Source organism: Caretta caretta, chromosome 6, assembly GCF_965140235.1.
Source record: "Caretta caretta isolate rCarCar2 chromosome 6, rCarCar1.hap1, whole genome shotgun sequence".
NCBI lineage: Eukaryota > Metazoa > Chordata > Testudines > Cheloniidae > Caretta > Caretta caretta.
Window position 1 is genome coordinate 68471268 of NC_134211.1, and position 65258 is coordinate 68536525.

General features: G+C 41.8%; 1 protein-coding gene across 1 annotated transcript; it reads left to right on the forward strand.

Annotated features, from left to right (window-relative positions):
• Positions 1 to 21265: 21265 nt before the first annotated feature.
• On the forward strand, positions 21266 to 59820 carry LOC125638443 (cytosolic phospholipase A2 epsilon-like). The gene is made up of 19 exons (XM_048854220.2): positions 21266 to 21293; positions 28667 to 28803; positions 32264 to 32395; positions 33681 to 33721; positions 37378 to 37420; positions 38287 to 38344; positions 39975 to 40130; positions 40288 to 40346; positions 42307 to 42345; positions 45477 to 45611; positions 46441 to 46577; positions 49305 to 49527; positions 50412 to 50526; positions 52123 to 52260; positions 55381 to 55488; positions 56135 to 56326; positions 56960 to 57126; positions 58979 to 59165; positions 59499 to 59820. The coding sequence occupies exons 1-19, from the start codon at positions 21266 to 21268 to the stop codon at positions 59705 to 59707; spliced, it is 2304 nt and encodes a 767-aa protein (XP_048710177.1). The 3' UTR covers positions 59708 to 59820.
• Positions 59821 to 65258: the final 5438 nt, after the last annotated feature.

Here is a 65258-nt window from a genome sequence, read left to right on the forward strand (position 1 = left end):
TAGAACAAGGAGTAATGGTCTCAAGTTGCAGTGGGGGAGGTGTAGGTTGGATATTAGGAAAAACTTTTTCACTAAGAGGGTGGTGAAACACTGGAATGCGTTACCTAGGGAGGTGGTGGAATCTCCTTCCTTAGATATTTTTAAGGTCAGGCTTGACAAAGCCCTGGCTGGAATGATTTAGTTGGGGAATTGGTCCTGCTTTGAGCGGGGGTTGGACTAGATGACCTCCTGAGGTCCCTTCCAACCCTGATATTCTATGATTCTATGAAAAGGAGAAATGGACACAAAGCAGATATTAGGAATGGCAATATACAAAAACTTGTAGGGGAACACTTCAACCTCCCTGGACACACAATTGCAGATTTAAAGGTAGCCATCCTGCCGCAAAAAAAACTTCAGGAGCAGACTTCAAAGAGAAACTGCTGAGCTTCAGTTCATTTGCAAATTTGACACCATCAGCTCAGGATTAAACAAAGACTGTGAATGGCTAGCCAGCTACAAAAGCAGTTTCTCCCTTGGTGTTCATACCTCAACTGCTAGAAGAGGGCCTCATCCTCCCTGATTGAACTAACCTTGTTATCCCTTGCCTGATTCATGCTTGCATATTTATACCTGCCTCTGGAAATTTCCACTACATGCATCTGACGAAGTGGGCATTCACCCATGAAAGCTTATGCTCCGATACGTCTGTTAGTCTATAAGGTGCCACAGGACTCTTTGCCGCTATCAGCATATGACTCACAAGAATGACCCGTACACTGATAATGTAGAGAAACAAAATATGAGAAATACAAGATACGGAATAGATCACAGTTTGGATTAGACTGCCCCAAAATTTATTTGAGAAGTGTTCTGCTTTAGTCAATGTACTGCAGTAATTGTAACAAGAATGAAACAAAAACAAGCACGAATAGCCTTGAGATATAGCAACATAATACATCGTTAATTGTGTCAGTCTCTTATTTGTTTACTGAATAAATAACACTTGTGAATATAACAATTGTACACCAAATATTCATGTACCTAATGTACACAAAACTGCATGAGTCGTGCTTATTTACGTATAAATATGGAGGTGAATATACAAGTAGATGTACAGGTTTTAGGAGTGATAATTATATACAAGGAAGATTACAAGTATTTGGTGCAGCAGTGGTGTTGCATCAAATATTTGTATACTTCCTGGCTGGTATCAGTCATACCTAAAAAATACCCACGTATTTGCTGTGGATACACATTGATCTCTGTATTTATAGGTAAACATATATACTTTAAAAAGAACAAGATTCAGTACAACAGAGGCCAATGAAGAAAGTGAAAAGAGTTCTGTAATAGTGTTAATAATTTCAGGGATTTTTAATTGAGATTCTATCTGCATTAGAAATAACGGGAGAGGTCATTTTAGAAGTGTCAAAAATACTTCAGCAGCATTTTATAAGTTGACCTCAATGATATTAACAGATTCCAAGGCAAAGGTATGATACTGGTTTATAATGTCTTTTTCAGGCTTCCTGGAAGGGCTAGAAAAGGCAGTTTTACAAGATATAGACAAGAATCCAAAGAAATTGCATAAACTCAGTGCTGTGGATATGCTGTGCCTCTTTGTTTATAATTATTCAATATTCATGTGTTTGAGGAGGCACTGAGAAGACTATTAAACCTCCAATCTGGCAAAGCATTTAAACAACAGGACTTGAATTTAAAGTTAAGATGTACTTAAGTACTTTGCTAGATTGGGCCTGCACTCTTGGTTGGATGCTGAGGGATAGTCATTAAGGGCCTGATCTAAAGCTAATTGTAGTCAGTGGAAAGATTTGAATTTGCTTCAGTAAGCTTTGGATCAGGCCGGATTTTCAAAGGTGTTGAGTTTCCACAACACCCATTAAAGTCAACAGGAGCTGCTGGTGCTCAGCATCTCTGGGGAGCAAACAGAAATATGTCCATATATCTTTTAAAACAAATTGCTACTGTTCTTCAGAGTTACAGATGATAAATGGTAATGATACAAGACATGGAGAGGAAACTGAAATATATTAGAGATGAGGGAACTATTTGTGGCAAACTAATATTTAGAGAATTTCATCTTTTTCTTTTCAGGCAGCATTCGTGAACAGACTTGGATTTTTACCAGTGTGTTCATTACTGAAGAGTATTCAAGGCCTGTTTCATTCAAATGTATTTCAGCCTATTTGTTTCTTGCAAAATTCACTCATAGCCTGCACTTGCTCTTTGTTCCTACCATTGTCACGAGGCTGCCTTCTGAGGGCCAGCTTCTAAGTACTGTCACGGGAAGCATAGTGAGTGTGGGGCTGGGTGCTGGAGGAGCATGTCACGGGCACAGCGGCGATATTTTAGGCAGCTGCAGACAGCCTGCCATATCTTAGACGGGCCTCCAGAGTTATCTAAATTACGCCAGAGGCCGCAGCTGAGCCCAGTGCAGGATCAGGAAGGTGCCAAGGTGGCTTAAAGTCACCCTAGCCCCCACTCTCTCTCAGGCTACATCTACACTTGGAGCTAGGGGTGTGATTCCCAGCTTGAGTACCCATACTAGCCCTAGCTTATAGTAGGGTAGCTGTGGTGGCACGGGCAGGGGTATGGGCTAGCCACCCTGCATACACATCCACTGGGTCTGGGTGGGTTTACACTCAGAGCGGGTAGCCCTTGCTTTAGCTTGCCACTGCCTGTGAGCCCATGGGTACACTTCTGGTTTTAGCATGCTTGAAAACTAGCATGAGGGTGTTTACTCAAGCTGGGAACCCCCGTCTCCAAGTGTAGACATAGCCTCAGAGGCATAGCGCAAGCCACCAGAGTCTTTAATTCTCCCAGGGAGAGAGTAGAAGCATCTTGTGCAATTAGGACACGCTGGATCACTAGATTTGGGAATGTTTTGGACGTTTAAAACCCATTCTTTTACCAAATCTCCAGTCAGGCTTTGCCTCAGAAATAACTGCTAGAAATTGTATATTGTAAATTAAAAGCTGGGGGAAGATTTAAAATTAACTTTTCTCTTCTCATATTTACACATAGTACTTGCATGTGATATGTGAGTGTGCTGGCCTAACTATGAAGGACATGGCCATACCCTTGTCTGGTCTATTTAATTGCCCCTGTGCTAGGGCTGCAACCAGGGATTTTGTGTGATCTTAGCTGTGATGGATGTGGCACTCAACCTGTATGCTTCATTTACTTATGTCAGGGCCAGGGCTGTAGAGCCAGGTTTTTAAAGGTATCTAGGCACCTAAAGATGCAGGTGGGCACCTACTGGGATTTTCAAAAGCTCCTATACACCCAGCTCCCACTGATTTTAACACAGTGGACAGGCTAGCCAGCTCATCAGGGTTTCAGGGCATATGTTGCTATGTGCACTAACATTCTACCGGACTGACCAACCTGGGGATACCTGGTCAACTGCCTATAATCGGAGCACAGGTCTTTGTTTCCCCCTGGAGGGTGCTCTACAATCACGGGGCACTCTGTCTTTGTAGTGCTCCTATAGGGAAGCCCCACAAAGTCAGATTATGGCCTGGCTGTTTATGAGTTCAGTTCCAGCAGGAGTTCTTACAGGTTCTGCTGGGAGTGTCCACGAGCTGAGGCAATCAGGTGCAGCTGAACCTAGAGTGCTGAGAAGCTTAAACAGGGGGATGGCTTGGCTACTTTTATACTGGATAGCGAGGTCTATGTATGTAGGTATGCATGCCTGCCTAGATGCCAGGGCAAGGAACTCTAGAAGCAGAAGAACGTACTGGGTTAATAGAGAGTTCTGTCTGTGAAGTTGGCTTTTTTTTTTTTTTTTAATTTAAATTGCATATGCCCAGAGATTGTGGTGGATCTTTTTGTTTGTGTTCTTTTGGTTGAACAAGAACCTTCTAATAAACCTGAAACTGCATATAGCTTAATTTTTTTATTGAATTTACTTTAGCTAACAGGCCTCCTGCAAAATAAAATAATAATAAAAATAATTAATTCCTGCTTCGTAAAACCTGATCCTACTACATTGCCTTTCTGTGGAGACCTTAAAAACTGAGCTTCTGTCTGCTTCGATGTTATTCATTTACCTGCCCTTTCGGTCTAGTAGAGATTTGACCAAACGTACTCAGCCTAAATTTCCCCTCCTCTATTGTGAGTACTGGGGCGGTGGGGGTTGTTTAACTCGCTCCACAACAAAGATAGCTGCATTTCGTTCTACAGACACATGCAGACACCGAGAGAAGGTTTTTCGGATCTTGTTAGATTAAAAGTGCTTTACAAAGAATGGGGGACCCTTTTGGTCTGGTCTCCCATGCCTGCTAGAGCTGCTTGGAGCCTGGAATTCCCGTTTTGTGGGAAATTTGAAAACGTTGGAGAAATTTTCTTTCCACATCAGAATGAAAACTTAAAATTTCAATATTCCCTGTGGAATAGGGGGTTCTGAAATTGGGTTTGGAAAAAAAGCAAACAATCCCTTTTGTATTGAGCTTTGTGAAATGTTTCCCAGGCTCCCAAGCTGCCCAGGGCTCCAGATGGCCACCTTGTGGGATGCTGAGAAGCCAGGAGCCTGCAAGTCCAAAGAACAGGGCTTCAAGGGGATGTCTACACAGCAAGTGGCAGCCTGCAGCAATAAGTCTCAGTGCTTTGGTCCATAGACTTGGGCTTGCACTATGATGCAAAAAATAGTTGCACAGACTCATGCTTGGGCTGGAGCTCGGAAGCCCAGCCCCTCGCTAGGCTTCGGAACCGGAGCTCCAGCCCGAGCTGCTGCGTTTGTACTGCTATTTTTAAGAGCCTGAGCCCGAGCCTGAGTCTTTCAACCCAGACTCTGGGACTTGCTGCTGCAGGCTGCCACTTACTGTACTAGATGTATCCCCCCAGGGCCCTAGTTCCACTGGCAGCCCACCACATGGGCTGCAGAGGAGACAGCTCAGATTTCAGGAAACTAGGTAGATTTCCCTCAGAAACCTGCATGATTTCTGTCCAAATTTTGCTGAAAACAAGATGGTTCTGCAGACCATTTCCATTTTGACAAATCAGCATTTTACAGTCGAAAAAAATTCCATTGGAAAATTTCCTACTGGCTCTATTGCCCAATATAGCTGCAAAATAAATCTTCCCAGTTTACAGTCATCCAGTGCATTCAATCACACTCTATAGTAGTGGGAGGAGGCTGGGAGGGGCCATCTTTCCTTGCAGAGATGAGATGGGTGGAGCTGTAAGTCAATTTATAAAACAACTTCTCACTGACTCCTACCAGTGTAAAGACTGCAAACATGTTTCAGGAGCCACTGCCGGCTCATGTGCCAGTAGTAACATATGACTTGCTTGCAACAGAGACCAAAAAGGCAGCATGTGCCAGTTCATCTCAGGTAAGAAAGCCCTATCGCCAAATTTGTTTAAGGTTTGAATTCAGATGTGTACAGCACAAAGCAGGTAGTACGAATCCTGCCTTATTATAGTATTTATGTACCAGCTGCTGTGCAGGATTCTTTCCAGACAGGAAGCAAGACAATATGTCCCAGCCTGAAAAGCGAAATCCTGGCTTCACTGAAATCAAGGGCAAAATTTACATTGACTTCAATGCAGCTAAGATTTCATCCTTGATGTCTAAACGAGACATGGTACCAGGCGATGGGGAAAGTAAAGGAAGGGAAACAAAAGAAGAGAGAGTGATTAGGAATTCAGCTCATCTGTGTTGTTTTGTTTTGCATTTTTCATCATTTTTATTTTTATTTTAAATATAAGTAGAGGAAGTAGGAAGCACAGAACTGAGATTTGAGATAAAAAGCAAAACTTTATTGCAGGGTTAGTCTACAGGAAGCAGGTTTGTGGTTGCTTTGATGTCCCACAGCTGAGAGAAGTCTTCCTCCATTGTTTCATAGAAAAGGGTGGCACTTACATGGGGTTTGCACCCCACTTATGCCAATTAAAGCATGTTTGTGCAAAATGACCAGGTGGTAGGGACACCATTGTGAGTACTGAAACATAGTGGGTCATAATGAACAGCCATTCCAATTTGGGGGTTCAGCAACTATGAACTCATGATAAAGCTTGACAATGTTTTTATTTTTTCCCCTTCTCTTTTCAGGATCTAAACATTAAAACAAATCCTTTGGGAAATGTCAAAACTAAGCATGGGAGTCACTGTGCAGCGCAGGAGAATACTGAATTTAAGGTACTGTAAATTAGAGGATTTCAAAACCAAGCTCGTTTAGCTGGAGGGAGGAAAGGTTGGGACATAATTGCATATCAATTTAAATTGACAACTCATGACAACAATTCAAGTTTCGTGGGTGAAACTTCCTTGGGTTTAGCATTTGAAACATCTTATTTCATTTTGGGAATTTCAAAATTGTTCTCTGTATTTCTCTTTGCATTTGATTTGATGCATGGAAAATGTCCCCTCTCTCGTTACCTTCATTCCTCATAAAAGGTGGAATTTCTTCTCAAAAATATTTCTTGTTACTGACTCTGAGTCACATTCAGCAGTGGTGTAAGTAGATGCCACCCCATCAGCTTCAATAGAGTCATCTCTGATCACGTGTATTACTTTCATGACATGGTGCTTAAATGACTTTTGGGTGCTTAAACCTCGATTTCCAGGATATTTGGTGAATCACAAGTTGTTCATTTGGTGGATGGTCAGCTGATATTAATGAAAATATTTATGAATTCTGTAAATTTCACAAATGATTATCTGAAAAGTCATGCTGGAATTTTGTTATTCTACTGTTTAAAAAGTTTGAGACATCCAGTTGTGGAGCAGAAATAATGCCATTTGACTTTGATAACGAATCATGCAACACAACTAATGAATACTCAGAGAAAATTGGTAATTTCACTGAACAATTTTAGCCTATATGTATATGTCTAAATAATGAATACACACACACATCTGGATTTGTTTGCATAGAACTCAACAAAAACACTAACCCAGGAACCTATCCTTGCAACAAAGCCCGATGCCAACTCTGTCCACATATTTATTCAAGTGACACCATCATAGGACCTAATCACATTAGCCACGCCATAAGGGGCTCGTTCATCTGCACATCTACCAATGTGATATATGCCACCATGTGCCAGCAATGCCCCTCTGCCATGTACATTGGCCAAACTGGACAGCCTCTACACAAAAGAATAAATGGACACTAATCTGACATCAGGAATCATAACATTCAAAAACCGATAGGAGAACACTTCAACCTCTCTGGCCACTCAGTAAAAGACTTAAGGGTGGCAATTTTGCAACAGAAAAGCTTCAAAAACAGACTGCAATGAGAAACTGCTAAGCTTGAATTAATATGCAAACTAGATTCCATTAACTTGGGTTCGAATAGAGACTGCGAGTGGCTGGGTCATTACACATATTGAATCTATTTCCCCATGTTAAGTATCCTCACACCTTATTGTCAACTGTCTAAATGGACCATCTTGATTATCAATACAGAAGTTTTTTTCTCCTGCTGATAATAGCTCATCTTAATTAATTAGCCTCTTACAGTTTGTATGGCAACTTCCACCTTCTCTGTATGTGTGTGTATATATCTTCTTACTATATGTTCCATTCTATGCATCCGATGAAGTGGGCTGTAGCCCACGAAAGCTTATGCTCTAATAAATTTGTTAGTCTCTAAGGTGCCACAAGTACTCCTGTTCTTTTTGTGGATACAGACTAATACGGCTGCTACTCTGAAACCTGATTCAAAAAAGGGTACTGAATTCATCACAAATAGTTTGACCAGCTGTAATAACCATTCAGTTTGTTCAAAATAACATCAATCAATTACAACAATGAAAGTATGCTTAAGGGGCAAATTTTTACTGGGGTATTTGCAGGTGTAATGCAAAGGATAAATATAAGGGTAATTAACCGCTGGAACAAATTATCGAGGATGTGGTAGATTTGTCATCACTTGAAATCTTTAAATCAAGATTGAATGTCTTTCTAAAAGATATCTATAGTTCAGCGTCAAGTTATTGGGCATGATTGGGAACCACAAAGTAAAATTCTATAGACTGCAATGAAGAAGGTCAAACTAGACCTTCTCCATAGCAGATCTAAACTAGATTAAAAGAATTTAGAATTAAATTGCTGATACCCCAAAATTTCAAAGCATGGACTGTGGTGGTTACCCAGAGCCTCTGGCAACATAAGCATGGCCTTCCAGGCCTCCCCAGGCCCTGCTTGCTCTTAACAGGTTAACAGTAGGCACACTTTGGTGCTCAGAGTGTCTCCCTGGAGTGCCCAGCCCCAGATCCACTGGACACTCACAGAATTCCCAGATCCTCTGTTCCCAAAGGAATAGTACACTGCAGCTTACCGTTCGCTGGAGAACACAGCTCTGCATAACGCCTGACACCTAGATTTGTTCATAAAGAAATCAAATATAAATTTATTTAACAAAGACAAATAGTCAAATGATAGCAAATAAAATATTAGAAACAAAGGGTTACATATAAAATAAAATCATGAGATGCATATCCAAACCTGAACTTAACTAATGAGACATGGTCCTGTAATACAGAGCCAAAGCTCACCCAAAATCCGGTCTGGTGTATTACAGTCAGGCTGTGACCTTTCATTCATGAGACCCCATGCTGTCCTTTCGACTCCTCAGTGGAAAGATTCAGAGTTTATCTCTGCCTCTACAGTGATAGTCCAAAAAGCCATCGTCTTGCTTGCAAACAGGATAACCACCCACTGCTTGTGTTTTCCTGTCTAGGATCTCCCCTGCTGACTTTGAAATCACTTGATTAGCATTTGGCGCAGGCTGTACTTAGGCATTCGTTGTGAGTATACAATACTCAATTCACATGTAGGCAGACTGATAGATAAACATCTTCTGGCTGAAAGAAACCTGTTCTCACTGTTTGGTGGCCAGCCCCAAGTCACAGACCTTAAGAATATAATTTTCAGTATGTATACATAACGCCATACACACATACCAGAACCAGGTGCTCCTTGTAATGCTTATGCATCCTGTGTCCTCTGCCAGTTGGCACCAACAGATTGCTGGGTCACATGGACATCCGCAGTTAGGGTATCCAAAATATCCTAACTCTGTCCTCCTAGAGATCCCTTCTACTATCTTCCCTTCTTTGCATCTGGAGTATTATAAATGTGCACTACAAAACATAGTTTTATGATTAGTTTTGTGAATTAGTTTCTCTGGGTATGTCTACACTATGAAGTAGGGATGTGATTCCCAGCTCATGTAGACATACTTGTGCTAGCTCTCATCTGAGTTGTTGTGCTCAAAATAGTACTGTGGCCACATAGCCCATGCAGTGGCATGGGCTAATTGCCCCGAATATGTACCACAGGCTTTAGGTGGGTTTGTACTTGGGGCAGCTAGCTTGTGCCACTAATGCCGGTGCCAACGCTACTGCGGCCAGTCTACTATTTTTAGTGCGCTAGTTGAGATGAGATGAGATGAGAGCTTGCTCAGGTGTGTGTAGGTGAGCTGGGAATCTCACACCTACATCATAGTGCAGACACAGCCTCTTATACACAGGCCCGCCTACATGAGAAGGGTGAATTGGTTCAACCTAAACAGATATAACAATATCCACATAGCCTTTTGCACCAGTTTAAGTTAAGCCTTAACTTAAACTGATGCCACTTTCTCATGTAGACAAGCTTTAAACATGATGCTTTGTCACTATACTAAGCTTTCTGTGTAAATGCTGTAATCTCATAATCTGAATTTAGGTGGTTTGTATGTGTTCGCTCTGTGTTTCATGTCACTTGGATAATTGACTTTTGTAGTGGTAATCACACATATTGAATCTATTTCCACATGTTAAGTATCCTCACACCTTCTTGTCAACTGTCTAAATGGGCCACCTTGATTATCACTACAAGTTTTTTTTCTCCTGCTGATAATAGCTTCTTTTAATTAATTAGCCTCTTACTCCACCTTTTCATGTTCTCTGTATGTGTATATAAATATCTTCTTACTATATGTTCCATTCTACGCATTCAGTGAAGTGGGCTGTAGCCCACAAAAGCTTATGCTCAAATAAATTTGTTAGTCTCTAAGGTGCCACAAGTACTCCTGTTCTTTTTGCGGATACAGACTAACATGGCTGCTACTCTGAAACCTTTAAAAAAGCCAGCGAACCCTCTGTTTTTAGGGTGCCATCATCAGAAGACTATTTCTACCAAATTGGATGCAAACTAAACAAAAGTCATCTGTTCTCTGATGACATGTCTGGAGTTTCTTCTTGCAGAGCCAGACCTTGTCACAGTAATCTGTCTTTGTGACTTCTAGACTGGGACAGTGCAGTGTGTTGTATGTGGTGCTACTTGACGAACACCTATATTCTTTGCCTGTTTAATCTTCTGTCTTCTCTTTTCCTTTCTCTCATCTATGAGCTTTTATCTGGTGCTCCTCACTGAAGTATATGAGTACTTTCAACCGAATGCAGCTGCTTGCCTGTTACGCAGAATCAGTTATATGGAACCATATTATATCACATTCCTGGACCAGCACAGGCTTCTTATTTGCTTCTGGGCAAAATTCAAGGTGCTGACTTTGAACTTTAATGAAGATGTATGTTATCTGGGTCCTGACTGTTCCTTTCCCTATATGCTACAATAACAATTAATGTCAGCAGTGGTATTCAGGCTAACAGTCCCTAGATTTAAACAGTTGAAGACTTGTGCAGGGCCAGCTCCAGGCAGCAGCAAAGGAAGCAGGTGCCTGGGGCGGCCAATAGAAAAGGGCGGCACTCCGTCCGTCATCGGGGTGGCACATCCGGGTCTTCGGTGGCGGGCCCTGCAGTCCCTCTCTTCCTCTTCAGCGACACTTCGGCAGCAGCTCAACCAGGCTTGGTGTTTTGTTTTGTTTTTCCCTTCGCTGCTTGGGGTGGCAAAAAAGCTGGAGCCAGCCCTGGACTTGTGGCAGGACTTTCATAGTGGAGCGTCCTTTACTAAGGAGTTTCCTTCCGCATTTGTACAACAAAACTCTAGTTTGTTGACATTTAGCACATTGTGCAAAGCCCTTCTTTTCGCTCAGTTATTTTGCTTAGGGAAGAGGGTTTTTGTTTTCATTTGTGGGACTGTCCTATTCTTTTTGCTAAAAATAATAGATTAAAAATAGTTTTCATTAGATTTTGTGCATAGTGCATTTAATAGCCCACATTTTCAAATAGACTTGTACCCAGTTAGATTGCATAGTGTTTGCATACAAATTCTAATATGTGCATGTATGTACTTAGCTGTCAGATTGGCTTAGTACATGCAATGTTTCTTGCATCTACATTATGGAGGGTCATGTGCTTGTGCATGCTATTTTGCAGGCATTCAAATGAAGATGGTTTGACAATTAGTAGTAAATCACTCAAAGAATAAATGTTTCTGTTTTATCTCAAGTGCAACTTGAATTTGATGGCTAGATAATTAAAGTATTGTACATCACTCCCTTGTTCATTCCACTTTAGAATTCTGTTTGGGACCCTCCAAATTTTGACTCCATCATTAAAGCCTATCTATAAAAGAAAAGGAGGACTTGTGGCACCTTAGAGACTAACAAATTTATTTGAGCATAAGCTTTCGTGAGCTACGGCTCACTGAATGCATCCGATGAAGTGAGCTGTAGCTCACGAAAGCTTATGCTCAAATAAATGTGTTAGTCTCTAAGTCCTCCTTTTCTTTTTGCGGATACAGACTAACACGGCTGCTACTCTGAAACCTATCTATAAAAGAAAGCTTTTCTATTTGTTACCAATAAGTGAAGCATGATATAATTGTAGTGTTAATGGTCTGTTATGCAGATTAGATGGACCTGAAATTGCTTTTCTTTGAGTTTACATATGCAGAGTAGCACAATTCAAATACTTTATCATATATATGTATAACTGATATTAATATTTATTTATGAACCATCTTATATTTTTATGAAACTAGATCAAAGATATTGCGTTACAAGTGTCATACTGATTGTTTAAGCAATTTTCCCCTTCTGTTGACTAATTTAAGGGAATAAGTTAAAATAAAAATAACATTTTACACTTCTGTGTGCAAGGAGGAGTGGCAGGATTTAGAACACACATGAAAAAAGAGCAGATTTGATGTAATAAAGAGTCTATTTGTCGTCTTAACTCACTAGTGGGATAATTTTTTTAACACAAAATTTGGGAATCATGTGGATTCATGACATTATTTACTGCATTTAAACTGTATTGAAGAGTATTCATATATTCTGGAAAACAAACCGAATCAAGGTTTATAAACTGGAATATTTGAGTGAAAACACGATACTTAACTATTATTTTTTAATCTGTGGAGTTCCTGAGCTCATGCGATGCAGACAGTTGTCCTTCCAAGTACACTGTAAGGCTCATCTATTTATTTGTCCAAGTATGCATTTGGTGTGGACTTAAGTTGGGAGGTCTGCAAGTGATGGGGTATGGAGGGACAAGAGGATGACTGCCTATTATTGTTGCTAGTCATAGTCATAGTATTTTTATTTAAATTAAGGTGCCCACAGGCTGTCACATTGTGAACATAATACATGTCTACATAAATAAAATGTAAAGGCTTTAAATGGCCTAGTCATTAGTGTCAATTTGAAATAAAAATATCACATTTGTGGGGTATAGCCAGAGTATCAGTTTGATGCATTAGCAGACTGTTTTGAGAAAATTTGACTTCACTCTTTCAATTAATGCACACATTGAGTGAAGTTCTTCTAGCCTTTCTTCATCTGAAAATGTCTCGACATCTACTCTGCCTGTATATTTGCCAACATTCTAGGTAGTCTGTGAAATGTTGTAGGAGACACAGGCTGCTTCTGTCTGAGCTGAAATCAGCTCATAAAAATAATTATGGTCTAGGACAGAGGGTGACGGTGCCCCCCATAAGGCTTTATGGAAATATGCTTATGAATGTATGTATATGACATAACTGGAATACGTTTTATGCTACATATGCCATGTAACATCTCTGTAGAAGTTATGATTTACTGAATCTATTAATCCTATTTGTATGCATGTATCATTTTTGTATTCGAAGTTATGAATATTGGCTGTATACTTGCCCAATTCTAAGTAGGTTTTAGTGAAGCAGTTGGTCAGCTTCCTGAGAAAAGACTATTCTCAGTAAGTGCCCAATCAAGAAACCCTTAAGCCAACAATGAACTTGGAGATGCCAATCCACATCTGAGTTTTCCCAGGAATGTGGCTTGTCTGGTAAGGAACTCAGTCATGCTTGGACATGTGACTTACCCAGGTGACTCCAAAACTCCATTTTGTAGCTGGACTTTGCATAGGAGAGAGGAGGGGGGTCTCCACCCACAAGAGAAAGTCTATTTAAACCCCTGGGAGACCCCTCCATTTTGTCTTCAGCTGGCTAAAGAGAAAGCCTCTCCACCCCCAAAGATACCTGAAAGAAACTGGAACAAAAGATAGTAACTACAGGGGTTGTGAGTGATTGCTGGACCCAGACTAGAAGGAGATTAGTCTGTAAAAGAAAGCTTACTGGAACTGGTGAGGTTTTTATCTGTATTCAGTTTTATTACTGTACTAGACATAGACTTGTGTGTTTTATTTTATTTTGCTTGGTAATTCACTTTTTTCTGTCTGTTACTACTTGGAACCACTTAAATCCTACTTTCTGTATCTAATAAAATCACTTTTTACTTATTAATTAACCCAGAGTATGTATTAATACGGGGTGGGGGAGGGGGGAAACAGCTGTGCACCTCTCTCTATCAGTGTTATAGAGGGTGAACAATTTATGAGTTTACCCTGTATAACCTTTATACAGGGTAAAACAGATTTATTTAGGGTTTGGACACAATTGGGAGTTGGGCATCTGAGTGTTAAAGACAGGCACACTTCTGTAAGCTGCTTTCATAGACTCGTAGATATTAAGGTCAGAAGGGACCATTATGATCATCTAGTCTGACCTCCTGCACAATGCAGGCCACAGAATCTCACCCACCCACTCCTGCAATAAACCTCTCACCTATGTGTAAGCTATTGAAGTCCTCAAATCATGGTTTAAAGACTTCAAGGTACAGAGAATCTTCCAGCAAGTGACCCGTGCCCCATGCTACAGAGGAAGGCAACCCCCCCCCCCCCCGGGCCTCTTCCAATCTGCCCTGGAGGAAAATTTCTTCCTGACCCCAAATATGGTGATCAGCTGAAACCCTGAGCATGTGGGCAAGATTCACCAGCCAGATACCCAGGAAAGAATTCTCTATCGTAACTCAGATCCCACCCCATCTAACATCCTATCGCAGGCCATTGGGCCTATTTACCATGAATAGTTAAAGATCAATTAATTGCCAAAATCATGTTATCCCATCATACCATCTTCTCCATAAACTTATCGAGTTTAATCTTGAAGCCAGATACATCTTTTGCCCCCACTGCTTCCCTTGGAAGGCTATTCCACAACTTCACTCCTCTGATGGTTAGAAACCTTCATATAATTTCAAGTCTAAACGTCCCGATGGCCAGTTTATATCCATTTGTTCTTGTGTCCACATTGGTACTGAGCCTAAATAATTCCTCTCCCTCTCCGGTATTTGTCCTCTGATATATTTATAGAGAGCAATCATATCTCCCCGCAACCTTCTTTTGGTTAGGCTAAACAAGCCAAGCTCTTTGAGTCTCCTCTCATAAGACAGGTTTTCCATTCCTCGGATCATCCTAGTAGCCCTCCTCTGGACCTATTCCAGTTTGAATTCATCCTTCTTAAACATGGGAGACCAGAACTGCACACAGTATTCCAGATGAGGTCTCATCAGTGCCTTGTATAACAATACCAACACCTCCTTATCTCTACTGGAAATACCTCACCTGATGCATCCTAAGACCGCATTAGCTTTTTTCACGGCCATATCACATTGGCGGCTCATAGTCATCCTGTGGTGAACCAATACGCCAAGGTCTTCCTCCTCCTCTGTTACTTCTAATTGATGCATCCCCAGTTTATAACTAAAATTCTTGTTATTAATCCCTAAATGCATGACCTTACACTTCTCACTATTAAATTTCATCCTATTACTATTACTCCAGTTTACAAGGTCATCCAGATCCTCCTGTATGATATCCCGGTCCTTCTCTAAATTGGCAATACCTCCCAGGTTTGTATCAGCTGCAAACTTTATTAGCACACTCCCACATTTTGTGCCGAGGTCAGTAATAAAAAGATTAAATAAGATTGGTCCCAAAAACAATCCCTGAGGAACTCCACTGGTAACCTCCCTCCAGCCTGACCGTTCACCTTTCAGTATGACCCACTGTAGTCTCCCTTATAACCAATTCCTTATCCACCTTTTCAATTTTCATATTGATCCCCATCTTTTCCAATTTAACTAATAATTCCCCATTTGGCACCGTATGAAACGCCTTACTGAAATCTAGGTAAATTAGATCCACTGCGTTTCCTTTGTCTAATAAATCTGTTACTTTCTCAAAGAAGGAAATCAGGTTGGTTTGGCATGATCTACCTTTTGTAAAGCCATGTTGTATTTTATCCCATTTACCATTGACCTCAAAGTCCTTAACTACTTTCTCCTTCAAAATTTTTTCCAAGACCTTGCATACTACAGATGTCAAACTAACAGGCCTGTAGTTACCTTGATCACTTTTTTTTCCTTTCTTAAAATAGGAACTATGTTAGCAATTCTCCAGTCATACGGTACAACCCCTGAGTTTACAGATTCATTAAAAATTCTTGCTAATGGGCTTGCAATTTCATGTGCCAATTCCTTTAATGTTCTTGGATGAAGATTATCCGGGCCCCCCGATTTAGTCCCATTAAGCTGTTCGAGTTTGGCTTCTACCTCAGATATGGTAATAGCTACCTCCATATCCTCATTCCCATTTGTCATCCTACCATTATCCCTAACTTGCTCATTAGCTTTATTAAAGACTGAGGCAAAGTATTTGTTTAGATATTAGGCCATGCCTAGATTATCCTTAACCTCCACTCCATCCTCAGTGTTTAGCGGTCCCACTTCTTCTTTGTTTTCTTCTTATTTATATGGCTATAGAACCTTTTACTATTGGTTTTAATTCCCTTTGCAAGGTCCAACTCTACTTGACTTTTAGCCTTTCTCACTTTATCCCTACATGTTCTGGCCTCAGTAAGGTAGCTTTCTTTGCTGATCCCTCCCATCTTCCACTCCCTGTATGCTTTCTGCTGTTTCTTAATCACCTCTCTGAGATGCTTGCTCATCCATCTTGGTCTACAACTCCTGCCTATGAATTTTTTCCCCTTTCTTGGGATGCAGGCTTCCGATAGCTTCTGCAGCTTTGACTTGAAGTAATCCCAGGCCTCCTCTGCCTTTAGATCCATAAATTCTTCAGTCCAATCCACTTCCCTAACTAATTTCCTTAATTTTTGAAAGTCAGCCCTTTTGAAATCAAAAACCCTAGTCGCAGATTTATTTTTGTTTATTCTTCCGTTCAGTTTGAACTGAATTAGCTCATGATCACTTGAAACAAGGTTGTCCCCTACAACCATTTCTTCTATGAGGTCCTCACTACTCACCAAAACCAAATCTAAAATGGCATCCCCTCTAGTCGGTTCAGCAACTACTTGATGAAGGAATCCATCAGCTATCACATCTAGGAAAATCTGAGCCCTATTATTATTACTAGCACTCATCCTCCAGTCTATATCTGGGAAGTTGAAGTCTCCCATGATCACACAATTTCCATCAGTATTTACTTCATTATAAACATTAAAGAGGGCTCTATCCAAATCCAAATTAGATCCCGGTGGTCTATAGCACACCCCGAGTACTATCACAGGGGAGGCTCTAGTAGTTTTCTTCCCCAGTGTGATTTTTGCCCAGACGGACTCTGTCTTATCCATTCCATCGCTTCTTATTTCTTTACATTCTACCTCATCCTTGATATACAATGCTACTCCACCATCTTTACCTTTATTTCTGTCTTTCCTAAACAGCACATACCCTTCAATAGCTGTAGTCCAGTCATGTCTACTATTCCACCATGTTTCTCTTATCCCTATAATATCTGGTTTCACTTCGTGCACCAGTAGCTCTAGTTCCTCCATTTTGTTACCTAGGCTCCTCGCATTGGTGTACAAACATCTTAATTTTTGCTGTTTGGCCTCACTCACATTCTTTACCCGATTAGGCACGGACATTCTACAGCCAGTATGACCTATTAGACTGGTAGCCACACTGCCCTTCCTCCTTATGTCCATTCTCCTATCCACGGCTGTATCCTTTCTCACTTTGTTTTCTTCCCTCTCAATGCTAAAATCCGGCGTGGAGATTACCTGGACATCTCCCAACCATCTCCCCCAAATTCCTAGTTTAAAGCTCTCTTAATCAGTAGTGCCAGCCTCCATCCTAGAAGTCTATCTCCTTCCCTACTCAGATGAAGTTCATCCTGAGAGAACTGTCCTCTGTCCATGAAATGCCTACCAGTGGCCATACATCCCAAAGCCCTCCTTATAACACCACTGCCTGAGTTATCTGTTGATAGTCATAATCTTGTCACACCTTTGTTGACCTTCTCTAGGAACAGGCAGAATCCCACTGAAGATCACCTGAGCCTCCACTTCCTTAAGTGTCTTCCCCAGCCTGGCATAGTCTCCCTTGGTACGTTCCAGAGAGAATTTACTGGTATCATTTGTTCCCACATGAAGGACAATCAGTGGATTCTTTCCCGCTCCCTTTAGGATCCTTTTCAACCTCAGGTCCACATCCCGTATCTTAGCACCTGGAAGACAGCACACACTTCTATTCTGTGGATCAGCTCTGGTTACAGGCCTGTCTATTGTTCTCAGTAAGGAGTCCCCGATCACGTAGACCTGACTTTTCGTGGTGACGGTGCAATTCTCCAGTCTATCCCCTGTTCCCTCTGGCTGCAAGTTCTTTCCATTCCTATTCTTCCTTGTAATCCTCTTCAATCCATCCTGTATCCTCCTGGGGCTCATATTTGGTGTAGTCTCCATTGACTCTTCCCCTTTTCCTATAGGACTAGCTGCTCTTCTCTTCTTCCTTGCCCTTCCACCTTCAGTGACCACCTGCTGAGCCCCTTCTTCATTTTCCAACTCTGCAAACCTGTTCTTGAGCTCTATTTCTCCTTCACTAGCCCATCTTTTCCTCTGCCTGATTCTCTTAGTCTCATGCTTCCACTGTCCATTTTCTTCACCCAGCAGTCTCCCCTCAGAATTCCTCAGTCCTGCTTCCATCTGCAAGTCTGAGCTTTTCCCTTCAGTTGCCTCATGTCTTTGCTCCATAATCTGCTCAAACCCCCTTCTAAACTCAACCAGACTTTTCAGCTACATCTCCAATCCTAAAATCTTCCATCAGCTTTATCAGACGGCACTTCATGCAGACCAAACTCTTTCCAAGTACCCCCTCCAGGATCATGTACATACTGCAGCTTCCACATCCAGTCATCTTCATTGTGTCTTCCACTACATGGGTCACTCCCACTGCTGCCTCTTTATCTGTCATAGCTGTCCCACCTAAATCCTGTTAATCTGTGAAACACAAACCACACCAAAACACCACCACCCACAGCAAAAACAAACCCCAAACAAGCACCACAAGACAAACTCCCCTTTCAAACTCCCACTCAAACTCTCCTGTTTACAGCTCTGTTTGCTGGCTCCTGGGCCGCTGCCTGACTGGCTGGCTACCTTTATAGGACCCCTAGTCAGAGAAGCCCCGGCCCCTAATCAGGGCTCAGCTTCTCTCCCAGCACAAAGCCGCAACAAGCCTCTACACATACAAATACAAAACCAAATACAAATACCTTCTCCTCCAACAGAACTCCCACGGAAACTCCCCTGTTTACAGCTCTGTTTGCTGGCTCCTGTGCTGTCTCAGTTAAGCCCACAGCTATTAGGAGATGTGGTTCAGACCTGGGTCAGGGTTTGCAGCAGGCTAGCGGGTCTGGCTCAAACCAGGCAGGGCACTGAAGTCCTAAGATGACAGGGCAGGAAAGCAGGAGCAGAAGTAGTCTTGACACATCAGGTGGCAGCTCCCAAGGGGTTTCTCTGATCCAACCTGTCACACAGAGGTTCTCAAACTTTAGCAACCCAAGGACCCCCATGTTGATTTAAATATTTTGCGGACCCCCAAACCCTACCACTCAGCCCCCCACTCCACCCCTTCCCCCAAGTCACCACCCCTTCCCCACCTCTTTCCGCCCCCTCTCCACCCATACCTCTCCTCTTCCGTGCCTCTTTCCATCCCCCCGGAGCACGCTCCGTCCACGCTCCTTCCCCTCCTTTCCAATGCCTCCTGCACGCTGCTGAACAGCTGTTCCCTGGCGTGCAGGAGGCAGTGGGAGGGAGAAGAAGGAATTGATCAGTGAGGTCCGCGGGCCACAGTTTGAGAAATGCTGGTCTAGGATTTGGATGTATTTGCTCACTGTGGGAAGAAGGGTTCCTAGGAATATGAGGAAACAACAGCATCTGGGCCTTATCACCAAGTGTCTTGGTCACAGGAAATACTGAATTGTTTTGGGGCTCTGTCAGAGTCGCAAGGATGACTTGACTCTATGCAGCATATTCAAATACACCATCAGGAAACACCTTATTTTAGAAAAAAGGAAATCATATCATCCTGTCTTCATGTAGGTTTGTCAGTAGCTGCAAAGTATTGGAGACTGCCTTGATAAAAGACTATGGCTAGGATTTTCAAAGGAGCCTAAGGGAGTTGGGCACCATAACCCCACTCATTTTCAATAGGATTGATGCGCCTAACTCCTCTAGCCATAAAGTCTTCTGTAGATACTCCTCAAGTGGATTTCTGAGTCTTAGTCTTCGGTGGAATTAGGCATTTGGGGTATATGGTGACTACAAAAAGAAGGATAAGAAACAAAGGGAAACTTTGAGGTTTTGAAGACCAGGAATAGTTCCCAACAAAAGAAAACTCTCAATTAGCTTTTTAGGAGTTTGGCATTTACGTGTTAGTGGTAGTGCGTTGGAAGAAGACTTCAAATCACAAAGGGATGCTGCAAACACCCTATTAAGCTAGAAGAACTTTTTATGGTGAGGGTTTCAGAGCACTGAAGGCCATATTATGAGCAACATTGTTACCTTCCTTCTTATTTTCTTATTGTTTCTTGTCCTTTTAATGATTAAAGCCTGAAAATGGAGTGCCTGGCCAACTGGGTTTCCTGCTGTAGTGCACCTCATGGAGCCTATGGCCCAGATTCTCAGGGTATGTCTACCGCCAAGTCGGAGATGTAATTTCCAGCTCGTGTAGACTTACCCATGTTAGCTCTGATAGAGATAGCATGCTAAAAATGGAAGTGTAACCATGGCAGCTCAAGCAGTGGGATGAGCTAGCCACTCCAAGTACGTACCTAGGATTTCAGAGGGGATTGTCCTCTGGCGGCTACCCCACCCCTCAGTTTGTGCCACGATAGTTAACACACTTCAGTTTTTACTGTGGTAGTTTGATGAGAGCTAGTTCTGCTTGAGCTAGAACTTACATCTCTGTGTTGGCATAATTGTTATGTTAAACAGGGATAAACTTGCTGATTTTATTTGAGTTTCATTTTGATATTCTGGCTTTGTTTGAATGTAAAATTCACACAGAAACTCAAGCAATACAAACCCATGTGACTCAAAACTGAAGGAAAGATTCTCATGAACTTCTGTACACTCATTACTGAGTTTAGCTCAAGTCTACAATGCAGTTACAACAAATTACTTCAAAGCAATAAATGCACCGTGGTGGGTATCACGAGGGAGGTATCAAAGTACCTAATTTGAGGTTAGAAGCAACCTGGGGACCAGGGAGTAAGTTTTGCCGTCTAGAAGGCTCCAACACACTAAAAAGAGCTTTGCTAAGAATACCTGCCACTTTCCTGACTCCTGTATCTGAGAAGACCAAACCCTGTGTACTGCAACTATTGGCAGCTGGTTCCATAGAATTAAAATTGTACTATTTGTAAAAAGAAAAAAACAACTGCAATTTTTCCTTCTTTCCCCTAAAAACTCTGTGGAAAAAAACAAAACTCACAAGTGTGCCCTGAATTTTTCAGAAAAACACAGTTGCGTTGTTGTTAACAATAAATAAATAAAGGAATCAATTCACGATTTGTTTTGATGATCCCTGATTTTGTGAATCTCTATATATATTGTTTCAGATATCAGTCTAGAAAATGATTGATTAACATGTTTTTGCTGAACATTTTATTGTCATACAGTACTTGATTAGGTTCTTCATTTGTTAGGTATCGCGCCTTTAAATTTAACCTTTGTCTTTCATATATCATTCTTTTACAGATGGAATTATCTCCTTGTTACTTGCTTACTGTAAGAATAATACGAATGAGAAATCTCCGTCGGGCAGATACACGTGAGTGTCTCTACTCTTCCGAGAAATTGGTCCTAGTTCTGGAAGTAATCAGTGCACAACTGAACACTGCAAACACCCTGAGTCAGAAAAGAAAGTAATTGATGTTACTAGGGTATACATAAACAGCTATAGTATCGCAGTATAGTTGATCATCAGAGTATTACCTGAGAACTAGTAGTTATGTTATTGTGCAAGTATAACGAGTCAAATGACCTTCCATGTGTAGCAAGAAAGACAATTTATTGTTCAAAACAAATTAAGAAGTGTCACAAGGTGTATTGTTTCCCAGGAATGAAAAAGTACTAGTTTTTCTTTTACATATATATCAATATCATAAACCATGTGTTTATAAAATAATCCAGCATCTCATATAAATAAAACATGATGGGCCAAATGCATCTTTGTTATTATGTCTTTGAAATAAATGGAGCTACATCCGGGCTGAGATTGCTCTGATTGGTTTTAAAGACAAATGTTCCTGTACTGTCTGGAGTTTCTGGAGTGCATTGAGATAGGAGTTCACGCATTTTGGACAATCTTGATTTTAAAAAAGCAGCATTTTCATGCCCATCTGGCAACCTATTTTTCTCCAGCACACTTAAGAGAATCATCTTGACCTGTGAGTTTAGATGCACTTCATAAAGTTTGCTAAGATGCTTATTTACTTTGGGATCTAATAAGACAGCTCTTTCCTTTTATTTTAGACATTTAAAAAAAATGCATTTGACTCTTAGGTCAAAATAAAGCAGCCATATAAAACATAAAGGGTTGCGTACAATGTCTATTAAAATCAATGGGAGCCTTCCCATTCACTCCATTTGGGCATTGGATCAGGCCCAAAGTTTGTTTTAGCAACAGTTTATTACAGCTGACCACCTCAAGCTTGTGATATCAATAACTTGCCATTACTATTCCTCCATGCATATATGAAATAGCAGGCCAAATCCTCAGCTGCCCCAAGCACAGGAGAAGGTGGTTCGAAGCCACCTGGCTATCTCCCCTGCTTCTGGGCTGCCCAAAGGTATCTAAGGTGATGACTACACTAGAGACCTTACACCTTACTATGTGGTCACTCTGTGCCGACAGGAGAGAGCTCTCCTGTTGACATAATTAGACCACCCCTAACACGTGGCAGTAGCTATGCTGGTGGAGAAGCTCTCCCACCAACATAGCGCTGTGCACACTGCTACTTATGCCAGCAAAACGTATATTGCTCAGCGGGGTGTTTTTTTCACACCCCTGAGCGACACAAGTTTTGCTGACATAAGTGGTAGTGTCGACATGGAGCAAGTTAAGCTGGCTGCAGTGGTCATATAAGATCAATTAGACCAGCTCAGGTTTCAACAGAGCACTCTGGCCCTCACCCTCCCATCCTGACCATGCCCCTTACCTGCCTCTGTGTCCCTGATGTGCCTCTTCTAAAGAGTGGTGAGGGAGCAGGTGGTGGAGTGCTGCCTACTCTGGGTCTATGCCGAGAGCCCTTCTCTGTCCCTTTGGGGAAGCTTTCAGATCACTTTGTATTGAGCAGACCCGGAGTTGAAAATTGAGCCCAGTATGCCTATGCAGTCTCTTTCTTCCAAAGGTCTATACTTTTTAATCACGTTTTCTATCTTGGCTTCATGCCTACGTGTGGTTTGTGCTCGGAACCTGAACACTCCCATATACTTTACCCTTCTTGGGTGTGCTTAGCTCTCTGGTTCTTCAAACTAAACCTTGCAGTATCTATCTGCAGTGTCTCTGACACTGTACATGGGCGCAGGGTTGAATTCAGAGGCGAATCTGAGGGAGTCCAGTGGGAATCGAAATTGGTGTAATTTTCACTTTTATTTAGGACCCTCAATATGCATGTTACAGCAGTGTGAGTTCTCGTAGACTAAGTAGTTCTTGTTTACTTAGACGGTCTCATCATCACCCACTTACCTGTTTGTAACTTGTGCTCCTGCCCTGCCACATTTCTTTTGAATTTGGCCCGCTGAGTCAAAGTAGAAATTGTATAACTCTCACACAGGTGGGGCTAGAAGAGAGGCGTACAGCAAAAAATGCAACTAATACAAGAGCATGAGTGCAAGCAGATCACCTCTGATTTAACTGGCACCTTGCACCTTCCTCCATTTCCTTGACATTTCACTTACATCAGTTTAAATCCCCCTGTGTTCTCTTATACATTGGTAAGTGGGCGAAGTAGTTACAAGAGATTCACAGTTTCAAAAATAGGCACTGAGTTTGGTGCCTAGCTTGAGACATTTTTGGCCTGATTTTCAGAGGGGCTGAGCACCTGCCGTTCCAGAGATAAGGGTGCTTCAGCAGCTCTGAAAATCAGGCGCAAGGTGGACATTAAAAAATGGAAATACCCCAAATCAATGGCCACTTTTGAAAATTTAGGCTCTGGGAGTCTGTAAGTGTCAGGCAGTCTAGCTTAATCATAGAATCATAGAATATCAGGGTTGGAAGGGACCCCAGAAGGTCATCTAGTCCAACCCCCTGCTCGAAGCAGGACCAATTCCCAGTTAAATCATCCCAGCCAGGGCTTTGTCAAGCCTGACCTTAAAAACCTCTAAGGAAGGAGATTCTACCACCTCCCTAGGTAACGCATTCCAGTGTTTCACCACCCTCATAGTGAAAAAGTTTTTCCTAATATCCAATCTAAACCTCCCCGCCGCAACTTGAGACCATTACTCCTCGTTCTGTCATCTGCTTCCATTGAGAACAGTCTAGAGCCATCCTCTTTGGAACCCCCTTTCAGGTAGTTGAAATCAGCTATCAAATCCCCCCTCATTCTTCTCTTCTGCAGGCTAAACAATCCCAGCTCCCTCAGCCTCTCCTCATAAGTCGTGTTCTAGACCCCTAATCATTTTTGTTGCCCTTCGCTAGACTCTCTCCAATTTATCCACATCCTTCTTGTAGTGTGGGGCCCAAAACTGGACACAGTACTCCAGATGAGGCCTCACCAATGTCGAATAGAGGGAAACGATCACGTCCCTCGATCTGCTCGCTATACCCCTACTTATACATCCCAAAATGCCATTGGCCTTCTTGGCAACAAGGGCACACTGCTGACTCATATCCAGCTTCTCATCCACTGTCACCCCTAGGTCCTTTTCTGCAGAACTGCTGCCTAGCCATTCAGCCCCTAGTCTGTAGCGGTGCATTGGATTCTTCCGTCCTAAGTGCAGGACCCTGCACTTATCCTTATTGAACCTTATCAGATTTCTTTTGGCCCAATCCTCCAATTTGTCTAGGTCCTTCTGTATCCTATCCCTCCCCTCCAGCGTATCTACCACTCCTCCCAGTTTAGTATCATCCACAAATTTGCTGAGAGTGCAATCCACACCATCCTCCAGATCATTTATGAAGATATTGAACAAAACCGGCCCCAGGACCGACCCCTGGGGCACTCCACTTGACACCGGCTGCCAACTAGACATGGAGCCATTGATCACTACCCGTTGAGCACGACAATCTAGCCAGCTTTTTACCCACCTTATTGTGCATTCATCCAGCCCATACTTCCTTAACTTGCTGACAAGAATACTGTGGGAGACCGTGTCAAAAGCTTTGCTAAAGTCAAGAAACAATACATCCACTGCTTTCCCTTCATCCACAGAACCAGTAATCTCATCATCCCAATGGTGAATTCTCTTTACTTTCAAATGCTTATCTAGCAATCTCATAACGGGACAGCTATATATTATTCTGTACATGGCATCTTTTAAAAATTCATGTGGAACAGAGAGCGATGGAATGGATTTTATGAAACAGGGAGGCGAAAAGACCTTGCCACTTGCAGGCAGGAAATGAGGTCTACATTTGTCTCTTATCTATATCTGGGAAACTATTTTAAAATACAGATAGCCTGTAACCAGAAATTTCTCTTTGAACCAGTGCAACTATGCTAGCATGGATAAAAGGATGTAGGACATGACCCTGTTTACAGTATTTTGATTACAGTATGGAAGCAAAATGGCTTGGTCTTGGGACCCAGTTTGGCTCCCCAACTTCCTCAGGAACTGAAATATTACAGTATATTGTGTAGCACAGAAACTACCAGCCTACACATACGTACAGTAGAAAAGAATAAAGACAGCATTGCCTGCCAGGCCACACTGAGGAAAAAAATACATGAGCCAGGGTGAAAGTAACACAATGGCAGGGCAGATAATTGTATATTTCAGAGGACTCTCCAGTACATACCCAACCAATTTAATAAGGCCAATATAACTGGTCTGAAGGAATACATAGTACCAAGCTGCATCTCTACAAAGATAGGTAAATCCTAACATGATATGCATGTAGCCAAAACCACCGTGGGCAATGTGTCTCACTTTCTATAGAAGACTTTTGTCAAACACTGGTCATATTGACCAAGAATTGAATTATTACCCAGATTAAAAAGACGAGCTTTGCACGTAGAAGATTGCAACATGGAATCTGGAGACAGCATGGAGTCACCCAAAAGACCAAATTTTATTTTTCCCACACTGTAGTATCCTGCGCTTACTCTGGGACTATGAAACAGAAATGCTGGCACATTAAATCAGAAGTGTTTCATCAAGGGCTCTTTTAAACTCTTATGCATATCAACTGGCATAAGATAATAAGGTTATGGGAAGAGGCTGCAAAATAGTATCAAAGTGAAAGTTTTAAATACACAGCTTTGCTAGTTAGCTCAAATCTATTGTCTATATTTATGTCCCTTCATTTCTGGTTTTTATTGTTTTTAAATTTCCTGGGAATTTATCAATGTTTAATTCAAAAAATGGGTGAAAATCAGGGCAAAAATTAATGTCACCATTTTCTGGGTAAATGTCAGGGTTAATACTGGGGGATAGGAGGACAGGAAAAAAGCAACACAGAGAAAAGTAAGAGTGTATTGTTTATAAAACCATTATCTTTAATCCACATTACAAAAATTAAACTTCTTTTTAAACAAAAACAGTTTATTATATTTTGACTTGAAGAGTTGCCCTTGATGTAAGGGGCTTCAGTGAGAATTCCTGGGTAATGTAGGCTCACAGCGGTTTTTCCAAAGTGTTTTTTTCCCAAGGCTTTTTCCACTGTCTCTGAAAAGGCTCTTTCCTGCAGCCCAAAATGGTTGCTATTACCTGAAGGACACCAGAGTCAATAGTAATTGTACAGAACCCCCATCCCCACGTTGTCATCTCTCCTGTCACAGAGGTGGGACACAGGAGCTGGAAGCCAGAAGAGAGCCGAACCCAATCACTGAGACACGGAGCCATCAGCAACAGGTCCTGTTTCCTTTTACCGGCCCTGGGGCAGGAAGGGCTCTGTCTGGCGGGTGAAGCAGATGGGGCTCTGTGCCCTGGCGTTCATCTCCAGATGGCGACATGTCTCTAGGCCCAGATACTCACAAGGCAAAAGAGCCAGGGAGTGCCCAGTGCATTGGGGGGAGCAGGGTGGGGGGACTTCCTGACACTAACGGGGGGAGCCCACAGGAGTGGGAGCCAGTGGGGGGAAAGGCTTGTCTCATAGTCACTTGCTTCCCTGCTGCGCAGCTACAGCAGCCATCCCCTGGCACTTACCCTTCTGTGCAGAGGCACACTGTGCTATCTGCCGGGCAGTCTCCAAGCAGGGAGCCCAGGTCCTGGTAGTTCAAGCGGGGACAAAATTTGGGTCAAAAGGAGCTGTCTATAAATTACATAATATATTAGAGGTGAGTGGGGCCTTAACTTTCTGTACTTGTTTCAGTGTTACTAAGTGTTACAAGGCAGTGGGTCGGACTTGAAAATTACTCAAAAATATGTTATGTAGTTTATGGCCACCCTCAAAGCAGAAAAATCCAAAATCTGGGAATTTTTGGAGGTTTTTGGTTAAAACAGAAAACAAAGGGCCCTAAATATATGTTATTGGTAGCTTGATGGTAGCTTTAGAAAGCTACAATTTAAATACAGCTGTGAGTCAGCATTGTATTTGTGGCAAAGAGAATCATGATAACAGTCTTCAAGTATATTGCAGCGAAGGAGATTTTAGGTCTGGTCTACACTACAGGCCTACAACTATGTCTCTCAGGGGTGTGAAAAATCCAAATGCCACAAGTGACGTAGTTATACCAGCCTAACCATCCGTGTGGACAGTGCTCTCCTGCTGACATAGCTACCACCGGAGGTGGATTAACTAAGCCGATGGGAGAGAGCTCTCTCCCATCAGTTTAGAGTGTCTTCATGACCGCGCTATAGCAGTGCAGCTGTGTAGATGTGCCCTTTGACATTAGGAGAAACTTCTTAAGTATATGAGAGACAAGGTGTGTGAGGTAATAGCTTTCATTGGACGAACTTCTGTTGGTGAGAGAGACAAGGCTTTGAGCTGTACACAGCTTTTCTTCAGGTCTGGGAAAGTTACTCCCAGCGTCACTGCAAAATGCAAGGTGGAACAGATTGTTTAGCATAAGTAGTTAGCGCAAGTTGTAAGGGACCATTCAAGATAGAGTGGCCTGTTAATACCTCTGCAGTTGTAGGACAAAAAGAGGGGGCTAGTGGGTTATTATTATTGACTAAGCCATAAATCCAGTGTCTCTGTTCAGTCCATGATTCATAGTGTCTCGCAGAATAATGAATTTAAGCCCCCAGGCTTGTCTTTTGAAAGCATTGTGCAGGTTTCCTTTGAGGATGAGGACTGAGAGGTCAGAGCGATCGCTTTGTGAAAAGTGTTAATCCATAGGTGATAGGGTGTTTTTGTCTTTTATCATTTTCCTGTGAGGTAACGGGCCGTTCTACCTTGCTGCAACTGAAGTCAATGAAAGCTGTGCTCTGGACATATGAAGTGCTATATAATTCTAAGTACTATGAAAAACCAGCTCCTGGGCATTTCAAATTGGGCACCCAATTGGGATACTTTTACTTCAATCGCTGTGTGTCTCAGTTCCCCATCTGTAAAATGGGGGTAATAGCATCCCTTAATCACACAGAGGTGATGTTAAAAATAAATTAATTCAATTTTGTGAAGCACTCAAACAATATAGTGGTGGCAGGGGTTCTGTGGGAAAATAGGTTTCAGAGGAGCAGCCGTGTTAGTCTGTATTCGCAAAAAGAAAAGGAGTACTTGTGGCAACTCTAGCTCACAAAATCTTATGCTCAAATAAATTGGTTAGTCTCTAAGGTGCCACAAGTCCTCCTTTTCTTTTTGTGGGAAAATAGTGTGTGATCATGAAATTAAAGACTGCATCACAATGCATATGCACATGAGAACTGAATTAAGGCACAGGCCCATTGCTGAGAAGTGCTATATATAAATTACCCTAATCTCTGTCTTTAAATAAATACAATTTAATTTTAGTGCAGTGCACTAATTTCTTCAGTGCCGCTTAAGACAGGGAGTATTGATACATTAACAGTTATGCTGTACCTGTTTTTATACAGTAAGCCATTCTGACTGCTACATCAGCCTGCAGTTGCCAACAGCTACATGTGAAAAGATCCAGACCAAAACCGTCAACGACTGCAAAAACCCAGTGTGGAACGAAACATTTTACTTCAGGATCCAGAGTCAGATCAAGGTAAGAAACTGAGAATTCCCCTCTTTCAGCAGCCTGGAGATTTGTTACCACTTAAGCAGAAGTAGGATTTTCAAGTCTTCTACAACCTACAGTTTAACACCCCAGATGATTAAAATACCCCCAGTAAAACTCTTTTGAGGTCACTTTCTCATTTTTGATAGCCATTGGTTTGGATAATTCATATTTTAAGTATCCGGGGTGAATTAAGATAGCTAAAATTAATTCTTAATAAAGAAATTGTTATTTTTCTGAGTTAATAAAAACTACACTAGTAAACAGGAGCTACAAAATTCAGGCTTATTCTAAAACTCCATTACCACGCAACCCCCTACAGGCACTGAACGACAACATGCTCTGTGTAACATGGAGGGAAACAGTGTATCATCATAACAAATTCAGTTATCCTAGGAATTGTTACCTAACAATAAGTGCTGGTAAATATTCAGAATTTTGACCCCATAGGAGATTCTCATATTCTGACATTTCTTTTAATTCCAAATAAAGGGGGGGGGGATATCAAAATATTGACTTTTTTTGGTGGCATGGAAAGTTCCAAGGAAATGTGGTTCGGAAACGCTGAAATGAAACATTTGCACATTTCCACAGCAAAATGTTTCATTTCAGTTTGTTGAATGAAATCAAAACATGTTGCTTCAGCTTGGCTCAACATTAGTCTGTGTCCCCCTGAGCTACTGCAGTGCCTTATAGGAGTAGTAATTTTGGTGTCTCATGCCCCCATTCTCCTAAAAGGGCCAAAACCCCCAGCAGGACGGCATCTCCCCATATGCATCATGCTTGTTCAACCAGGGTGGGTCTTCAGAGCATCATGGGAGAAGGAGTCTAACCAGGAAGTCCAGTCCATAGAGGAGAATGGAGGTGCAAGGCACCCAAACTACAAATCCTATGAGGCATTGCAGCAGTTCAAGCAAATACAGATTAATGTTGAATTAAACATTTCATTTAGATTTTTCCTAAAAGAAAATACAAAACTCCAGAAAAATCTAAATTTTCCCACAAAAGTTTTGATTTTGTGGAAACCACATTTTTCATAAAAACAAAAAACAACCAAAAAATAAACAACTCCCAAAAACATTTTGATGAAGAATTTCCAACCAGGTCTATTAACTACTACTGAATTGACTGATTCTTTAGTGGATGTTATATACACCAATGTTTTATCTACTCAATACCTGACAAATTTTGAACCATTAAAGCATTGAGATTCCTCAGAGATTTTTACTTTGCTGTTCTATCTGCCATCAGAGCGATTCAGTCTCAGAACAGAATGCACTCCATTCAGCTGTGAAGCTGAGCCGGGAGGCCTGAATTGGTGAATTGTGTGCATTACAACTAAACTGACAAATATGTAAGCCAGAAAAAGGGTAATGTGGAAAGCTGGTTGTATTGGGATAGAGAGGCCAGTGACTAGTGTCACATAAGGAACCTAATTTTCTACAATGAATATAAGTTCCCATATACATTTTGCTCTCAACAGAGGGTGGTGTTCTTTTATCCATAGAATACTCTTGCTGGAGAAGCCAGCACCACTGGTAAGTTCTGTCAGCTGAACTGCAGTGATTCAATTCAATTTACGATTGCCAAATACTATGCTATATGTTGTCTCATTGTACTCATTTTTATACCATATCTATAATCTTAACAAAATTACTCTGTCAGAAGAAAATAACAATCTACAATTTATTTATTTTTTGCATATTGGTGTTTTTAAATGTTTATTAAATGACCAAAGGGATTCCAAGACCCAAATCTTTAAAAAAACAGCTAAGGTAGTAATGACACTTCAATTAACTGATGGTGAAACTACATTGTTAGAATAGTAACAATAACAATTAAAAGTTATATGCCACTTCTTATGTTCAAAGTGCTTTATAAATATTAACTAGTTAAATATTATATTAACCAACTGTTGGGACATTTAGTTATTAAGAAATAAATATATGAAAACCTGGGAACTTTAAAGTTAACGTTAAAGATCAAGTTAAAAATATCAAACATTTACAAGTCAAAAATGTTATAGTGTAGGTTAAAAAGCCTTTGTTAGCAGCTTGGTATCAAGCTAAAGTGCTGGGTAAACAGCAGGATATTTGGAATAGTTCTTTAGTAAAAGGTATTTAATTTTACAGCACACAAATGTCGTGTAAATATAATTTCCTTATATGTGACAACAAAAGATGTACTTGGTATTGCTGTGCAATTAGGCGTAATAATATAAAACCCTCACATACAGCATTAGAATTACATTTAGTAGGTACTTTACAATAGTAATTACTATGTCATCTGCATGCTGATGTCTAGAAAATAAACCACATATTCTTATTACAGATTACATGGCATTTGCTTTGGATCACTCTACCACTCAATGTAATTTGACATTAAATGAATTCTTACGGTAATCACTGCTACACAATTCATAGGCAGTGTTCACCTGCCTGCTCAGTGAGACTGTATCAGTTCGACCAAGTATGTGGCCCTGAGCTTTGTGCTAGAGGACAGGTTTTGCTCTTTAGTTACAGGCTACCCATAGCGGTCCTTCCCCTGATCACACTGAAGTCAATAGCATCATTTGCATTGATGTCAATGGGAGCAAAATGGAGCCCAATATATGTGGCCTGTAACTTAGAGGCAAATCCTTCTCCCTCTTCCACAAAGTGAAAAGTCCCATATGCAATGAAACCGGTGTGTTCATACTGCACAGGAGCGGGATTTGTGGGGGCATGGGGCCCTATACAGTCCCATGCAGTGGAGGCTGGGCATGTGGCCAGCGCACCCACCATCATGCAGATCCACCAATCATTTCCCCCTGTCCAGCATGGAATGCAGGAGCAGCTGGGATTTGGCTTCTAATGAATTTTCTAGATTCCTTCAGGTTTTCCATTGTCTCTCTCATGATATCTTTCCTATGCAGGGGGTGACAATTAGGTTCCTGGCTGTCATGAAGTGCTAATATCTGACAATTCATTGGAGGGGCCTGACTTCTTACCTATGCTGTGGAAACAGAATGAATTCACTCACATATCTAACTTATAGCATTTAAACTGAACTGGGGAGGAAACTGTATTACTTAGATTTTGAATAGGAGTACTTGTGGCACCTTAGAGACTAAGAAATTTATTTGAGCATAAGCTTTCGTGAGCTACGAAATGGATGAAGTGAGCTGTAGCTCACGAAAGCTTATGCTCAAATAAATTTCTTAGTCTCTAAGGTGCCACAAGTATTCCTTTTCTTTTTGCGAATACAGACTAACACGGCTGCTACTCTGAAACCTTAGATTTTGAATAGATTTCTTCAAAGTTGGATATTTGGAAAATTTCTGTATCCCTTCAATTTTCTTCCTCTCCTCGCACAAGGTAAAAATAGACTATCCCCAGGAGTCTCTGCTTCCTGGGCTCTGTGAAAGCAAGAACGCAGGATTTCTAAACTCCCTCATCTCCCTTCCCAGAACGTGTTGGAACTGAGTGTCTACGATGAGGATGCCGTTACCCGGGACGATCACCTCTTCACTGTGTACTTTGATGTGGCTAAACTTCCACTTGGAGAAAGAGTTCTCATGTACTTTAAGACTGACCCAAAGGTGAGGTCTGAAATAACAGGCAGGGCTGGGTGAGAAAAAGACCCTTGCCTGGGTTTCCTGCCAGCTACTCATAGAATATAGAATATCAAGATTGGAAGGGACCTCAGGAGGTCATCTAGTCCCACCCCCTGCTCAAAGCAGGACCAATCTCCCATTTTTGTCCCAGATCCCTAAATGGCCCCCTCAAGGATTGAAGTCACAACCCTGGGTTTAGCAGGCCAATGCTCAAACCACTATTACTATTTTTCCTTCCTATGTAAAGGATTGGCCAGCTATTCCTCCAGTATGTGTCAGCTACCGCACAGCAAAACTGTTTCACCATTAGACAGAGCAGTTTGGCCTCAGCGTACTTGGCCAGTGGAGCATGGCAAACATATGATGCTCTTGGCAAAGACCCTTTCTCCTGGTCTTGCCACCAAGAATGAACCTCCCAGAGACTGTCAACCCCAATGGCTGTAATCAGAGATCCATTGTCTGAGCTTTCCATTGACCCAGCAACTGTGTCATCTAGATCTGGTGCTAGTCTAAATTCAGCTAAAAATTATATACTCGGACACAATTTTCAAATACTGGCATCTGAATAAGATTTCTAAATCCCACATTTGGTCACTTAAATTGGCATTTAATAACATGAATTCCCATTTAAAAGGTAAATACAGGATCTAAATATATTTAAGTATCCATATTTGGAAGACTGGGCTCTGCAGTTCACAAAAATTTTCTAAATGATTACATTACGATATCACGTACAGCTGAAATGGAGAGTCATACAGCAGGAAAGCTTAGCATCTAGACATCTGGCCATTGTCTTTATGTTTAAACAAATATCGCTGGCATATTGGCGCTGTTGCTGCAAATATAAGGAACATTGGGCAGGAGAGTTAACAATGTCCCTGAATCATTCAGTAATAGTAGTTGTTTTTAAACTTTCCTCAGAGAGGTCAAAGATATGAGGTAACAGGACATATAATCCTGTTAACCTTCCCATATTAATAGCAAGAGCAGCTACTGGGTAGTAGAATAATGTCAAGAACATAAAAAAAATTAAGACCCTAGAAGATGAAGCAAACTGTAAAGTGACTGATTTTACACCAAAAAACAAAAGTGCAGAAGCTTCATAGAGTTTTAGGCCAGAAGGGACCATTAGAACATCTCATCTGACCCTCTATATTTCACAGGCCATTAAATTTCACCCACTTCCCCCTCTGTTGCATACCAGAGGACTAACCCTGTAGGGAGAGAATAGCATATAGTGACATCACTCTTTTCTATTTTTTCTTTTTAGGCACAGGAGGAACTAGAAGTAGAATTTACCTTGGAGAACATGTAAGTGAAATACAAATTAATTAGAAGATGCAAAAATTCAGAGAGTAACAAACCAGCAATTGGAAACCTGCTTCATATAATTGTTGCCTCCAAAGGAAATTGCCAGACCCACTGGATCCAGACCTCAGTAAATTCCCCACTGGAATCATGTATACAGTTTATCTGTATCAGCAGAATCTGTCAGTTTGTTCTATAGTCTGATCACCTTTAATGTGAAGAAATTATTTCTGGCATTGGTGAGTCTCAGCACAACATCAATTTGTGGCCTAGGTATACTCTTCAGAAGACTTGTTTGTATCGATCTTTTCATGTATGCTCAAGCTCAGATGTGGTGGAAAATCTCTTGACTCGTATTTGTAAATCGAATAGTTTGGTTAATTTTTCATCCTAATTCTTACTCACAAAGCTGAGAATCATAGAATCATAGAATATCAGGGTTGGAAGGGACCCCAGAAGGTCATCTAGTCCAACCCCCTGCTCGAAGCAGGCCCAATTCCCAGTTAAATCATCCCAGCCAGGGCTTTGTCAAGCCTGACCTTAAAAACCTCTAAGGAAGGAGATTCTACCACCTCCCTAGGTAACTCATTCCAGTGTTTCACCACCCTCTTAGTGAAAAAGTTTTTCCTAATATCCAATCTAAACCTCCCCCACTGCAACTTGAGACCATTACTCCTTGTTCTGTCATCTGTTACCATTGAGAACAGTCTAGAGCCATCCTCTTTGGAACCCCCTTTCAGGTAGTTGAAAGCAGCTATCAAATCCCCCCTCATTCTTCTCTTCTGCAGACTAAACAATCCTAGCTCCCTCAGCCTCTCCTCATAAGTCATGTGTTCTAGACCCCTAATCATTTTTGTTGCCCTTCGCTGGACTCTCTCCAATTTATCCACATCCTTCTTGTAGTGTGGGGCCCAAAACTGGACACAGTACTCCAGATGAGGCCTCACCAATGTCGAATAGAGGGAAACGATCACGTCCCTCGATCTGCTCGCTATGCCCCTACTTATACATCCCAAAATGCCATTGGCCTTCTTGGCAACAAGGGCACACTGCTGACTCATATCCAGCTTCTCGTCCACTGTCACCCCTAGGTCCTTTTCCGCAGAACTGCTGCCTAGCCATTCGGTCCCTAGTCTGTAGCGGTGCATTGGATTCTTCCATCCTTTGATTGCTCCCCACAGCACTGCTTCAGTCCTAGAAATTTTCTCCCCTATATACTAAATTGAATAATAATAAAAATTAATAATGATAAATAAATAATACAACATAGCTTTTTTCATCCATAGATCTCCATATGACAGGTGGGACACGTTGAGGTCACTCTCCTGCTTTAAATAGCTTTGCATACAGTGGGAACCCTTTGTTTCCAAACTTAGTTCCCATGCCAGTCAGTGGAAAAACATTGGTATTCCAAGATGGATTCTAGTGCCAGGTGACTTGATCACAGGACCTTGCAGCCATAACTCAAAGGCTAGTTGTAACATCCTCAGGAAGCCTTCCCAGGAAAATGGGAGATTAGCATCTTCAAAGGCCTATTGTTCTGTCTAATAACTCCTCCTCACAGCAAGCCATCTAGAGCAGTGGTTTTCAAACTGTGGGTCACGACCCAGTACTGGGCCACGGACTGTAAGACACTGGGTCGCGGCAGCTCTGGTCAACACCACTAACCAGGCCATTAAAAGTCCCGTCGGCGGTGCTGCCCAGCTAAGGCAGGCTAGTCCCTACCTGTTCTGACATTGTGCTGCCCCCTGGAAGTGGCCAGCAGCAGGTCTGGCTCCTAGGTGGGGGGGCTCCGGGGCTCCGTGTGCTGCCCCTGCCCCGAGCACTGGCTCCTCACTCCCATTGGCCGGTTCCCTGCTAATGGGAGCTGGGGGGTGGTGCCTGTGACTAGAAGCTGGACCTGCTGCTGGCCACTTTTGGGGCGCAGAGTGGTCTGCAGTGCTAGGACAGGCAGGAAACCTGCCTTAGCACCCCCGCTGCGGCACTGACTGGGAGCCGCCCGAGGTAAGCCTGTGTCCCAACCCCGCACCCCAACCCTCAGCCCTGAGCCCCCTAAACCCAGACCCCCTTCCTGTACCCCAAACCCCTCATCCCTGGCCCCACCCCAGAACGTGCACCCCAGCCCAGATCCCAGACCATCTGCCGCACCCCAACCCCCTGCCCCACCCCTGAGCGCCCCCCAAACCCAGAGCCCCCTCCTGTACCCCAAACCTCTTATCCCCAGCCCCACCCAAGGGCCTGCATCCCCAGCCAAGAGCCCTGACCCCCTGCCACACGCCCAGAGCCAGGACAGGCAGGAAGCCTGCCTTAGCACCCCCGCTGCGCCACTGACTGGGAGCCGCCCGAGGTAAGCCTGTGTCCCAACCCCGCACCCCAACCCTCAGCCCTGAGCCCCCTAAACCCAGACCCCCTTCCTGTACCCCAAACCCCTCATCCCTGGCCCCACCCCAGAACGTGCACCCCAGCCCAGATCCCAGACCATCTGCCGCACCCCAACCCCCTGCCCCACCCCTGAGCGCCCCCCAAACCCAGAGCCCCCTCCTGTACCCCAAACCTCTTATCCCCAGCCCCACCCGAGGGCCTGCATCCCCAGCCAAGAGCCCTGACCCCCTGCCACACGCCCAGAGCCAGGACAGGCAGGAAGCCTGCCTTAGCACCCCCGCTGTGCCACTGACTGGGAGCTGCCCGAGGTAAGCCTGTGCCCCAACCCCACACCCCAACCCCCAGCCCAGAGCCCCCTCCCGCACCCTGAACCCCTCATTCCTGGTCCCACCCTGCAGCCCTCAGCCCTTCACCCCAACCCTCTGCCCTAGCCCTGAGCCTCTCCCAAACCCCTCATCCCCAGCTCCGTTGAGTCACGGGCATCAACAGTTTTCTTCAGCTGGGTAGCCAGAAAAAAACGTTTGAAAACCACTGATCTAGACTGATTATATTCTGACTGGTGGGTGTTCCCCAGGTGTAAACCCACTTGTAATTGGTACATAGTCAATATTCCTAACTTCAGATACAGAAATGATACATGTATACAAATAGGATAATCATATTCGGTAAATCATAACCTTTCCAGTGATATCTCACATGTCTTATCTTGCCCAAAATACATCTTAGTTATGCCATAACCACATCATAACAATATCTCTATGAAGAATATGGGGGTGTAATGTCACACTTAGAATCAAGACACTTCCCAGCATGTATATCCTGGTGGACTAGCATAATGTTGGTAGATTAAATGTATTTAACAACATGGACTGTCCTGAGAGGTGGAATTTAACTAAGATTCTAATTTACATGGTTACAGGACTGTGATAGCACTGTGAAAAACTGCTTAGCCTCAGGCATGGTTGAAATTGTTTTTAAAGTGTGATTACTTCATATCAGTCAGTTTTAGCACAATGGTCAGGCTCTGCTTAGAAGACCCCCCAGAACAAGAATAACAGGAGCTGTAGCAGCTGTGCACAGTCAAAGCAAGCATTGTGAGGAACTTTGCATCACATGGCTGCCACCTTTACTCTTGTTGCCTGGTCTTCGCTATCACTCCCAACACTTCCTATGAGTGACAAGCAAGATAAACATCCGGGGGGAAAACGAGTGGTCATTTGATTTAACCTAGCAGTGAAATATGTGAAAAATGAAATATTTTTCATTTTCTTTCCTAGTTCAGGCCCTCCTGAAGCCATCATAACCAATGGAGCACTAGTGGTAACTTTTTGTTCTGTGATCTTTCCTGTCCTATAGCTATACTGGTAATATAGGTGGGACTAGAGAAGCTGTGAGTAGCTCCACAGTCAGCAGGCCAACACCCTCTCTTTTCTGATGAGATAGGCTGGGAATGAAGTAACTATGATTTCTCTGCTATTGCGGTTTCACAGTATTTCTTAGAGAGTATATCCTAGAGTGTCCCATGATAGAAGAGGCTCTGACTGGAGTAGCTGTGAGTTACCTCAAGCCAGTACACCTCCAGAAATGTACAGAGTAACTCCTACTTGCAAAAACTGGAAGTGGTATGACTGGGAACCCCCTCACAGCCAGTTCACCCACTCCAGTCCCTACAGTGGGAGCTGCTGAGATAGGTGTAGCTATCAGCTCCCCTCAGACATCAATCTACCATAATTTCTTACAGTGACATAGGAACTACTGCCACTAAAACATTAATAACAATATTTTAGAGAAGGGCTGTTTCCACCAATGACTCCTGTGCTCTCAGTAGATTTCTCTCATTAAGTTTTTGCCTTGTTTGGTCTTTTGTATCCCCATTAGGACCCTAAAAGTGCTGCCATTTTGCGTCCTGACACACTTAACTCTAGATACCATTTAGTTTGTCATCAACCCTCACTGATGGCTAGATATGACTCCCCCAGAGCCTTTCACTTTCACTCATCCTTGACTAGAGGGCTTACTGCTGAGCAGTGCCAGGCAATTAAGCTCTTCCAGGGACTGAGAGTGCTGCCTGCACAGTGTTCAAACCCCATAGCCAGCTCAGATAGTAATAGATTAGGATAGTTAATGTAATCTCAAACTGAGACATTCTCTGTGATGAGTTGTTTTATTGTTCTTCTCTGTTACAGTCTCGTGCACTTTGCTGTTTGGAAGTTCAGGTAGATGAGAAGAAGCGGCATAAATCAAGTAAGGTTATTCCTTTATTAACTGGCTGTTAAGAACCAGATACTTACCCTGCTATAGCGATATGTGTTCTATAGATCATTACAAAAAATGCATGGAATAAAATAATATTTTCAAATGATACAAACTTTTTAACAACTACTGAAAGATACATGATCTCTGTTCTGGCTTGCTTTGACTCCATTACATACATCTATGTGGCTGTATGCAAAGAGACTACATTAAAACAACACTAAAGAGGAGATTTTAGTCACACAAGTGTCAGGACATTCAGAGTTATGTTTCTATGATAGTAGCTTTAATTTTGGTCCCTTGCATTAGCTGATGTATATTACAACACGGTTTTCATTAGCAAACACAAAATAATTCAGAGCCGTAAATTTTTGCATCTTTAATTACAGAAAGGAGCTCAGGGTCTTTGTATTGTATTATTTTAACCAGTATTATGAGATCATGCAATAAACAAATCCATTCTAGAGCATACATGCCATGGTGTGGAACTGGGGCAAGACCAAACACACAAACAAACAAAACCCATAAAGTTAGGCTCCTAAATCCAGATTTAGTGCAAGAACAATTTTCAGACGTGCTGAGCAGGCAGCATTAAAGATGCTGTAATAACCCATGCAAGAACTATAGGGAAGATTATTATAATACCAACTTATTGTATGTGAAGGAACTAAATATAAAGCAAATGGACCCAAAGAAATTAGTCTGAGTCATTTAACTAGAACTCTTGGTTAGTGTGTATGATATAAAATGCTATAGTAGAAATTTGCTTCACTGGACTATAGTGCACAAAAATTTCCATTAAAACCCCATGTGCATGAACCCCTTCAATACAAATCTCCTTCTTATCCTAATTTCAGCTACATCCCACCAACGTATATCATTTGTCAAAAATCTTGCTTGATTATTTTAATCCCTTTGATTCAAATATTTTTGATGTCTCCACGACATATTGAATACATTGCTCTGTATTATATGGCCTACATTTTAAAAAGTGATGGTGATGTTAATGTTAAACTGAAGACATCTGAAAAGGACCTGATTTTCAGTGGGCATGTGCTCAGTACTTCCTAAAAGTCAGGCCCCCTCAAGGTGTCTCAAATTGGGTACCCAGAATCAGGCAGCACTTTTGAAAATGTAAGCCTATGTGTTTTGAGAGAGAAAAGAGCTTATTTCATACATTACAATCATGGAACAAGGACAATAAAATACACGTGCTGCGGAAAAGCTTTGAAGAAATTGTTTAGTGTATCATACAGACACTTATTACTACATACAGAAGTTGCCTATTTTATGCAGATCACATTTAGTATTAAGAGTTTAGTAGATGAGCTACAGCTGTGAACTGGAATTAACTACGTCTAGTTTTTTTAGTATGAAAAAGCATGGTAGTTATTTTCCATGAGCATTAGTTCTGTCACACTTGTATACATTAGGTTTCCTGTTGTTTATCTGAGTACTAGGTTTCTTTCTAGTGGGATTATGTTTTTCTTGGTTTATTAAATAGACTCTTTGAATGCAATATAGAGAACTCCTAAGTGTTTTCTTAAATTTGATCACGTAAGCATAATTTTGCAGTCAGATAATATTAAGGTTCTCTGTGTGCTTTGTCTTTTTCCTTCAGGGAAAGACCTCTCCCTTACAGTGAAAGGTTCCCACGAAGGAACACAGTATCTTACACTGGGCCCTGATGCCATCATTAGCCCTTTGTTTCCTACCAAGTTCCACTATGTCAAGTATATGGAGCCAACACTGAATGTTATGCTACCGAAGAAGAAGCGTTACAATGCTGTATGTTATAACTGTCCTTTATAAACATAATAGTAACATGTAGATAACATGATCTATTTTGATGGGGGAGCAGGGTAACCTTTTCCTTTTTGTGCAAATAAACTTTTTTTCCCCCCAGTGTACCTGTACCTACATTATAAACACAGGCTCCCCAGTCATGATGCTGAATTCGCTCCCCATGGGAGAGAGAGTAACAGTAGCAGAGGTGAGTTCTGGCTGCCAACCTTTAGGAATTAACAGTGACCCATTAAAAAATTATAATGTAAGAATAAAGGGCTAGATTATCCCCCCCTGCAGAAAAAACCTGCAGGAGGGTACTAAGAGGGTGAAAAACTCTATGAATTTCTCCTCAGACCTTGGAGAAAGGAACTGCTTCCTTCTGTATGGAGCTGGGATCTGTGCTGCAGGGATGACTACTGCTTCTCAGGTTTCAGAGTGGTACTCATGTTAGCAAAAACAACAAGGAGTCCTTGTGGCACCTTAGAGACTAACATGTTTATTTGGGCATAAGCTTTTGTGGGCTAAAACCCACTTCATCAGATGTATGGAGTGGAAAATACAGTAGGCAGGTATAAATACACAGCACATGAAAAGATGGGAGTTGCCTTACCAAGTGAGGGGTCAGTGCTAATGAGACAATTCAATTAAGGTGGAAGTGGCCTATTCTCAACAGTTGACAAGAAGGGGTGAATACCAAAGGAGGGAAAAATCACTTTCGTAGTGATTTTGAGGCCAATGCAATCAAGGTGGTCCATTTCAAACAGTTGACAAGTTCTCACACCTTCTTGCTCCATCTCCACCTCCCATATACAGTTTGCTCAGCCCCTTCTGCACTGAGCAAGCATCCGTAAAGGGACATTTTGTGGGGCCAGTGAAGAGGGATGGTGCCACAGCAGTGTCTTTTCAGTGTCCAGATCTCCAAGAGACAATCTGGGCTGATGGTATTAAAAAAATACTGGTGCTGTGCAAATGTGTCTTGAACTGTCCTTTAAAAAGAGGAGAGGCAGGCTGGCCAGCAGGGAGTCCCAGTTCCCCAGCCTGTATGCATTCCACCCCCTTAATTCCCCAGCCGCACTCCCTCCCCATCCCCAACTCTGCCACTCAGAACAGCTCCTCATCTGTACAGTAAGCTGGCCAGTCTGCCTTCATAGATTTAGAGGCAAGTGTTGTCCTTTTGCTTTAGAAGGTGACCTATGATGAAGATGAGTTTCTTGGTGCAGTTTATAATATCTGTCTTGCCGTCACTGCTATCCATCTAGCTCTCTCTGTCTCAGAAGGGTGTATTGATGTCAACCATATGTACGGCACATTGCACTAAACAAACAAAAAATACAGACACACAAAGAAATATTATAAGGACTGTAACAACCAGATTTTTAAACAATAGAGGCTAAGTTTCACATGCAACAGGCTTGCATATATTTGTGCAAGGAAATCTGTCTACTGCAAGTACTGGTAGAAAATGTATATGCAAATACCAATTAGCATGGTTAGCATGTGCAGTTAATTGCTTTGCCTGTATAAATGTGGGCACAAGCACTTACATTTTTCCCAAAAATATTACTTCTAAGAAAAAATGAAATGTTTCTCAGTCTGGCAAACCTTTTCGAAACAACCTGGCATCCAATATGCTTCCTAACCACAGAAACAAGCTCCAGCACTGGTACTTCAGGCTTTTGAGACTCGTACGCTAGATTTCCATTCCCTGCCTTAATCATGAGCCTTTCTGCTGGGGCCTGGTATATCTTATTTTCATTTGTGCACTGTCTAATATACAATAGATCTTTGACTGGTTCTAGTCAAAATCTTGCAGTTATGAGACTGAATTTGGGAGCTCCAAGATTGCACTCTTCGTTGCGTTTGATGGTTTGCATAATTGAATGGGCACCGGAGGGAACTGGCTGGTGCCAGTTAGGTCACAGTCAGGTAAATTGGTACAGTTGTCTGAAACCTTTGGGAAATACTGAGCTACTCAGAATAAATTCTACTACAAATAAATTAGTGGTTTTGAAGCTATATACAGCTCTTGGATTAGTGGGGGGACTCAATTTTGTGGCTGCTGTGTCTTGTTGGGGAGGAAATAAATCTCACTCTCAAGACTGAAGGGAAGGAAGGAAAGCTTAAAATTATGATTGTACCTTCATAGTGACATTCTTGTTTTTCAGGAGAAAAGATTTGATCTGCATGTGAAGGCAGAAGACTGGTAAGAGCTCTTCTCCTGTTTCTTTGAGTGCTAGTGACATTGTCAGCCAAGCTTTGCCACTTTCTGCATTTGTAAAAAAAAAAACAAAAAACCTCTTTGGATTGAAAATTAGAATGTATTTTTTTAAAAGAATGCACAACACATACCCAGTATATGACACTGGACATTAGATAAAAGCTACATTAGACAGGGTAGCTAGCAATTTATGCACACACTGACTGATCTGTTGCCCACTTCCTTAGTGTTATCCATAACCTTATATAAATATATAGCTTTGGCAGATTAAGATCCCAATTCAAGAAAGCATCCCTATTCGGGAGAGTACTAAAGTACCTACTTAAAGTTAAATACATTCTTAAATCCTTTCCTGAATAGGGAGAGGCTTAAACATGTGCTTAAATGCCTTCCTGAAGCAGGGTCTTAATCAATGACAATACAGCAAAGTTCATTCTTTTTCAGCATTTGAAAAAGGCTTTTTTAGTTCTGTGTACAGCAGTCACTGCAGAATAGCACTCACAGGGGAGTCCCTTACCATCACTGCCTTCTTGATCAACTGGTCTGACAGTAAGGACCAGTTTCTGCTGCTCAGTTTATGAAAATACCTCTGGGCTGCCAAACAATAAACTTATCTATAACTTTTAGAATGTGTAACTAATTTCAAAGCAGTCAAAAATTATACACCCACTATACTAAGCAGTTCCTTTTAGCGTTACATCTGCTTATTAATGTATTTATCTTCCAGCCACAGCAACAATAACAGCCCTGCATTACTGAGTTCACTAAATATAATCACTAAGGGGCAAACCCTTCCCAACTGCACTGAGCCCAAGTATCTGGGTTCTGCAAGTGGGAAAAAGGAATTATCCCTCTGCTCCAGACCCTGGTTCAGCAGTGTAAAGTAGCTGCTCCGTGTTTACCAGCATACTTCTAAGGCTGTCATAGCTCATGCTGTTGTAACCCACACACCTTCTGGATGTGGTGTTCCATCCCATCTGGTGTCACCGAGATAGGGTGACCAGATAGCAAGTGTGAAAAATCAGAACAGGGGGTGAGGGGTAATATAAGAAAAAGCCCCCAAAATCAGGACTGTCCCTATAAAATTGGGACATCTGGTCACTCTACACCAAGACCACTTAGAGAGAGATTAATGAGTCTCCTTCAGCCTTCATAAGGGCCATATGGCTTTTAGCTCATGCAGTAGAGGCTCATGCACTAAGCTCCAGAGGTCCCAGGTTTGATCCCGACAATGACCGGGGTCTGCCAGTTTTACACTGTTCTCTCTCTCTCCCCGCCCCCGCTTCTGTCATGAATGTTCTGGTGGATCTGAATAGTGATGGGTCCGTTGCGTCCAGCCTAGCCCTGTCCTGCCCCCATTCTTTGCTCTGTGAGCCAGTCCTTAGGATGCACAGCAGCTCAGATTCCCTGTATAGAGTCCATAGATCTCATCCTCTCCATGCAGCAGAACCTTACAAGTAGCATTGTTCCAATGGCCCTCTGCCGCCACTGAGCTAGGGACAGGATTGTCCCTTAATATAGTGGGTGCAGCTAGATATGGGGATCTGTATCTGATGAGGAAAGGATAATCCTACCAATCACCATCAAAAACTATGTTAATATAAAATGAAAAATGGTGTCGTGCTGCATGACTTCTGATCTGCATGGCGCACCAGCACTGGACTCTGCTGCAAATTGTCACTTAGATTCAGAACGAGTTTGTATTGCATTAAATATTTAAATGAATATTACAATCAGTGCAGTGAACTTCTAAAATTGTTTATTGCAACAGAAACCTTTTTATTCATTTCATAATGCAGCAGAAATTGCAGCTCCGATGCAGAATTTAGCACAGAAATAAGAAAGTTGTGTTGAATAATTTAGGTCCAGACTGTGGCAGACTACACAGGATTCTGCTTGTAACTAATATTTTGTTGTTAAATTTTTCAAGCCGTTAGTCCAAAAGTTAATTTCATTTGAAATGCTGAAGAAAATCCACTTATCTGTTTCTGAGTTATTCTTGGTGAAGGAAAAAAATGTTTTCTATACCCCTTTTCATCTTTGCACTTGGATAACTTTAAAACCAGTTTTGTTTTTAAAATTTAAATTTGACATGCCCATAATCTTCCTCCGTAAGATTGTGCTTTGCAATTTTTGACTAAAACTAGACATGAAAAAAATCCACTAGTGCTTAGCTATGAAAAGCCATGCTTGAGTAGGAGGGTTAGAGTTTCTAGAGTGAAATCCTGGCCCCATTGAAATCAATGACAATACTCCCATTGACTTCAATAGGGCTAGGATTTAAACTGGGGGTCTCAAACACGCGGCCCGCGGGGTTATTTTCTGTGGCCCACCAAGCTCCCGCCCCCTTCCCCACCCGCCTAACTCCAGGCACTTCCCGCCGCCAAACAGCTGTTGCCGGCACTTAGAGCTTTCCAGGAGGGAGTGGGGAGGAGCAGGGAGCCGTCCACTCAGGGGAGGAGGCGGAGAAGAGGTGGGGCAGGGGCGGGGATTTGGAGAAGGGGTGGGAAGAGGCGGAGAAGGGGCGGGGCCTCATGGATGGGGTGGAGTGGGGGCAGGGGTAGCGAGGGGAGGGTATCAGCGATGCGGCCCTCGGGCCAATGCACTAGTCCTCATGTGGCCCTCATGGTCATTTGTGTTTGAGATCCCTGATTTAAACCCTGTATCCTGTATGGACTGCTGCCAGTAGAGGGCGCCATGATTACATGTTAAAAACGTAAATGTGATTCTGTGTTAGTATTTAGCCACAAGAGGGTGATGACACTCCACCAATTTTGCAGTCATCATTCAGGAGGCTCCTTTGAAAATTTGGCCTGTTAGGTTTTTAACCTTAGAGGTGAAGCAGAATTTCCACTTCAATAAATTGCAACAATATATAACTTTAGCTAATTTTAGAAAATAAAATTAAAATATCTGCTAATACTGACATCATCCTCTTCTCTGCTTATTATATTACATCAACCTGATTATACCGGGGTGTGGAAAAGCTTTGTCTGTACATATGTATAGGATTTTCTGTAGTGTAAGTCCTGAAATTGAATTTGAAATTGAAGTGTAAGTCCTAGGAATATTAATACGTAATAAAAAGCATGTGTTTGTCCTAGTCCTTGTTCCTGCCCACAAGACCTAGATGTGCGCTTAGGTTATGACCTGTGTGCAGAGGAGAAGGATTTCCTGTGTAAAAGAAAGAAGTATGTTGCTGCTGCCCTGAAAAATGTTCTCCAGCTAGAAGAGGACCTGCAGGACCACGAGGTATGTGCAGTGGAATCCTGGGTGTCCGCTCCCTCCTTCCCTCATGTGAGTGCTCAGCAAACTGGACAGCAAATGTGGCTAATATACAAATAATAGCTGGAGCACATGCAACCCCTATAGCTAAGTGATTCTGTTCCAAAAGACTCTTAAGTTATGTTTTTGTAAGTATAAAAATTATTGTTGTTGACACTTTATCCTCTCAGTCGTTTGGGAGGTAAACTTGAAAGCTGGGTTAGATAGTTGCCTGGTGTCTGGTGAAGGTTTCCTCGATTTCCATATGGCTATGATGACAACACTGTGTACAGCTCCCAAACTGTATTGGTTCACATACCACCTTCTTAAAACACTGCTGTGAAGTGACTGGATGGAATATTAAGCTTACATGATGCCTGCGGGGGGTGGGGGGAAGGTCCCTGTCAGGGTGATTAAACAACATTCCCTGAGCTGTATGAATTTTCTCACAGGTTGATAGGGGATTTAAAAAAAGAAAGGGGGAATAGAATAGAATGGAGCAATGAGGAAATGAGATGGCTGGGGGTGAATACTACATTTCTTGCATGAATAAAAGCACCTGAACTTACTATGATTCCTGCCCTTCTCTATAGAGGCGTGGTTGACCCACTGTATTTGGATCCATATGTGATTCCAAACTTACCCCGAGGAAAGATGTATTTGGATTTGCTGTTCCAGTTCTGATCCAATAAACAGAGAAAAAACTATGAAATGTTGGAACTGAACTGGGTCCAGTGTTCCATTTCCAGTCCATTTCCAGTTCTGAGTAATCATGTGTGCTTGGTTTGCACTATCTTTCTGTCTTTGTGTTGAACAGATTCCAGTGGTGGCCATCATGACAACAGGTGGTGGAATGAGATCATTTACAACAGCATATGGCAGTCTATTGGGTCTCAAGAAATTAAATGTCTTAGACTGTGCAACATACCTGAGTGGTTTGTCTGGCACGACATGGTAAGCAGGACTCAATCAGGGTTTTTATTTAATCTTTCTGTAAGATGTTGATACAAAGAGCTCTGGTAAAAAATATCATGGAGATGTTAATAGCAGCTCTCCATCATAAAGATTGTAATCCTATTTTTATTATGGAGAGCCAGTAGCCTCTCCATAAGTAAAGGTGCAACCAGCTTCTATTATAAAACCTTATTTTAGCCCTTCCCCATAAGTTGTCTTGACATTTTGGTTTGGTCTGAAAATTGCCAGAATGGCTGTGAAGATTCTGCAAAGTCTGAAGAAAATCTAACAAACTGCTTTTCAGTTACAGGTCATTAAAAATTACTTTGATTTGAAAGTTTGACTTTGTCTAACATTTCTTTACCTGCCTCTTGCTCCAAATGATTTATTACATCTTCCAGCTTTCCATCTACTGCAGTTAAAATCCTTTAATAAGTTGCACCAGCTCTATCTGAAGAAAATGGGTAGTGTTAAGCACTGGTGTTAGGGATTTGTTGTTGTTTATAGCTTTGAGTCCAAACCTGTTTCCACGGTTGTCCGTTGCTGGTTGGGGCTACCACTACTACGAGGTGGGGCTGGTTGGCTGTACAGAGGAAGCATGGCAGTGCAGCGTGCATATTTTTCCTGTACACCGTACATTTGGGATGGGATCAACTATCCCTCCCAGAGTTCTCTGGGGCAGTGCAGTGCCATTTCACCCTAAACGTTGGTCTGTCTGTCTGGCACCCTTTGGCCCAGTCTGGGCTGTAATAAGATAAATGATGGCCTTAAAGTGGGGTGATAGCACCACTGTAGTTAAGATTGAGACTAGCTGAGGTGTGGCCTGCACTAGAAAGTTTAATCAGTATGGTTTAACAGCTGATTTTTCTAAGTGCTCTAAAATTCACATGCTTATTCTAATTGTCTAATATTTCCTTTTGTTTGTTTTAAACCTGCTGCCTGTTAATTTCATTTGGTGACACCTGGGTTCTTGTGTAATGAGAAGGAGTAAATAACACTTCCTTATTTACTTTCTCCACACCAGTCATGATTTTATAGACCTCTATCATATCACCCCTTAGTCATTTCTTTCCCAAGATGAAAAGTCCCAATCTTTATTAATCTCTCCTCATATGGGAGTTGTTCCATACCCCTAATAATTTTTGTTGACTTTTTCTGAACCTTTTTCAATTCCAGTATATCTTTTTCGAGATGGGGTGACCACATCTGCACACAGTATTCAAGATGTGAGCATACCATGGGTTTATATAGAGGCAATATGATATTTTCTGTCTTATTATCTATCCCTTTCTTAATTATTCCCAATATTTTGCTAGCTTTTTTGACTGCTGCTGCACATTGAATGGATATTTTCAGAGAACTATATACAATGACTCCAAGATCTCTTTCTTGAGTGGTAACAGCTAATTCAGACCCCATCATTTTATATATATAGTTGGTATTGTGTTTTCTGATGTGCATTATTTCCATTTGTCAACATAGAATTTCATCTGCCATTTTGTTGCCCAGTTACCCAATTTTGTGAGATCCCTTTGTAGCCCTTCGCAGCCTGCTTTGGACTTAACTATCTTGAATAGTTTTGTGTCATCTGCAAATTTTGCCACATCACCATTTACCCTTTTTTCCAGATCATTAATGAATATATTGACTAGTAGTGATATCAGTACAGACCCCTGGGAGGATGCCACTATTTGTTTCTCTCCGTTCTGGAAACTGACCATTTATTCCTACCCTTTGCTTCCTATCTTTTAACCAGTTACCGATCCATGAGAGGACCTTCCCTCTTATCCCATGATAGCTTACTTTGCTTACAAGCCTTTGGTGTGGGACCTTGTTTTCTGAAAATCTAAGTGTTCTGTATTCCCTTGTACACATACTTGTTGACCACCTCAAAGAATTCTAGTAGATTGGTGAAGCGTTATTTCCCTTTACAAAAAACATGTTGACTCTTCCTCAACAAATTATTTTCATCAAGTTGTCTGACAATTCTGTTCTTAAGTATAGTTTCATCCAGTTGCCAGGTACTGAAGTCAGACTTACTGGCCTGTAATTGCCGGGGTCACCTCTGGAGCCCTTTTTAAAAATTGGCATCACGTTTGGTATCCTCCAGTCATTTGGTACAGAAATGACTTGCCCATCGTCACACAGAAACCCTGTAGTAAAGCCAGGATTTGAACCCATGTTGCTTATGGCCTAGGTCACTACGTTAACCACAAGACTACATTTTATCTCTCGTTTTCCTCTCACAAGGCCAGCAAGATCAAATGGGTTGCTAAGCATTAAGAAATGCATCCAGAACAGAGAGCCATATACTAAGGAGCGCCATAAAATTGATGCTGACTATAATGTGATGCCAGGATACTGTATCAGTCAAAACTAACTTATATTTATCGTGAAAAATAAACATAGAAAATAAAATTTCAACTCTTTACAATAAATTATCCAATCATGCAAACTAAAGATTCACTCCTATTATTTTTACTCTTTAAAATGCGGCAGTCATTGGAAAAAGGAAATATCAAACACTAAAAAAAATGTACTCACATGGGCCTTTTATAGAACCGTCATAGACACCTCAAATGATATTTTCCCCCACAAACTGCTATAAAAAAATCGAGTAGTGCACAAACTACAAGAAACACTTAAAACTGACACTCTAACAAAAGGACAGAATTTTTGTAGATTATTTTTTGTTAATGTTTTTTTTTCTATATTACCCTTCCCCAGGACCATGTCATGCTTGTATAAAGATGCTTATTGGTCACAGAAGGATCTAGATGAGAAAATCCATGAAGCCCAGAAATGTGTGACCAAATGCAAGATGAGTTGTTTCTCTATGGATCGCATGAAATATTTTAACCAGCAGCTGTGTCAGCGTAAACGAGAGGGATACAGGACATCATTTATAGATCTGTGGGGGCTGATCATTGAGTATATGCTGCATGAAGGGGTACAGTATCTATTTATTTTCTCAGAGAGCTGCAGATGTTTTCTCTATAAGAATTAGGAGCAATAAATCTGTGAGGAGAGATTGCATGCCCTGTGGTGCTGTAGAGTTATCTGCATCAGGAAATTCTTTTGGAATCAAATTTATTTTGGAATGGTTAGGTATAAATGCATACCATATATCGGGCTGGCCAAACTTACTGACCCTCCGAGCCGCATATGACACTGTTCAGAAATTCGAGAGCCATGGTGCGCCAGCTGGAGTGGGGCTTCAGGCCCATGGGGCCCACCTGATGGGGGCTTCAGCCCCACTCCTGGTGAAGCCCAGAGCCCTGGAAGGCACTCCACACCAGGCTGAAGACCCGAGACCCCCCTCTTTACAGGGCAGAAGCCCCAAGCTCCCCCTCAGTCTGGTAGGTGGAGAATGGGATGCACATGGGGGCTTCGCGGGCTGCACATTAACTGTAAAAGAGCCTCATGCAGCTCATGAACCAGTTTGGTCACCCCTGCCATACATTAAATAAATTGTATTTTGGCTGCAGGAACATGGAAAGTGCAATAGATCCCCACTCCACCCTGGGGAGCGAATTGCTTGAAAGGGGTTGGGGAGATGACAGCGTTGTGGCCCTTCCCTTCCTTGCACCAGCTCACAAAGCAAAGCTGAAACATCAGGAAGTGCAGACTGTGTACACCTGTGTGCATTGAGTAGCCCGGGGGGATTGTATCTGCCTGAGGAACAATCACTGCCAGTGTTTCTCCTGGGGTGGCATGGTTCTGTGCCACCCTGCGTACAGGGCTGGGGCATAAATGCTGCAATCTAATTCACAGTAGAGAGCTTCCTGTGTCATTTCATGCATTCTCAGGTAACTGTTTTTCTTCAAAAAACAGAAGGAGAACCATAAACTCTCAGACCAGCAGGAAGCGGTGAATGAGGGTCAGAACCCGTTGCCCATCTATGTGGCAGTCAATGTCCGGGACAAGTATAGCACTCTAGATTTCAAAGGTAACTTTGATGTTCAAGTGATGTGTTTGATTATAAATTTACCAAGGTTTGGGTTTAGTCATAGGCATACCTGTTCAGTTGTTGTTGTTTGTTCTTTGCACTCTGGAAACGCTTATAGACCGCAGCCCTATTTCTGCTGTACAGACATTTGCAGAGGGTATGTCTCTACTGCAATCAGGACAGCACATGTAGGCATACCCAACTAGCCATAATGGAGCTAGTTTGCTAAAAAATAGCAGGGTAGCCACGGCAGCATAGGCAGCATAGCATGGGTTAGCCACCTGAGTACGTACCGAGGGCCCTGGGCAGGACTGTACTTGGGTGGCTAGTCCATGCCACCACCTGCGTCGTCAGACCCACACTGCTATTTTTAGTGACCTAGCATGATCAAAGCTAGTTTGGGTATAAATGCATGTGCTGCATTTGTGCCTCATGGTTGTTGTGTAGACATACCCAAAGAGGCAGCCCATGCCCTCCAAAGCTTACAGTTTTGGTACAAGAGGAGAGTTTCGGGGATTCCAAATTTCAGGATTAGAAGTAGAAGTGTAGAAATATCATAAGACAGGCTGTTCTCAGAATATGATCTGGCCTGATTAGAAGAAGAAACCATTGGAAATATTTTGAGAAATTAATGCTGTTTTCATGACCCAAGAGGACTTCACTGAATCTTGATCATCAATACTTCAGTATTTTTCTCTTCAGCCAAGAAGAGAGAAAAGCAAATCAAGTACTGGGCTTCCTTTCACTGCTGAATTGGAAGTACTACACCCCCTTGGATGAAAAGGAAATTAATTCCCCATGTTCTTTCAGTCCTGGGCTTTCTTTACACTGCCATTAAAAGACCTCTACCCTGGATTTGAAGAGAACATCCCTGCTAGTGAAAGAGAAAATATCTGCCTTCATGATCATCAGTGTCACATATATGGAATCAAATCATTTACTTTGAACCAGATTTTCTAGGTAAACACAGAGAGTTGCACATATACATTTGTGTACACCTAATTTATGCACACAATAGGCCTGATTCTGCTAACTCCACCGATGTCAGGGGAGTTATCCTGGTGTAAAACCAGTGAAAGTGAAAGCAGAATTAGGCCTAGCGTGCACACACAAAACAATGACAGGTTTCAGAGTAGCAGCCGTGTTAGTCTGTATTCGCAAAAAGAAAAGGAGGACTTGTGGCACCTTAGAGACTAACCAATTTATTTGAGCATAAGCTTTCATGAGCTACAGCTCACTTCATCGGCTGCATCACGAAAGCTTATGCTCAAATAAATTGGTTAGTCTCTAAGGTGCCACAAGTCCACAAAACCATGTATTTATGTGTGCACATGCCAAGCTAGTTGCCTAACTTGCACATAAGGTAACTGCACATGTAAAAGAGGCACACACAAATTCATGAACTCAGCTTCGTGCATCTGACTTTGAAAATCTGGCCTAGAAGATGGTGGTTTGTAAATTATACTTTGCAAAGATCAGATAGAAAACAGAAGGCTTAGTCCATCTCAAACTCTTTGCTTAATTTAGTAGCAGTATCTCTCTTTCAAGTCATTTGGGAGACATTTCTGAATGTCTTTTTTGTGGCTCTGTTTGCAGAATGGGTTGAGTTCACTCCCTATGAGATGGGATTCCTGAAATATGGAGCATTTGTTCGCACGGAGGATTTGGGGAGCGAGTTCTTTATGGGACGTCTGTTAAAGAGGCTCCCTGAAACCCGGATCTGTTACCTTCTTGGTGATGTATTGTCCTGCGAAATGTCAACCTACTGCAATAACACAAAACCATAACCAGAAAGTGGATATTTGTTGGTCTGTAACATTCAGTACTAGTATAGTGCCTGCCAAGAGATGCGTGTGCGTTCATATGTGTATCTATCTATCTATCATTACATCCAAATAAGTCTGCTAAAGGAATGTTAAGATTGCAAAATAAAGTAATCAAAAGTTAGGAAATGCTACAATTGAAGTTGTCTGTGCAACTATAATTTGGCCTCCTTGTTCATAGGCAATATGACAGAGTTGTACAACAGGTTTCGGTTCAGTGGCTAAACAGAAAAATCAAAACCAAACCAAATATTTTTCACATTTTTTGGTGAAACAAAAAAGTCAAAACAAGTTGTTTCAGGTACCAGGAAACATTTTACTTTACCCAAAATGAAACATTTCATTTTGATTTTGGTTATTTTTTGAAAAATGTAAATTAAATTCAAAATAAGTCATTTTGAATAGAAAAATTGTAACTTTTCATTTTAAAAATGTCAAAACAATAGGTTTAGATCTTTTTCAGTATTTTGTTTTTTTACAGAAACAATTCAGCAAATCTGACTGTGAAATGTTTCAGTTGACTAGAATCTGCATATTTTGGTGAAAAAAGTTTAAACTGAAAAATTTCATCCCGCTCTAATTATGATAGAGTCTTCAATGACATGTTTGCATACTATTTTTCCACAGGACCCCTTTCTCCAACAGTCCGTAAGGTGGATGGTGCTCACTCAATGAGCAACTATTCAATATTTTGTTTTCTCCTCATTTTTCAGTGTCTGGCCCTAGGCCTTATTTGCTGCACACCATTCAAACACTGCTCTGGATACAGAATTATTAATGAACTCATGGGCTTTTCTATGGTGCTTATCTCTGAAGTATTTGAGTGCTTCAAAACCATCATTTGAATTAGTTCACAATATCCCATGTGAGGTGAGAAGATGGTATTATTCCCAGTTATTCCCAGACGGGGAATTGAAGCACAAAGAGATTAAGGTGAAAAGCATCCACTGATTTTGGGTGCCCAATTTGAGATGCCTAAGGCCTGATTTTTCAGAGTAGTTAGCATTAGATAGCACTTCATGTGGTCAAAGCAATTTCCAGTGATTTCAGATGCAGCTGTGGGTGCTCAGGGCTTCTGCAAATCAGATGCAAGAGTCTCAAGTCGGGCACCCAGAAAGTGAGGCACACACAAATAGTGACAACGTGTGAGTAGTTTGGTTTATGTAACTTGCCCAACATCATGCAGGAACTTTGTGGCAGAGGCAGAGATAGAAAAAAATTCTCCAGAGCAGCATTCAATTGCCTTATACAGGAGACCATCCTTTCTCATTCTGCAATACTCTGTCTCATTCACTACTCACCTTTCAATTTCTGCACCAGACAAGACATGGATTCCTTCACTACATAACCCTGATTCATCCTCAGAGCAAGTCCATCCTGTACATGAGGCAAGGTTCTGTGGAAAAAATATTATGTCATCATGTAATTGAGGATTCTATCATAATACATATGCACAACAGGGCAAATTAATGTTCCTTTAACATAGTGTTTTTGTATATAATTTCCCGGGTATTTAAAAAAAGCAAAATTAAAAACAGTAAATCCATCAGAGGATGTCATATTGACTACCACTTGGGTCATCAGCAGTGCTGGAAACTTTAGGACCACCACACAAGCCTCTGTCACTTGACCTAAGGGAATAACTGGTAGCTGTAGTAGGTTGTCATCCTTTATGTGAACCAGCCACTCAAGGAGGATGAGACACATACTTTGCAAGAGGGTTTTCATAGATATTTGCTCATGGCAGAGGGTGATAAGACTCAGGAAAATTGGGTTCTATTCCTGGTCTGGATGGGAATGTTCTCTATTGGTCACACATACCTGTCTGTCCTGCCCCTGTCTCAGTCCTGTCTCTTCTTCCCTACCTCATTCCTGAATCTTTGTCCCAGGCTCTGCACCTGGCCGGTCTCAGCCTTCACTCCCTCAGGATCCTCATCCCAGTCTCCCCTTCCAGGATCTTCATCTGTTGTCAGCCCTCACTACATCAGAGTTGCCTTCCCCAGTTTCCTCATTCCAGTATCCTCCAGCTCCTCATTAGAATGGAGCGATTTGAAAAAAAAAAGTCTGAAGTTCAGGACATTTTGAGTTCTCGGTCCACAGCCAAGTTTAGCTTGACGCCGTGTCTCTAGCCAGCATGCAGCTAATGGAGATACGGATTTATCACCAGTATTAAACATGAGACTGTAATACATTCTGTGTACATGCTGACTCCCATCTTCTCTTCCTTGGGAAGCAGTAAGGGCTCAGCCTACATATCCTAAAAGCATGTTTAAAAGGAAGTCAAACAGAGTGTTTTGCTCAAAGATAATGTTAAAATGGTAGATGTGGTTCCAGATGGGACTGTTTGAGAGAGCTGTTCAGAGCAGCGCCCATCTGAGATGCCCAAAGTGCGAGTCTGAGACATATGAGAGAGGGTATGGGCAGAAAAGTTGATCTTAGAAGGAAAAAAACAGTGGGTGGAATGCAGGGGGATGAGGAGGGTTTGGGGAGATGACAGAACCCTTTAACACGCCAGGGGGACTTTCCCTGTTGATAGGGTAAACTGTGGGACAACCAGAGAATCCCCATTCAAAGGGGATTCAGGGCAACTCAAGGCTGGGATGACCTTTGTAGAGACAGGAGAGCCCTGCTCAGTGTAGTTAGGGGACCACCAGGAAAGATAAGTGAATTGGATGATCTCAGGCTTATTGCAATAAAGCTCTATTCAGCTTCCTGAGAGAGTATTTCTACACCTGGGTTTCTCTCCCATCACTTCCTTGGTTTCGAGTGCAACGTTACCTGTGGTAAGTTAGGGATCTAACACTCCCTGTAGTTGATGTCTTCAATTAGAGTTAAAGTCAGCATCTTTGAAGTGTCAAATACATTAAAACTTGAAGGTTTAGGAATGTTTGAATTGTGCTCCTCAGGCTCCCGCAAAAATTAAGTGGAAGAAAATTGAACAAGTTGATGGAGAAAGCAAAAGGCAGTTTTCAATTAGATGCTTCCAAATGTTCACTAAATTAGTTTCCATAAAATCTCTTTCCCTTCACAGGCATGTGGAGCAGTGTATTTTCCCTGAACCTGTTATACATCTGGAGTTTGTCCAACAGTTCAGAAGACTTCTGGCACAGGTGGACTCGAGACAGAGTAGTTGATATTGGTGAGACCTTTTTATACCTCAACTTCGCCTTTCATTCATGTTTAAATTGGAGATTCTTGCCTATCTGACATATGAAGCCTGTCACATAGTGTGAACATATTCTCTCCAGGAAGGTTTTTTAAATACTGCAGAAGCCACAGATAGACCCAGGGGAATGCCTTATGCTGCTCTGCTAAGTTCTTTTGGCTGGGCTAGGAGCAGCACTGCTGGGACCCTCCTCAGCTGAAAGAGAATTACCATGATGCATGGACTTAAAGGAGGAGGATGCAAATCAGGGGAAAATATTGCCGCAATTATGATAACTACCAAAACTACAGAGTGTGTTAAAAAGGGTTAAGCTTCAGCAGGCAGTTGAAAGTTGCCACACATCCTGCAGATGAAAAGGATGCAGTATCACATTTGCTGTTGAATCTCACAGACCAGCACACACACAGACCAGAACCAGTTTCAGAGACCAACGCAGAGAATAAAACTGGGCAATATTACAGCAACAACGGTACCATGGTTACTTTAAAAGTTATTGTTTGTTGTTGGTTAAATAAATCATCCTAACACCTGCCTCAACCATCACTTAAATACAAGGACAACACCCCAAAAATGGTTATATGAAACCAAAGCTTTTCTCTCCTTGTCTCCCCTTGTACAGAGGAAGAGCCTATGCTGCCTACGAGGCCACATGAGGTGAATACTCACATGCTCACTCCTGAAGGCCCTTTTTCCACTGCTCTTCGAGATGCTTTAACAGATCGCCTGTCAGTTGCTCAATATCACAATTTTCTCAAGGGCTTCCAGGTCCATAATGACTATCTGGGGAATGAGAAGTTTTGTAGATGGAAAGGTAATAGCACTGGTTTTTAACTGTGTCTTTTGAGGTGGTTTTGAGTGTGGAATTTAGTGAGGCGACCTGGGCTTGGAGGAGAGTGAATGAGCATCCATTTCTAACCCACCATAAGTAGCAAAATTTGAATCTAATTTAGAAAACAATTGTTTGACCAATCACCTGAATTGTGCAAGGCTGAAAATCTGTATTGATATCAGTTTGGTAGGGCTTAACTTCCATCTCCTTGGGGTACAGTCACTGAGTTTAACTAATAGACGTTTGACAAAGTTCATAGTTTTCTATGAGCAGAAAGAAAGGACTAAGGCCCCAATCCGGCAAAGTATGCAAGTATGCGTTTAAAGATAAGCATGTGCTTATGGGCTTTGCGGGACTCTGGCCCTATAGGCAGGCAGAAGGAGAGAGTTGGGTGCCCCCTGCAGGTCAAGAATGGGGTGGAACTGTTTAAGAGAGCCAGGAATAGAACAACACAGAGAATCCTAAATCAGAGAAGGTTATTCCTTTAGGATAAAGCTGAGCTATAGTGGTATAGCAATGGGATGAGCCCTTTCATTTTCAACTCTGTTTTCTTCAAAGAAGTTGCAGATTTGCTCATACACTGTTTTTCTTATGACAAAAAAATTTTCCTTTTAGATACTGTGTTAGACATGTCTCCCAACCAGCTGAGTGAGCAACCAGATCTCCTTGGCATGGTAGATGCTGGATTTTTCATCAATACCAGCTGCCCACCACTTTTAAGGTCAGAGAGGAAAGTGGATGTCATCCTGCATTTAAGTTACAGTGCAGGATCGCAGACTTTGGTGAGAGGAGTCAATTTATCATTTGTTTTCTCCAGTGATAGCCTTTTGCCTGTAACCTTCCAATACTTAATAGCTAGAAATATTATGTTATTTCAATTATTTCAACTAATTTATTAAATCAATTACATTTTAATCCTTCTATTTCCATTTCCAAGCATTAGAAGAGGAAGGTGATTCCAGGAGAGAGAAAATTCAGCTGCCAGTGTCAGTGGTATGAATCCTTGTTTCAGACCATTGATCTACACATTGCAGTTTATTAAAACGTCTCACTTCCATCTTCATGTGATCTCATCATCACAGACCTCTAGGGCTTAGAAACTGTAAAAAAATGGATACGGTTGTAGAATTCTTTTAGCAGCAGGGATTTGTGAGATGCATTTCAGCTGCAGTGAGTCTTTCAGTGTAGCAGTTAATGAAATTGTTCCAATTCCCTCCTATTATGCTGGGAATGTCTGATGTTGATTTATGAAATTATTGAATCTTCCGAAAGACATCAGTCTGTTTTCCACCAGAGTTGTAAAAGAGACCTGTCATGATATACGCTGAATTGATTAGGACTTCATCTCAGACAAGATGGCTAATATTGTGGAAAACTCAAAGATGCTGCATCGGAATGCAGGGATCTTCTGTTGAGTCACATTAAACTCAGATTCTAGAAGTATGAATAAAGATGAAGAATAATTTCTGCTTCCTCCAACTAGATATATATGTGTGTGTGTGTGTGTGTGTGTGTGTATATATATATATATATATATATATAGCCTCTCTGGAGCAGAAGAATTACATAGGCTGGGAATGAGGGATACTACAGGGAAAGCCCTGGAAGCTATCTTTGGGGGAGAATTTAGGCAGAATCTTAGGTTTTGTGGTTATGTTAATTAAGTTACCTATAAAGCCTTAGCCCAGGGAAAGAGTACATTTGGATCTTTATATTAAGTGTATTTACTTTGTTAGGGGCTGCGTGGGAATGCCACGTGCTTACATTGACCATCTTTGTAACATTGGGCTATTGATATATTTGAATAGACTTTTTTTTCGTGAGTGACGATAGCTATGGCCCTACTTTTCAAGTTATATGATACACAGTATGTATGCCTAACAAAGCATCATTTAATCTTTAAACATCCACTGGGATAAAATGAGTTTCATGCAGGAAGTATGCTGAGATTTTTAGCATGTTGATACAAACTATTTTCTATTTGTTTAGCATATATAGAGTAGTATATAGTACTACAAGATGCTAGACATGTGCATTTCAGGTTGTGAATCAAGTAAGATATATTATATTACTTGAGACAGAACATTGTAGCTAATGAAAATGTAATCTAATTTAAAATGGTATCATGATACTTATACACAAGGGTACGTGATTGCATGCGCAAACCAAACTGTATTGTTTCCTGACTTTTGAGCACTTAACCATGAAACCAAAACATTTTCTTAATGTAAAAAGAAAAGGAGTACTTGTGGCACCTTAGAGACTAACCAATTTATTTGAGCATGAGCTTTCGTGAGCTACAGCTCACTTCATCGGATGCATACTTCCACAGTATGCATCCAATGAAGTGAGCTGTAGCTCACGAAAGCTCATGCTCAAATAAATTGGTTAGTCTCTAAGGTGCCACAAGTACTCCTTTTCTTTTTGAGTTCTGTTTGTATCATATGATGATTTTGTGTTGAGTACTCTGTGGTGGGCGGCGGTGGGGGGACAGTACATAGTAGATGTCATTTAACATAGTCCATGGGTCTCAAACTACATGTAGCCTCACAGGTGTGCCAGGAGTATCTTATAGGTATCCTATAATCTTAACCTCTTTGGGATCTAATACTGTTCACTTCTGTAATGCTCTAGCCTCTGGACCAGGCCTGTAAGTACTATGCAGAGCAGAAAATCCCATTCCCAAAAGTTTTCCTGAGTGAGGAAGATAGGAAAAATCTAAAGGAGTGTTACCTGTTTCAAGATTCAGAAACCCCAGGAAGCCCCATTGTGGTTTTTTTCCCACTTGTGAATGACACCTTCCAATATTATAAAGCACCTGGTAAGTTAACAACAGCTGCAAAGCATTTAACTAAGGGTCAGCGTGGCCAGTCTACCCATTGACTGGATCCCCATTTCTCATTTGATGACTCTTTCTACTGGCTGGGTCCCCACTGGTCATTTCAATTCTATGAACCTCTCCACTGGTTAAAGTTACCATTTTCATTGTTACTCCTATCATCAACTGTCCCTTGCTGTGAGATGCTCAGCCCTTGTTTCAGTCTCATGTTTCACTCTGTCTCTCACAAATCTGTTTGTTATTAGTGTAAAATGTTGTCATCAAACTGCCATAAACCCAATACCACAGCAATGTCCTGTTGAATCTTTTTCCTAGGTGTGATGCGCTGCTGCTCAGAGACGGAGGGGGGCAAAGTTGATGTTACTAGCTGCTCTTCCCCATACGATACATTCTCAGTCAGATACACTGATGAGAATTACCGCTGGCTGGTAAATCTAAGTGAATACAACATCCTGAATAATGCACACCTGATTCTGCAAGCCTTGCGTATGGCGGTGGAACGGAAAAGGCAACATAAGAAGTAGATACCATCCCAAATGGCTATATCTTCGGGGTTGAGATTTTTGTACTTCCCAGCACAGGGAAGGACCAAACCTTGCTGATGATTGGCCATTACATGCCATAGAAGCTGCTTAGCTTGGATACCTCAGTGGATTCTCTTTCATCTCTGTGAAGTTGGAGGGGAGGGATAGCTCAGTGGTTTGAGCATTGGCCTGCTAAACCCAGGGTTGTGAGTTCAATCCTTGAGGGGGCCATTTAGGGATCTGGGGCAAAAATTGGGGATTGGTCCTGCTTTGAGCAGGGGGTTGGACTAGATGACCTCCTGAGGTCCCTTCCAACCCTGATAGTCTATGATTTCTATGAAGTGGCTGACTTAGAAAACCAAAATTCACCATCTGTGAAGACTTTATACGTACTTTGTTCCCTAATTAATTTAATTATAACAAAGCTGTTTGCAGAATGCTTTAAGATTATTCTAGAAAGCTAATAATGAAGTTTAAGTAATGCTAAGCTAATACAGTGTAATTTATGGCATATAGGAAATATACTTTAAATCCTTTTAAAATGTAAAAGTAAACCAGGACCACACAGTGCAATTGTAACACCCACAGACCCTGGTCGTCAACGGGCGGGATTGAGCCTGGGACCTCTGGAGCTTAGTGCATGAGCCTCTACCGCATGAGCTAAAAGCCAACTTGCTGTTAGTTAAGGCTATAGAGCAGACTCATCAATTGCTTTCTCTTTAAGTGGTCTCAGTGCCACTAGATGGGACAGAACACCATGCCCATAAGGTGTGTGGGTTACACAATCACTGGGGGAATGGGATGGGTTGAATGAGTGGTTTCTGCCCTACAACTTTCCTTTCTCTACTGTAGTTCACAGCAAGCTCTCTTGTGCCAATGAGGAAAACAGGAGATGTTCCTTCTCTTCCTTCCCTCCCACTGCTGCTAGTCTCTGTAATAGCCCCCGATTAAACCATTCCTTCACCGTCCCTGCTGTAGCTCCAGTGGTTGGTCTGGACATACCGATTCAGCTTCTTGCATAACCTGCAGCAGAGATAGAAGTGTTAGCTGCTGCAGGGCTTATTCCTCCTGCCTTCAGGGGGTGATGTAGGAAGCCTGTATAAAGATACCCCTTCTTTCCCACCAGTTATGTTCCCAGTTCTGAGGTAACACTGAACCCAGGAGGGGGCACCAGACAGCACTTAAGCAGGAGCCATGCATTCAGGAGTGGTGCATATACTGCATAAAGCAAAGTATCCACACCATGCTGGTGGCATTTGATCCCCGAAACTACTTTCAGTTTAGCAATTATCTTGAAGGTCTGTGTCAAAGTGTCTGGAAACGCAATAAGGAGAAATGCCCCACACAGTCATACAAACAGAGAAGTGAATGGCTTCTAGTTGTATAATGAGCCCTCTTAGATTGGGTGAATCAGACACATAGGTAGAGTAGGATACTGGAGAGTCAAACGCTGTACCTGCAAGCTCCACCCCACCGGTAGCTTGGGGTGGATAGCACCTGTAAAAAGAGTGGTGTTAGCAGACCTATATGTGGGATCAAAGACTGACAGGGCTTGCCATGGGGTTGCATTAAAAAAAATACATATTTTTTTAAGGAAAGTGTCTTTCCACTACTGTGAGAGCACCTGGTGTTAGCTGTAAAATGACATACATACTGTAGCAGGCTCTGCATTTCACAAACAAGATATGTTGACAGTAATTCCCACTTTACTAATAAACTTAATGTCCTGATGCTGCAAAGCTACAGCTCAGGGCCCAGATATCAGTTTTTAAGAACTCAGAGTTGTGAATAAATCTGTGTTTTTGTTCCTTTTTTGCAACACCTTCTACAGTAAACTCACTAGCTTTAATCTCTGTATGCCACATCAGCAACATAAGAAATATCACCCATTTGAACCTCCAATCCCTGCTGTGAAGGAAACGATTGGTTGTTTTCAGCCATAGCACTTGCACAAGTTGGGATAAAATGTTAGTTATAAGCAAATATTTCATGTTTTTGTTATGTTGCACAATAAAGGCTTGCTTGCAAAAGGTAAAATCAGCCTCTGCTCATATATTCAACTGATGCACTTCAGAGACAAATTTCATGACCACATTATGTTCTTTGTCACAATAATACAGCCATTATTGGGACAAAGAGCATAACAAACAAAGCTTCATTATGAATATAGTGAATAAAAGAACAAATTATCCACAGTTACCCGATTTCAGCTGTCTTTTTGAAAAGCCTGATATGTGAGTTGATCTGGGGGCATTTGATTCCCCTTAACTGCATTTAGTATGGTTTACAAATGTTATCCATGGTAAGTCAAATCTGAATTATGATTTCCTGCAGCCTGTAACTTGTGCAGAAGGATGTATACCATTGTTAACTCCCCTCTGCACAAGGAGCATAAATTATACTTTGTATTCCCTGTGGGATTTTCTTGCACTTCATCATCATATGTTCATACAATGTTATGATATCTAAAAAGGACAAGCTGTGTTCTCAGTTGAGTGTCTGTTTATGGGGCCAACTCTTCAGGTAGTATAAATAGTGTAGCTTCATTGACTTAAATGGAGCTATGCTGATTTAGAGCAGCTGAGGATCCAGCTCTAAATATCACAGTTAGTATTTTCATTATAGTATGGGGACCACTGCTGTACATAACACAGCTATGCATTGCACTCTGGAACTGCAGTGCCCTTACTTTTCCTCATCCACTATTACTAGAATAGGGTGATTTCATTACGTAATGTATTTCAGTTTACCAAGAGCCACCACTGCTAGAGAGCTCTATAAAGCGCCATTACTAACTTGATGGAGCCATGTGTTGCAGTAAAATATGCAATCAGCTCACACTGATTAATGAAAAGCAAGGCTGTGCTATTGAGTGCTGATCTCAGAAATCCAAGCCAACCACTGACACCTGTGGTTGATTTAGTTAGACGACTCTGTGGAAACTAGTTAAGTGTTGCTTTGGGCTAGCAAATTATAACAGATCCAACTTGTCACCAAGGATATGTGTATGCTTTCTGACTGCCTGAGTTGTGCTCAGTACCATATAATAATGGATAAGAAATGTGATTGAGTACTTTCCCTGATGAGATAATATACTGTGTACTGTCTCCTAGTGTGACTAGTACTCCCACGTGCTGTTCAAATATATACTTGCCCATTGCATATTTAAATTAAAGATTGTAATGAATTCAGATTATTTGATATACATATTTACCCAGCCCGACTCCATGGGAAGAAGAGAATTTCCATAGGGATTAGCCAGAGGAGATTCTGCAGCATCATGTCTTCACCTCAGGAGTTCCCTAGGATCTGCGCAGCCAATGTTCCTGAACCTTTCTTCATACTGAATGGGGCTGGACATTTGTCTGGTTGGAGATATGGACAGTAAGATGGAGGTAGGGCAAGAGGTTGCTTGTTGGAGGGATAGGGAAGGAAAGGGTTAATATCACAGTTTGGAACAAATTTAATTATCTTCCCGGTTCTGATCCACTAAGCCTCTACATTCTGTTTGTTCTATCTATTCCCTCTGAAAGACTCACTTTTTCCATGGTATCCTCAAAAAGTCAGTTAATAATTACTACTTATTGTTACTGGGGGGCATGACTTGAACGAAGATGTGCATATGCCTTAATGGAGTAGCTGGGTGATTTTTATTGCTTTAACACTTCCTCACTCATCCCTCCCTACTGTTTGTTTCCCTACTCTTTGCACCCTCTCCAACACTGGATTGTAAGCTCATTGAGTCAAAGTCCATGTCTGTTTCTTGCTTCTGTTAAAGTATTTGTAGAGACATGGGTTTCTGAAGCAGTGTCCGTTTGGTCTGCATTGGGCCTGGAGACTATAAGCAGAAGCTGCTCCTTTCAAGCACACCCAGTTCTTTGCAGTATTTTTTGAATTTCACTTGCTTTGATGTCAGTACTCATCCTCATACCATGTAATCTTTTAGGGCCTGATTTACAAAGGTACCTAAAGATGCAGATAGGCAGCTAGTAGAATTTCCAAAAGTGCCTAAGGGAGTTGGGTGCCTAACTTGCTTATGTACTTTTGTAGATCCCACTGGGGTATAGCTACATATTTAGGCACCTAAATATTTTTATAATCTGGCCCTTAATATTTAAGAGTTGAATTTACAAATTCTTCAGAGATTGAGCAGCTCTTTACTGGAACTGTGCCAGGAATGAACTGCTGTCTTGACTCTGAATAAGCTTAACCCAGAAACCAGAATTTATTTCCTGTTTCATGCCAAACCCTCCACTGTCTTCTTTGCTTTCATCTAGCTACACATTTAGGCCTTGTCTAGACTAGAAAAAGGTGCTTTTTTCAATCAAGTTTTAGCAGATCAACTTATAGCCTAGGGTTGTGCCTTAGCTATAACTGACATGTTTGAATCAAGCTAAAAGTGTTAAATTCTACCTACATTTGTGTTAAATGATATTTCCAATTGAGTTAATCTAGCTTGACTGAGATAAATAGACTGAATAAAATACCTTTTTCTTTCTTCTAGACAAGCCTCAGAGATTAGCATTTGTGGTCCTGTTTCAACTCAAATTGTTGACCACTGCCAGTTTGAAATGTGGCAGGAAGTTCTGGTTCAGCCACCTTCCTTCAATCAAGAAGGGTTCCAGATCGCAGTCCATTGGCTCAAGTCTGGGAAGGCACCAGCAGTTTGTAACATCACCCTTGAGTTGCTAAAGACAAATGAGAGTATTGTTGTGATGGGGCTGCATAGATTCTTCCAGCCAGTCTGGTGCATTAATATCCTCCTCCAATAACTAGAAGAAGAGTATTATTTTGCCTCTGTTCAAAACGGGTGATAAATGTAGCAATTATAGAGGCAAAGGGAAGTCTTTGCTTCTGTGTTAATGTTTGGAATCAGCGATGTACTTTGCGGCAAAGGCCTGGACGTTCAGTGTGGCTTTTGACTTAGTCATTCCACTCTTGATCAGATCTTCACTTTGAGATAACATTTTGAGAAGATGGTTGAATTTAATAAGCTCTGTGCAGCACTTCTGATAGACTTCCATCAGGCCTTTGATTCAGTGCCTTGAGCAAGCTTGTGGCATCTGATAAGGCAACTTAGTGCCCCTGGGTTGATAGAGTCATTCATAGAAGAGATCTGTAATGGAACAGAAAATTGTGTTTTAATTCATGGTAGATACGTGACATGATTTCCTATTTCCAGGGGAGTTTGGCCAGGCTGCATCTGAAACCAGGCTGCAGCCAAACCAGCTTGAAGAACTATTTAAATATTGTCACAGGTGGTGCTTTCTCTCCAGGAAGGTTATGTCCCTTTGGGATTTGCCTGGATTGTGATATAACTCCAGTTAATTGATTGCCAGTTAACTCAAATTCACTAACACATTTATAAATGCTAGTCCAGATTCTCCACAAACATTTGTATACTAGCCTAAACCACAAATGTTTGTGTCTTAGAGCAAATGTATGTAGATTATCAAGACTAGCTTTTGCAGATCTGCTAATTTATTCAGCAATCAATTAACTCTCATTAAAACAGGGCCACAAATTTTAGTCTAGACATCGCCTAAGGGCC

What these genes read in the sequence shown, in the direction of transcription:
- LOC125638443 (XM_048854220.2), top strand. Translation starts at nt 21,266, where the DNA reads ATGAGAAATCTCCGTCGGGCAGATACAC. An exon ending in AGGACCTGCAGGACCACGAG is followed by an intron (nt 45,612 to 46,440) that starts GTATGTGCAGTG and finishes TGTGTTGAACAG; the next exon opens with ATTCCAGTGGTGGCCATCAT. An exon ending in TAGCACTCTAGATTTCAAAG is followed by an intron (nt 50,527 to 52,122) that starts GTAACTTTGATG and finishes CTCTGTTTGCAG; the next exon opens with AATGGGTTGAGTTCACTCCC.